Source organism: Macrotis lagotis, chromosome 4 (genome assembly GCF_037893015.1).
Source record: "Macrotis lagotis isolate mMagLag1 chromosome 4, bilby.v1.9.chrom.fasta, whole genome shotgun sequence".
Lineage (NCBI taxonomy): Eukaryota > Metazoa > Chordata > Mammalia > Peramelemorphia > Peramelidae > Macrotis > Macrotis lagotis.
The window spans coordinates 583,063-653,257 of record NC_133661.1 but is presented as its reverse complement, the minus strand read 5'-3'; the positions used below and the strand labels follow the sequence as shown (position 1 = coordinate 653,257).

General features: G+C 50.6%; 2 protein-coding genes across 5 annotated transcripts; both read right to left on the bottom strand.

Moving 5' to 3' along the window:
• Positions 1-20,073: 20,073 nt before the first annotated feature.
• On the bottom strand, positions 20,074-33,420 carry LOC141520534 (sperm flagellar protein 1-like). Of its 4 annotated transcripts, none has more exons than XM_074232108.1 (7): positions 33,016-33,420; positions 32,603-32,714; positions 31,390-31,564; positions 24,602-24,674; positions 23,813-23,897; positions 23,619-23,721; positions 20,074-20,571 (listed from the first exon to the last, which is right to left on the bottom strand). In XM_074232108.1, exons 1-7 carry the CDS (start codon positions 33,158-33,160, stop codon positions 20,476-20,478), a joined length of 789 nt encoding a protein of 262 aa, XP_074088209.1. In that variant the 5' UTR covers positions 33,161-33,420; the 3' UTR covers positions 20,074-20,475. The 4 variants fall into 4 exon arrangements, with proteins under 4 accessions (XP_074088209.1, XP_074088207.1, XP_074088208.1 ...); XM_074232106.1 differs by having other exon boundaries at positions 24,602-24,671; positions 33,016-33,248; XM_074232107.1 differs by having other exon boundaries at positions 31,402-31,564; positions 33,016-33,248.
• Positions 33,421-35,505: 2,085 nt separating this feature from the next.
• On the bottom strand, positions 35,506-62,685 carry ADAM8 (ADAM metallopeptidase domain 8). Its single transcript, XM_074232103.1, has 24 exons — positions 62,568-62,685; positions 55,965-56,062; positions 53,685-53,761; positions 53,379-53,460; positions 53,207-53,283; positions 52,478-52,658; positions 52,032-52,097; positions 51,859-51,927; positions 51,349-51,518; positions 50,610-50,691; positions 50,325-50,473; positions 49,815-49,998; positions 49,531-49,620; positions 48,565-48,754; positions 48,090-48,144; positions 46,966-47,131; positions 46,694-46,771; positions 39,764-39,851; positions 38,932-39,043; positions 37,992-38,121; positions 37,663-37,722; positions 37,169-37,219; positions 36,724-36,795; positions 35,506-36,467 (listed from the first exon to the last, which is right to left on the bottom strand). The coding sequence occupies exons 1-24, from the start codon at positions 62,626-62,628 to the stop codon at positions 36,420-36,422; spliced, it is 2,436 nt and encodes an 811-aa protein (XP_074088204.1). The 5' UTR covers positions 62,629-62,685; the 3' UTR covers positions 35,506-36,419.
• Between the last annotated feature and the right edge of the window lie 7,510 nt (positions 62,686-70,195).

Below are 70,195 nucleotides of genomic sequence, written 5' to 3'. Positions count from 1 at the left end.
TTTGGGCTTTTACCTCTCATAGAGCTCCTCATGCCCCCTGCTCCCTAGAATGGCTCTTCATGGCTGTCCCCAGGAGCAGCACATTTATAATAGTCACTGAACTAAACTGAATTCACCTGCATTGGAGGCTCAACTTCACTTTCTTGGAGCACTTTAATGTTCACAAGGTCCTTCTGGAAAGATCCTTAGCCCCACTTTACAGTTAAGGAAACTGAGGAGGAGAGATGAGGTGATGGGTCCAAGGTTACACTGCCAGGGGATATCTGAACTGGAGTTCAGACTAAGGCTTTTGGCTCCAGGTTTAGCCCACTCTACTAGAGAGAGAATTATAGAATTTCCCATCTCATGCTGGGAGGGTCCTCAGAGGAATCCAGTTTCTCCCACTGCATGTTGATAGTTCCAACACCACCTCCTGGTATTGGGGATTTCCTTTGGGAGGAAGGTTCTCACCCCTTCATGAATCAGATCTCACCCCCCCCACCCCCCCACTCCTGGTTCTGGCCTCTGGCATCAATCAGGCCTAGGCTGATATCTCTCCCAACAACAGGCCTTCAAACACCTGAAGTCACTTCTCCTAGGAGCCCTGAGTCTTCTCTTCTCCATATGGAGCTTTCTCTAATTTCCCTCCATCTTCCCCTCCAACCTCTCAGGGCTGTTCCCCCCAAACATGTGGCTCTGACCCAAAGACAGAGCCCAAGTCTGACCAGCTAGACAAGGAAGGCCTTGCCCCCAGTGGCCTCTCCTCCTGGATCCCCTCTTCTGGTTGGATTTGTAGGACACTGTTGCTCTCTCCCAGGTCTATTTGCCTCCAGCTGGCCTTTGTCACATTCCTCAGTCACATAGCTGCTAACCAAACTGACCTACTTTAAAAAATATGTCTGTTATTTCTTCAGGGCCCCTAGATGTTGCAGTGGATAGAGCACTGGCTTTGGAAGCAGGAGGACAGGAGTTTGAATCCAGCCTCAGACGTGAAATGACTTGTTCAAGGAACAGAGCTAGTAAATGTCACTGGACCCAGATACTCTGAAGGAAAAAGAGAGGCAAATTGTTCTTTTGGTTTTGCTCTGCTCACTGCGTATCTGTTCATACTAGTTCTTTCTTTCCTTTCTTTCCTTTCTTTCTCTCCCTTCCTTCCTTCCTTCCTTCCTTCCTTCCTTCCTTCCTTCCTTCCTTCCTTCCTGTCTCTGTCTCTCTCTTTTTTTTAGGTTTTTGCAAGGCAAATGGGGTTAAGTGGCTTGCCCAAAGCCACACAGCTAGGTAATTATTAAGTGTCGGAGACAGGATTTGAACCCAGGTACTCCTGACTCCAGGGCCTGTGCTTTATCCACTGCACCTAGCCGCCTGTCTCTTTTTGTTTTTGCAAGACAATGGGGTTAAGTGACTTGCCCAAGGTCAGACACTCTCCCATAGTCACATTCACTCTCACACACTTACACATACACTCACACTTACATTAAGTGTCTGAGGCCATGTTTGAACTCAGGTCCTCCTGACCCCAGGACCAGTCTCTGAGATGATCATTGGTCTCTGGTACCCAGTCTGCCATGGTCCACCCTTGGCCTTTATACCTCTTGGAATCCCTGACTCCCTTCAAGGCTCATCTTTGCCACTGCCACCCCCCAGGTATCCCTCTCTGATTTCTTCCACACCACATGCTCTGAGTTGGTGTGCTCAACTTTCGCTGGCTTTTATTTATCTATTCAGTTGCCAGATCCCCCGATAGACCCTAAGGCTCTCGAGGGAAGGGGCTGTTTTCTCCCTGTAGCAAGGCTGTCCTGGGGATGGGACATGGCTGCAAAGACTCCAGTGACACCCACCATCCCTGCTCTGGGACTTTCTGCATGCTAGGGAGACAGACTGCTGATCCAGGCAGAGGAAGGCCTGTTTCCAGGGGCTCAAGATCCAGATGGAGGACAGGGAACCAGGGTGGGCTCCATGGAGGGAGCACCACCAGAACTGGGCCTTCAGAGAACAAAATGGTGTTTAGGAATAGGGTCTAGGGAGAGAGGGGCTGGCTCTGAGGGCAGGGAGGTGGCTTGGGGAGCTCTTCTTAGGGGCAGCTAAGAGATATGGGATCTGCTCAAATCCCAGATCCCCCAGTTGTGGGACCTCAAACACAGGACTGACTTCCATTTTCTGAGTCTCAGCTTTCTCATCTATGAAACAGGGCTCATATTCCTTCAGGGCTTCTCTCAATGTGGTTTGGAAGAAAGCACTTTATGAACTTTTTTTTAAGGTCTTGGCAGCCATGGGGAAGGGGTGGGGGGGTGGGAACAAGGACAAGGGAGGAGGGGGAACGGCTCCCCCCCAAGCTCCCTTTCTGTGCCAGGCTCAGGCCCTGGCACTACGCTTCTATTTACACACACACAGCCAGGCATCTTTGCTTGCTCAGCCCTACTCATGGGCCAGTTTTCCAAGACCTTGAAGGAGTGAAGGAGTGACTAGGCGGAGAGAGGGGTGGGAGCGCCCTCTAGCCCTGGGGACCCTTTCCTGCCAGTGCATGGTCAAGGACCCTCCTCCACACACACTTGAACTCATTCACACACATTCACATGCATGGACTCCCTTCACTCAAACTCTACCCACACACAGCTGCATACATCTACTCATTCCCCTCACTCACACCCATTCATTTATACACTTTTGAGGACACTCACACACACACTCCTATACACCTTCACATATAAACCAATACACACAATGTGCTCATTCACATTGCCACACACACATCTACACGTAGAGTGTACTCACATTCACTCACACTTTCACTCTCACTCACACTCACCCATGCACTCACACTCACATTCATAGTCACACACACACACACACACACACACACACACACACACACTCTTTACAAGTTATTTCCCAGTTGATAAATGGTCAAAGGATATGAACAGGTTTCAAATGAAGCTTTCAAGGGAAGAAATTAAAGCTATATATATAATCATATGAAAAAATGCTCCAAATCATTACTGATTATAGAAATGCAAATTAAAACAATATGAGATTCCACCTGACACCTGATGATTGGCTAAGATGAAAGAGGAAATGATCAGTGTTGGAGAGGTTGTGGGAGATTGGGACATTGATGCTGATGGAGCTGTGAATGGATCCAACCTTTCTGGAGAGCAGTATGGAACTAGGCTCAAAGAGCAATAAAACTGCTTGTTACCTTTGATCCAGCAATTCCAATTCTAGGTCCATATCCAGAAGACATTATAAAAAATGGGAAAAGTCCTACATGTTCCAAAATAGTCATAGCAGCCTTTTTTTTGCTATGTGGCAGAGAATTGGAAATTGAGGGGATGCCCATTCATTGGGGAATGGCTAAACAAGTTGTGGTACATGAATACTATGGAATACTATTGTTCTGTAAAAATATCATGAATGGTCAGACTCTAGAGAAGCTTGGAATGACTTATGAGATCTGAAGCTGAGGAAAGGGAGCAGAACCAAGAGAACAATGCACATATCAACAACATTGTGAGATGATCAACACTGATGATACAGCTCCTCTCCACAATCCAGAGAGCCAGGACAGCCCTGGAGACTTGCTCTGGACAATGCCATACACATCCAGAAGAAGAAAAACAGAACTAAAGAAAACAAAAACCTACCAAATCTGAATGAACACTATGTCTACTTTTGAAAAATGCCTCTTCTGTATTTCTTTCCTATCTGCTGGTTTTCTTTCTTTTTCCTCAATCCTAATTTCTAATACAGAAAATGTCTAATCTGTAAACACAGATGTCTATGTACAATATTCACCTGACTGTCCGCCACTGAGGGGAGGGGGTTGGGAAGGGAGGGGAGAAGGAAATTATGTGACTTAAAAATATGCATATGCATATGGACAAATGTTAAAAAACTTTCCAAACATGTATCTGGAAAAGTAAAATAAAATATCAATTTGGCAGATGGTCATCCTTTGGGCCCAGAGGCCAAAATGGAGTCACTGTGCATGACAGATGTCTCAAAGTTGTCTTCCAGAGTCATTCAAGTCCAGTGGCAGGACACAGGCAAGACCAAGCCATGCCTAGGCATGTGGTGGACATAAAGAATGACTTCATTCACATGTTGGCAAACTCTAAAGCCTCCAACATCTTCATGGCTATTTGGAACAAACTGCTCTTAGCTGACCCTTCCACTAGAGGAAGCCTTCATATTTTCTGAGTCAACACCCCTACACATATTCCACAATGACACACAGATAGACTCACATAACCATATCTACACCAAGGGCAGGCCACCCCCCCCTTCTGTTTCCCATGGCAGAGGATTGTCAGGATCCCATGTTAAGCTGGACCAAAGGCCTCTGGGGTCCCTCCCAGCACTGAGGCTCTGGAGGCTTCCCTTTCTCTTGGGACTCTACTCAGCTTTCCTCCATCTGTTGGACCAGCTTCCTGTCTCTCCCCAGAGGGGATATGACGAGAGTCAGGAGCCTGGGACCAGACTTCCCAGACAACTTCATTGCTCTCAGAAGAACCAGGACTTCTCCACCAGAATCATGATTGGCCTCTACAGGGCCCAGAATGGGGTAAAAGGCCCCAGAGCCTGGCCACAGACCTGAACACAGGCCAGGTATTCTACACAAGAGTTAACCAAGGCTGAGATGAAGTAGGGATTTGTGTGTTTGGGCTAGAATTTGAGTGCAGGTATTCCAGCCCCCTAAACCCAAGGAATCCCAAGGCCTAGTCCTCTGGGTGATTCCTGCTAGTGTCTCACACAGTAATGGAAAGCACTGGTCTAGTTGTGAGGCAGGGGGAGAGGGGGTATCTCTGCACAAGTCATGAGGGGGTGCACCCTTGACCCAAAGTCTCCAGAACAGAGAGGGCAATGCACCCTGGAAGGCTTCTGCCAGGTCCAGCAGCCCTTTCTAGACAACCCAGGGGAACCAAAGAGCAGGCTCTCAGGACCAGGAGTGGGTGGGCAGAACTCAAACACTTGTCCCTTAAGCCTTGACCTTCCATCTGTCCATTCTCTGGGCAGTGGTGTCCCACACAACTACTCCATGGCAGCTTCCCTCTTTTTCTAGTCTGCTGCAGGATGTTTTTTACATCCTCCCCTTCTTGCAGTCCACGCAAGGTATCTGTGCTACTTTTAGGTCATCCCCAGCTTGTAGTAGGATACCACTACCGGGTAGATGACTGCCTTCCTCTTCCTTCTTTTCTTCTTCTTCTACTACCTCCTCCTCCTTCCCCCACCCCACCCTGTTCTTCTTTCCTTTCTCTAGCCCTGGATCAGTCCTTGCCCCTCTGCTCTGATGGACAAGTTCTATGGAGAGAAGGGGAGATCTACCATCTGGGGGACTTTGAGAAACCCTTGGGGGGGTGGGCAGCATCTTCTGGCTCTGTCTTGTCCCTGAATGGGGCAGTTTAGAGCCTGTAAGATTGAGGAAGCAGGCTCTAAAGAGGATGAGGCTGTGGGTCTCCTGGACCTCCTGTTCTCAACCTCAGGGCCCACTGTCCAGGAGTCCTGTTTTCTCCCCTAAAATGAGGTTGAAGTAACCAATTGTCTCTAAGGCCCCGCTGAGGCTAAAGGCTTATCACTCTTGACCCTGACAGGTTCATCCACTTCTCAGTGGTCTGAGCTGGCTTTTTTGGAGGTGAGGCTGACCAGGTCTGGGTCCAGAAGAGCTTCTAGGCTCTTGGGAAGGAGTCAACTGCTTGTGGGAATTCACACACAGGCCCCTGCCAAGATGCTGGGGATACAAAGACAAGTCAAAGTCCATCCTGTGTGCTAGGCCCTAAGATGGGGGCGGGGAACAAAACAGAAAGAAAAAAGTAGAGAAAAAAATCAGTGAATGCACTGAAAACCTCTGCAAATTCACCCATGGACTTCTGAATCTTCTCCAGAGAGATCAGAGTCAGAGAAACCAGGCGACATTCAGGGATAGGTCAGAGAACAGAGACCCCCTCCCTCCCTGGCTGGGGCTTCCTTGTCCTCTAGATGTCCTTGTCCTCTTAGATGAAGACTAGTTGAAGAGGGACAGAGCTGCAGAGGGAGACAGAGAGCTGTAGAGGGCAGCAGAGAGCTGCAGAGGGCAGCAGAGAGCTGTAGAGGGCAGCAGAGAGCTGCAGAGGGCAGCAGAGAGCTGTAGAGGGCAGCAGAGAGCTGCAGAGGGCAGCAGAGAGCTGCAGAGGGAGACAGAGAGCTGCAGAGGGCAGCAGAGGCAGAGAGCTGCAAAGGGTGGCAGAGAACTGTAAATGGCAGCAGAGAACAGCAGAGGGCAGTTCAGAGAGGTTGGTTGATTGGTTCTTGTCCTTCATTATCAAAGAAGACCAAAATGACATCACTATGTTTGCGACAAATGAGTGAGTGTCCAACTGTGACTAATCAGACCAGTAAGAGCCTGGTTACCCCAGGATGGGCATGTGAACCCATGGGGTGGGTACTCTAAACTTATGGATGTCCTGTTTCCTTTGAGCTGCTTCCATTCTGCTTTCCTCACTGATGAGGGCATGCCATGCTGGGCATCCTGGGCCAGGGTTTCCCAAGCTGTACAGTCAATTCTAAAATTCTTCAATGAGACCTTCAGGGTGTCCTGGTGTAACTTCTTCTGGCTTTCCCTGGTTGAGTTCTCCATAATAGTCTTTTGGGCAAGCATCCGTCTGGCACTCAAACAACAAGTCCAGCCCATCGTAGTTGTGCTCTCTTTAGTAACATTGTGGTTTAGCTCAGTGGTTTAGCTAAGGAAGGCCCTCAGTGTCTGGTATCTTCACCTGCCAGGGGATCTTCAGAATCTTCCTGAGACGATTTAAATGGAAGTGATTCTGCTTCCTGACATGGCGCTGGTAGACTGTCCAGGTTTCACAGGCATACAGCAATGAAGTCAGCATCAGCTCTGTAGATGTTCAGTTTGGTAGAGAGTCTAACACCTCTTCTCTCCCACATTTTCTTTCAGAGCCTCCCAAATACAGAGCTAGCCCTGGCAATGGGAGTGTCAACTTCATTGTCAATGTGAACCTCCCTGAAAAGGACACTGCCAAAGTAAGTGAACTTGTCCACAGGACTCAAAACTTCTCCATTTTCTGTCATTGATGGTTCCACATCTGGATGCTGTGGGGTTGGCTGATGCAGCACCTGGGTTTTCTTGCTATTTATTGTTAGGCTAAAATGAGCACAAGCAGCAGAGAATGGATCCATCCTTTGCTACATTTCAACTTCAGAAGCTGCACGGAGTGCACAATCATCTGCAAACAGAAGATCATGCACCAACCCTCCTTCCACTCTGGCCTTGGTTTATGGCCTTTCAAGTTGAAGAATTTACCATCAGTGAGGTAGTTGACCTTGCTGGGGTATGGGATGTGTTCAAGGGTGGAAGGCTGCTGAGCTCTCTTCAGGGTTACTTTACACCTTTGATGTCCACCTAACTCTTACCTCTGGCTCCAAGAAGCTGTAGCAGGCACAGCAGCCACACTCCAACAAACCATTTCAGCAGATGGGCTAAACCAGATTGAGGGTAACTGAGGGAGTCTCAATACCTTCAGTGAGTTATGGGGGTTGTCTACCCCAAATATTGAGTCTTTCACTGGTGGAATAGGCAGATGAGAACACTTTATTCCAATGAACATGAAGCCAGCTAAAGTAATGCTTAGAGCTTGGTTAGAAATCAAAGACACCAAGGTCATCCACTGCATCTAGAGCCATCTCCAGTTGTCTTGAATTTGTCTTGCCATTGGATCATGATGAAAGAGTGAGGCAACTCTACCTTCAATTTATGCATGCATCAAAAGACACCACCCACACTTTACCATTCCTATCTCAAAGTCCTTTAGCAACAGACAAGTAATGAAGCAGGAGGTGCGGATACACTGGGAGCAGAAGTCACAACCCTGCACATAGGTGGCCCAGGCCATGGGGTCATTTCCCATTGAAAGTAGCAGTGGCTCTCATCACATTCAACTGAGATCCATGTATAACATGGAAACAATGTAAAGACTAACAGAATGCCTTCTGTGGGGGGTGGGGGAAGGGATGCAAGAATGGGGGAAGAATTGTAAAACTCAAAATAAAATCTTTCTTAAAAAAATAAAAGAAAAAGGGAAAAAAAGAAAAAAAGAAAGTAGCAATGGGATTTGGCAGCCCCTGGGTGACTGAGCAGCCCTTTTAAGGATCACATTGCTAATTTCATGGTATGAGGAAGGGACTAGAAAAGGAGCCCTAAAAATTGTCTGCTTACCTAACCCTGGCCTGATAACCACAGCAGGTAGAGACTCCACAGCATGGTACAGATACCATAAAATCTAAAAAATCTTCAAAGAAGATTCCACTCAGTGCATGGAATGTGTGCAGGCTCATAGAAAACACAAGATCCAATAGACCTATCTATATTTGTTACCTCTATAAAGGTAAAGGGAATAGATTGCTCTGTGACATTCACAGGGGTGTTTCTCTTATAGCAATTGCTAGTTATATTCTTTTTTTTTTTTGGCAGGACAAATGGGGTTAAGTGGCTTGCCCAAGGCCACACAGCTAGGTAATTATTAAGTGTCTGAGGCCGCATTTGAACTCAGTCCTGACTCCAGGGCCAGTGCTCTATCCACTATGCCACCTAGCTGCCCCAAGCTAGTTATATTCTTGCCAGACTCCTCCTCAAAAGATTAGTCTCCACCTGGAAGATGCTTACCTACCTGAGAACCAGTGTGGCTTCAGAAAGAGTCAAAGAACAGTTGATAGGGTGCTTGCTGCCTGACAACTCCAGAGGTCTGTATACAACATTTGTAGATCTGACCAAGACCTTTGAAACCATCAGACATGAGGGTTTATGGAAAATTATGTCAAAATTTGGTTGCCCGGAGAAGTTCATCAGTACTGTCCATCACTTTCATGATGCATACATGCTCAGGTTCTGGAGAGTGGACGATGCTTTTGAGATTTCCCAGTCACCAATGGAATAAAACAAGGATGCGTCCTTGCTCCCATACTTTTTAGTATGATGTTTTCAGCCATGTTATCAAATGCTTTCAGTGAGGATGAACATGGCCTCAAGGTCTGCTACTGCACTGATGGCCAATTCTTCAACTTGAAAAGGGTCCAAGCCAAGACCAAAGTGGAGGAAGGTTGATGCATGATCTTCTGTTTGCAATGATTGCATTTAGTGAAGCCTCTGAAACTGAGATGCAACAAAGTAGGGATCTATTCTCTGCTGCTTGTGCTCATTTTGGTCTAACAATAAACACCAAAAAACCCCAGGTGCTACATCAGCCAGCCCCACAGCATCCAGATGTGGAACCATCAGTAAAAGAAAATGGAGAAGTTTTGAGTATTGTGGACAAGTTCACTTACCTTGGCAGTGTCCTTTCCAGGGAGGTTCACATTGACAGTGAGGATGACCTGCACTACCAGAGCTAATTCGGTGTTTGTGGGAGTTAAGTGTGGGAGAAAAGAGTTTTAGACTGACTCCCAAACTGAAGGTCTACAGAGCCATTGTGTTGACCTCATTGCTGTATGTCTGTGAAACCTGGACATCTACCAGTGCCAAGCCAAGAAACTGAATCACTTCTATTCAAATTGTCTTCTGAAGAGTCTGAAGATCACCTGGAAGGTGAAGATACCAGACTCTGAGGTCCTTTCTCAAGCTAAACTTCAAAGAATTCCAACATTACTACAGAGAATGCAACTACAATGGACTGGGTGTAGTGTTAGAATGCCAGAAGTATCCTTGCCAAAAAGACTATTTTATGGAGAATTCTCACAGGACCAACACTCACAAGGGGAATCAGAAGAAGAGATATTAGGATATCTTGAAGGTTCTCTTAAAAGCTTTAGATTTGGGGCGGCTAGGTGGCGTAGTGTATAAAGCACCAGCCTTGGAGTCAGGAGTACCTGGGTTCAAATCTGGTCTCAGACACTTAATAATTACAAACTAGCTGTGTGGCCTTGGACAAGCCAGCCACTTAACCCCATTTGCCTTGCAAAAATCCTAAAAAAAAAAAAAAATAAAAGCTTTAGATTTGGGGGCAGCTATATGGTGCAGTGGATTGAGTACCCAACCTGGAGTCAGGAGGACCTGAGTTCAAATCTGACCTCAGACATACAATAATTACCTAGGTGTGGACCTTGGGCAAGTCACTTAACCCCATTGCCTTACAAAAACTAAAATAAAAAAATAATGAGAGTTTTACAATTGATTATACAGCATGGGAGCCACTAGCACAGGACTGCCCAGCATGGCTGAAGAAGGCAGTATTGAAGCAGCTCAAAGGAAGTGCAACATCTGTAAGTTTAGATTACCCACCCCAGATGTTCACCTGGATTGTTTGTGCCCAATCTGTATACAGCATTTCAAGCTCATGTTGGGCTGATCAGCCACACTCAGACACACTGTCTTGTGTCTCAAACATAATGATGTCAATTTGGTCTTCTTAGATAATGAAGAACAAGAACCAACAAACCAGGTGACCTGCCATGTTTATTTTCACTGAAGGTGTTTGATAACATGTCTAAAAACATCATGCTAAAAAGTCTGAGAGAAGGACACATCATTGCTTCACTTCATTGGTGACTGGGAAATCTAGATTTGTTTTTTGGGGTTTTTTTTGGTAAGGCAATAGGGTTAAGTGACTTGCCCAAGGTCACACAGCTAGGTACTTAGTGTCTGAGGCTGGATTTGAACTCAAATACTCCTGACTCCAGGGCCAGTGCTCTATCCACTGCACCACCTAGCCACCCCTGTATATGGTTAATGTATGAGATATAAGATTTTCCATGGAAAGGCCTTATAGTTTAGCTACAGAGAATTACTGACCCTTAATTTACTTCTGGTGTACAGAGAATTCTCATCCCCGATTCGCCCCTGATGTACAGGGAAGGAAGGAGCAGAATTGAACTTATGCATATATTTAAAACTATTTAAAAGAACCACTGAATGTTCTTGACTGGTCTTGGTCAGACTTTCAAGGCCATACTTGATTAATTTTGCTTATCTCTTCAGGAACTAGCCATTCCTGAATGCAAACACTATCATTCTTGGGGTATGGGGAGGGGTGGCTCCCTCTTCAGACAACCTGGAAAATTCGGTTTTATTCCACAAAAAATTGGCAAGAAGCTTTCTTTGTTCTCAAGCTATATAAGATCCAATTAGACCTTAGCCTAATTGGAGTCTCACCCATGGAGAGGATGCTCTGCCTGGGACCTTCCTAATCGGGACTCTGGAGGCTGTACCCTGAGACTCCACAGCCATTGCTGATTCAGATGTTGAAGCTCCCCCAAATCTGTGATGTTTAGGCTTTGCTCTTCTTTTTATTATATTAGGACTTATTGGTTACTTTTGCTGTAAAACTGATTTATTTCTACCTGTTTTATAATCACTTTATTAAATATACTTTTTAGTTTTGCTGTTGTGAATGTGTCATCTTGTAGGAGCAAATCGAAACCAAAACTCATTAATCAAACACCCTGTGACTGGGAAATCTTGAGAGTATTGTCCACTATCTAGAGACCAGGCAAGTACGCTGTCATGAAATTGATGTACAATACTGGTGAACTTTTCTGGAAACTCAAATTTTGACATAATTTTCCATAAACCCTCACAACTGACAGTATCAAAAAACTTGGTCAGATATACAAATGTGGTATATAGATCTCTGTTCTGTTCCTGGCATTTTTCCTGGAGATGTCAGGCAGCAAATACCATATCAACTGCTCCATAACCCTTTCTAAAGCCACACTGGCTCTCAGGGAGGTGACCATCTTGTAGGTGAAGGATCAGCCTACTGAGGAGGACTCTGGCAAGAATCTTACCAGCAATGACTAAAAGAGAAACAACCCCGTGATTGTCACAGGACAATATATTCCCTTTATGTTTAAAGAGATGGATGATGGAGGGAGGCATCCTTGAATTTTTGAGGGAAAAACCTCCTCACACCATATAACTTGGAAAATTTCAGTCAATTTTTGGATGAGCGGTAGACTCCCCACCTTGTAGATCTTGGCTGGAATAGAATCAGCACCAGGTGTTTTGCCACTTGAAAGGAACCTAATGACATTCAAGACCTCTTCTTCAGTTGAAACTTCAGCTAGGGACTGATTGATTTCTACTTGAGGTAAATGATCAATGGCTTCTGCATTGATTGATGGTGATCTGTTAGGAACACTATGGAAATGTTTAGCCCATCTCTCTAGGATCATGTCCCTATTGCTAATCAATGTGGCTCCATCATCCCTGAGTAGTTGATATGCACCGTTAGCCTTTGGTCCATAATTAGCCTTCAGAGTTATCATAAAAATACATTGGATTGTTACTGTCTGAATAAAACTGAATTTCATCTGCCTTCTTACTGAACCAAGAGTCCTGCATCTCTCCAAGCTTCACTGATACTTGCCTTCTTAGAAATGGATGAACTATCCTGCCAGTAAACCCTGTGGAGTTCTTGTTTTTCATTTAGCAAATTCCATATTTCCCCATCATTTTCATCAAACCAGTCTTTATGTTTTCAAGTATTCTGTCCCAGATGAACAAATGCAGTGCTGTACACCAGACCTCTGAAAGCAGCCATTCTTTTTCTGCTCCACTATTACCAACTGTGTCTTGGCTCAGTTTTCCCTCCAAGGTGGCAAAAAACTGTTCCCATTCAGAGACACTCCAATCTCTTGACATTACTTCTTCTAGTATTCAACTTTGGTTGAATGTGAATATTTAGCTTCGAGAGGATGAGTCTGTGACCAGCCTGAACTCTGCACCACACATTGCCTTTGTCACTCTCACATCCTGTCTCTTCTCCTTACAATCACATAGTCTAATAGATGTCAATGTTTGCTATGAGGGTGCAACCAATAAATTTGATTGTGTTTAGGTAAATGGAAGAAAGTGTTTGTGATGAGGTCATGAAATGCACATATCTTCAGTAAAAGGTGATCAGTTGCTGTTGCTGTTTCCAACTCCATTCCTCCCTAGGACATCCTGTCATGTCTGGTAATCTGAGTCTGTTCTAGCATTCAAGTCACCCAGAATTAAAAACTTGTCCTCTATTGGTACATTGATGATAAGGGTCTCCAGGTCTTCATCAGTGTTCATCATGGTGGGAGCATAGGCACTGATGATGGTGGCTTAGTGCTTTCCTGGAAGCAGCAATCTCATTGTCATGAGGCATTCAAGAATGTTGACTAGATTAGTTTTGATTGCAAGACCTACCCTAGCTTCACAGCATTCCCCTTTATTGCAACCACTCCAGAAAAATGTGTATCCAGCTCCACCTTCAGTCAGCTGGCCTTCATTTGCCAGCCTTGTTTCACTCAGGGCTGCTATTTGGATACCATACCTGCTAAGTTCTCCTGCAACAAGAGCTCTTTGTTTTTCAGGTCTTTGGGATCTTGTGTTGTCTATGTGTGTGCATGTTCCATACACCAATGGTGAGTGAAATCTTCTTTGAAGACACATTTTTTTGTGTGTGTCTCAACCACACTGTGAGTTCCCATCTGCCATGGTAATTAGGACAGGGTTGGGTAAACAGATAATTATCAGGGCACCTTTTCAAGCCCCTTCCTTACCTCAGGAGGTAAACAGTTCGATCCTTTAAAGGGCTGCTCAGTCACCCAAGGGGCTGCTGAATGTCACAGCTGTTATCAGTGGGGAAACAACCCTATGACCTGGGCCACCTGTGTGCTCCCAGTGTATCCACACTTGCTGCTTCATCACTTGCCTGTCACCTCAGGACTTTGAGGAAAGGTCATGAATCACGTCTTTTGTTGTGTGCATAAGTTGAATTTAAGGGAGGTAGCACTGCATGAAGTCATCTGCCTCAATCTCTCCTCCAAAGTCATCATGATCCAGGGTGGCAAGGCAGTCAAGACAACTGGTGATAGCTCTAGATGCAGCCAAGGACCTTGGCATCTTCCATGTCTAAGCTACCTCTATAACCATTCCATGGCACCTGCTTCAGCTGGCTTCACAGCTGTTGGAACAAAGTCTTCTCTTCTGCCCATTGCACCAATGGGAGACTTCACATGCTTGGGGTAGACACCCTGCACAACTTATTAATGAATTTGAGACTTGCTCGGTTACCTTTAACCTGGTTTTGCCCCCCTGCCAAAATGGTTTACTGGAGTGTGGCCACTGTGCCTGCTACACTTCTTGGAGCCAGCAGTGAGAACTAGACAATATTACACCAGAGGTACTTGTCTTCCTTGAGCACACCTTACAACCCTCAGGGGGGCAGAACAGCAGAGGATGGCAGAGAGCTGCTCAGTGGGGACTCCCCGTGTCCCCAGAGGACCACCCAGCTGTGTTCCTTGGTCAAGGGGGTTCCCTCCCCATGTGCTACTCTATACATGTTCTTGGGTCATATGCTTCTTATTAATATGCCAATTCATTATTGTCTGCTGTTCCTTGACAATCCTTCCCTGGCTCCTTGGACACCTGGCTGATGAGGCTCCAGAGTGTCCACCATGCTGTCATGTCTATACCCCCCTACACCCCCCCCCACATTCTTTCTCTGGAAGCCATTATACAATCACTACTACAATTTTTCAACTTGGAAAGGACAAGTCAATCAATTGTTTTATATCAACAATCCCCAGCCCTGGGGCTTCTCTGCCCCCAAACATGACTCATGGCAGTAATCTCTCTATGTTATAGAGTATCATAAATTGGATTCCCTCATTTTACAGATCAGAAGCGCAAAGATATTCTGTGACTTGCCCAGGATCACACGGCTAGTGAGTTCAAATTTGAACTCAGGTCTTCCTGAGTTCTAAGTCCAACACACTAGTCTATGAGACATGTAACTGCCTCATGTGTTTTCTTCTATTAAAATATAAGCTGCCAGAGGGAGGTTGAAAAATGTAGAATTCAAAAGTAATTGAATGTAATTTTGCATATAACTGAAAAAATAAATAAAATAACATTAAACAAAGCAATACAAAAAAGAATATAAGATCCATTAGGGCAGACATTTTTAAAAATTTCTATCTCCCTGGAGCTTAGCTCAGCACCTGTATTTAAGAAAGGTGTTTTCCATCATTGCCTTCTCCCTATGTTCCCCACGGTGCATCTTCCCCACTGGTATTGGGGGGAAGGCCCAATCTTTACCTGTCTCTCATCATACTTTGCTTGGAACAGGAGTCCTTTGGTTGGCCTAGGAAAGAGAACCTCTTTGAAGTGGATGTTAAATCAAAGGATCTTGAACTGAGGGTCTACATGGGAAGGCCTAGGTCCTCACGTCTTGGGATCTCCCCCAGCACTGGTCACAGCCACCTTCTCAACTTGTCCTTCAGTCTTTTGAGGTTCTTGTGACTTCCCAGTGTGACTCATCATCACTTTTATCAATACAGATTGCCATACTCAGACCACTTGGTCTATGGTCTTTGAGAGAATAAAAATGAAAAACATACAATCTTATTCATGAGCCAACTCTGCTCACCCAGGCTGGTCTTTGGATCACAGATTCCTAGACTGTTACACCTCCTGATCCAAAGCCTTTCCAACTTGGGGGTGCATTTGCAGACTTAGGATCTGCTGAGCCCACTTTTGAAAGCTTCAGGCACCTGTGCCTCCCTAGGCTGCCAGAGTAGGACAGTAGGACCTCAGTGGAGATCCTGTTTACAGTTGTCTGCATCAAAGTCACTTCAAAAATTATATATTTTGTTTTCCAATTATATACAATAATAGCTCTTACCTATCATTTTTGCAAGGATTTGAATTTCACAATTTTCTCCCTCCTTTTCCTTGCCCCTCCCCCCAACAGAAGGCAATCTGATAAGAGTCTTTACATTTGTTTCCATGATATGCTTAGATCAAAAGTGAATGTGCTGACAGAAAAAATGTCTTTAAGGAAGAAAGAAAATATTAGAGATAGCAGCATTATGTAACACATAAGACTTTTTAAAAATTGAAGGTAATAGTCTTTGGTCTTTGTTCAAACTCCACAGTTCTTTCTCTGGGTACAGATGGTATTCTCCATCGCAGATATCCCAAGATTGTCCCTGATTGTTGCACTGATGGAATGAACAAGTTCATCAAGGTTGATCATCGCCTCCATGTTGCTGTTAGGGTGTACAGTGTTCTTTTCGCTCAGCATCAGTTCAGGCAGATCCCTCCAGCCTTCCCTGAATTCCCATCCCTTCTGGTTTCTAATAGAAGAATAGTGTTCTGAGCTGATGCTGAGTGAGATGAGCAGAACCAGAAAAACACTATATAACCTAACAGCAACATGGGGGGGGGGGAGATGTTCAACCTTGAAGGACTCACTCATTCCATCAGTGCAACACACAGAACAATTTTGAGCTCTCTGCAAAGGAGAATGCCATCTGTATCCAGATAAAGAGCCGTGGAGTTTGAACAAAGTTCAAGGACTATTCCCTTTAATTTAGGAATAAAAAAACAGATATTTTATTGTCTGATCTTGTTATCTCTTAGACTTTTTTGTCTCTTAAGGATATGATTTTTCTCTCATCACACTCAATCTGTATCAATGCACAACATGGAAACAAAGTAAAGACTGACAGATTGCTTTCTGTGGGAGGGTGGGGGGAGGGAAGTAAGATTGGGGGGAAAACTGTAGAATAAATAAGAAAAAAAACCAGTGGTGTCCCATAACATACTTATACCACAATTTGTTTGGCCATTCCTCAACTGATGGACATTCCCCTTGATTTCCAATTATTTGCCACCACAAACAGGGCTGCTATGAATATTTTTGTACAAGTGATATTTTCACCCTTTTTCATAATCTCTTCAGGGTATAGACCCAGTAGTGGTATTGCCGGATAAAAGGGGATGTGCATTTTTGTTGCCCTTTGAACGTAATTCCAAATTGCTCTCCAGAAAGGTTGAATGAGTTCACAGCTCCACCAATGATGCATTAGTGTCCCAGATTTCTCACATCCCTTCCAACATTTTTCATGGTCCTTTCTGGTCATGTTGGCCAGTCTGAGAGGAGGGAGGTGGTAAAATCGTCCCTTTTTAAAATGAAAGGTCATCCCTGATTATCCCAATGATAGGATCCTAGTCCAAGTGTGGTTGTCCAAAAAGCAATCTGTCCCCAATCCCCAATTTCTAGGTCAGGAAAACTGATGTCATGAATATCCACACTACTTAAGCAACTTTGACCAGTGCCCTGAGCTGAGAACTCTTGGAGACAGCACTCTCTAGGGACCTCCTGCTGGCTACTGGATCTAGATGAGAGTGTATTGTGTGCCCATTTGGAGACTAATGTGTTGACCTCACAGCCCTACAGTGGAATAATTGGGGCAATTCTTTCCCAGAATGGTTTTGTGACCCCCCCCCCCGACCTTAGGCCACCTCAAAAGCACCCAAATTAATAAAAGCAGTAAACAAAGAAAAGCTTTTCTATTTTTTTAGGCCTATTTTTCACAAGAATAGAAAAGTAGGAAGGAATCAAACTTGACCCATGGACAGTTAAGAATAGCCCCAACTCCTCAAGGATTTGTGGAATTCTTTTACCTTCAAGTCCTACCCTGTAGGAGTCAGAATTGCCCAAGAGTTGACTTTCCCACTGTCCCTACAACTCAAGGTACCTGGGATGGGCAAGGCTCTCCTGGGATGGGCAGTTCTCCATGTCATGACTCTGGGCCTTCCTTCATGGTCTTCAGGGCTGGTCCTTCCTCTGATGCTCAGTTTGATGATCCAACCTGTGTGGCCAGTGGGAGGATTCTGGTCGCTTCCCTTCTGGTCACTCTGCCAGTTCCAGTGGCACTGTGGCCTCCCTGAGTCTGGCCCCTGGACACCTGGAGGTGTCCAATCAGCTCCTCTGCCACCCCACCCCACCCCCACATATTGTTCAGAGTTTTATCAGATTACCCAGAGAAGGGAGAGGTAATGAACATTAATTAAGCATCACTGTGTGCTAGAGGCCAGGGTAAGTAATAATGATCTCTTTTGAACCTCAACAACTCTGGAGGCAGGTGCTATTATCATCATCTCCACTTTACAATTGAAGAAACTGAGGCAGAGGATAAGTGATTTGCCCAGATCATACAATTAATATCTGATCCAAAACCTGAATTCTTCACTCCTGCAAAGGCAGCACAAAGGGTACAGTGCTGGGCCTAGAGTTAGGAAGACCTGAGTTCAAATTCAGCCTCACATACTTAAGTTTTGCCTGCTTCAGTGTCCTTATTGGACTTGCTGGAAGCATCAATGAGATCCATCTGTCCAAAGCCCTTTGAGCTCTCTTAGGACTGTTCCTTGCATAGGCTCCAGGTGTTGCCTGGGCTGTCTCCCATGCCCAGAGTGCTATCTCCACCTCGTTTCCTGCCACCTGCAACCCTGATTAGGATCCCCTCCTTCCCCTCCTCCTTGCTCGTGGGAACCCCAAAGAGCTTCTGAGGAGCATGAGCTCCTGGAGGGCAGGGGTCCCCAGTGTCCAGGGCAGGGGCAGGCTCACAGAAGGGACTGCCTAGGTTTCATTGACACTCTTGCCTCTGAACAGTGCCAGCTGGCTGCTTGTCTCTGAGAGCCCCTGGGGCCTCACACACCCTCCCCAGGCACCTGCCCAGGCTCATGTCTCCTCATTCTCCCCCTCCTACTCACTGCCAATTCACTGAGAAACTTGCCTCTGGACACGAAACTTGTCTGGGGCACTCCTGGCATTTCCCAAAGCACGGTCCCTGCCCTGCTCTGGCTTCTCACACCCTGTGGGGCAGGTTGGGGGGTGTCCCAATGGAATTCCATCTTCCCATTCCCACCTTCCCCTCCCCCCCCAAGGATAGCTCATTAAGGGGGAGGGTGCCCTGTAGCAGTCATTGAGGTACAGACTGCTGATGCCGGGAAAAGGAAGGGCTGAGCCAGTATGCACCAGGAGCAGCCTCTCTGATAACTGCCACCTACCCCCCACCCCACTCTTCACTTTTTGTTCCCACCAGAGAGGTGGGGGAACCCAAGGCCAGCCTCTGGTGGAGGCAGAAGTCCCCGAGGAGTGATATTAGCCTTGCAACCCTAGGATTGATGAGCAACGAGGTAAGATCCATTTTGGCAGATGGAGCAAGGAGAGCTCCCCAAAGTGAGGAAACCATAGTTGGGACCCCTGTCCCCAAAAGCCTTTTCTAGGGCCCTGAAGCTCCCAGCTGCCTCCATACCACATAGGAACCACCGAGAGATCCCCAGGACATTACTTGAGGCTTTGGGTGCCATGTCTAGGATCTCTCCAGAAGGACCTCAAGTAGGGCAGATGCAGGGTCCACTTGTTGAACACTGAACTGGCATTTGGCCTTCTCCTCGGCACTCCCTCCCATGCTGGTCAGATGATTCCCTCTGGGCCCACAGTTTTTGTGTACCCATGGCTGTCTTCTCTGGGGGAAGCTTCTCTGTTCATGGACCACCCCTGTTTCCATATTCAGAAAGGAACAGAGAAGGCCCAGGCCCAGGCTTCGCTTCCTATCCAAGAGAGCCACTTCTGTGCGAATGGGGGGAAAGTTGTCTCCCTCCCTCGCCCTATGAAGAGGAGGTGGAGTTTGTGGGCTCCATGGAACTGGCCCCCTCCTGGCCCAGGGGCCCATCCCTGCTGTCAGGACACAACCAAGGGACTGCCAAGGGTCTGTGTATTGTATTGTCCCAAGGCACCTGAATCAATGCTGGAATAGGAAACACTGGGGTTGCCTGGGGCAGGTTTTAGGGTTCCAGTGCAGTGTGGGTCTAGATGGGGTGGACACTGATTATACACCTACTGTGTGCATGGGGCTAGGTGGGGGTAGGGAGATGGGTGCACAGAGACAAGACCCAGAATCATTAGATCCTAGTGGAGATCCAAGAGGGGCCTGTGGGCTTTCTGTGGAGCCTAGAGCAGGGGGTGCCCCTGGGGGCTTCACAAAAAGCCTGGTGGGTCAGTATCTGACCAGGCTGCCCTTGGGCCCAGCCCCCCGCCCCAGGTTGGGAGGACCAGGAAGCCCCACAGAATGACTAAGATCAATTTACTGGCATTTCACCTCTATTCAGGGGGTCTTAGCACAGGGAGGAGATGGAAACTCTCCAGTGATTCCAGAATCTAGAGCTGCCAGAATCCCTGAGAACATCCTGTCCAAGTCTCCCATCACACCAAAGAGGAAAGTTTCAAAACCCAGCATTGTCCAAGTGGTCAGCAGAGAGGGGCTGTAGAAGAGGCAGCTCACACACCAAGGGAATTGGACACCAAGCTCCTAACTGCTTTTTCTTTAATTGTAAAAGTAATTTCAGGCCTAATTCTCACCATCTGTCCACTTTTCTGGTCTAGCACAAGTGACTGGGTCACAGCCGGAACTTGGGAGGGCATTCCCTTTAAACCAGCCTTGCCCAGCTAGAGGGGGAGGGGTATGCCACTGACCCTACCTAGAAGTGGGGGGGCAGGGTGAGCACCAATATGCAGATGGAGACATTTGGGCATGCAAAGGAAGGATGGACAGACAGAAGGAAGGAGGAAAGGAACCTGGAGGACGATGACCAACCAGACCCCCTTGGTTCTTCTCAGGCCTCAAGGGACCAGCTGTGGGTCAAGGGTCTGTCAGGAAGCCAGTCGAGTTGTGCTGGGTATGTCTCCCTTACTTGGACGTGTTCAGGTGTCTTGTCAGATCTTCGATTCTCATGTCCTTCAGCTGGACCAGGTGCTCAAGCCGGTGCACCTTCATCTGTAGAATCTGCAGCCAACAGAGGGTCACTCATTGGACTGGGCCCTGCCTATCTTTGCCCCCTGGGAGCCCCAGTGCTCACCCTATTGCTGGCTGATCATCAGTCACACACCCCCACCCAGCTCCCAATTACCTAGGATAACTCACATGACCATCTTGGAGAATCAGGGGGGTCTTGGACCCACTTTGCAGAATGGTCATTGAGGTTCTGCCATCCCAGAGCTCCTAAGGGCCAAGACCTATCCCTTCTCCTGCTCTGCTACCTCAGGCCTTTGGGTTCAGAGTCCAACCTCCTGCTCTGGAGTCCCAGATCCCTCTGAAAATGCCCCCTGCACACCCTCCAGATGGGTGGCCACAGCTGGTCCTACCCCCTCACCTCAGCAGGGGCTGCCAACCATGGCCTGGTGGTCTAGTCCCTCATGAGCCACCTGAGAAATTGAGGCCTGGCTGGCAACCCAACAAGTGAGGAAGAAGATGGGAAATAGAGGCTGAGCATGGTGCTTTGCCCAGGCTCACCCAGCTGGCTCCAAGCCTTACCTTCCTTCTGTCAAGGCCCCTGCACAGGCAGGTGGGTAGGGGTAGGATATCCTAGCCTGATCAAGGCCCTGTACATCACTGGGCCAGTCCTGGCCTCCTGTCCTGCAGCCAGAGTGAAGGGCAGGCTGCAGGGGCAGGTCCATGGGACATGTTTGAGGGATGGGCCCTCAGAGTCACTGGACTTCTGGATGGACTGACCCCCATCAGGGCAAGTTAGAGAACCTTCAGCCATGAGTCTGGCCTCCCCTCTTCCCCCAGGCCAAAAGCAAAATTCAAAATAGATTTGGACCCTGGGGGCTAATGCCCTCCCCCCAGGACCCCACCATATTATTCTCTCCTATCTCCATTCCTGTGGATCCCACCATCCCTCCCCTTGTCTATAGCATGCTCTCCTGCCCTCTTTCTCCCTCCATACATCCCAGTACACCAAAAGCTCTTCAGTCATTTCCATCAGTCTCTCCAGATCCCAGCTCTCAGCCCCCAGCCACCCTCCCACTGCTTTCAGAATCTAGCATCTGGCTTGTATCACCACTTCCACCCTGACCCATGGCCACCTGGAGGACGATGACCAACCAGACCCCCTTAGCCATGGAGACCCTCAGGGATGAACACAGGGCCCACAAGGAGCACCCCCTGGGACCCAGGACTGGCAGCTAGGGCAAGCTTACTATTGAAATCTTGATGCAAAAGCTGATGCATTCCACCTTACACCAAAGTCCCTCCTTACCCTGTGCCCAGGGGCTGCCCAGATCATACAGCTGGGGTCCCCTCACTCTTCACTGGCATCATTGCCATCCTCAGCAGTGGTCTCCTCCAGGACCCTTCCATTCATGCACCCCCCCCCATACACACACTCTAGTCTTTCTTCAGTCACCAGGTCTCCACCTTAAACAGCTACCCCTTCAAACTACTATTCGATGACATTTCCCTTTCCTAGTCAGCATCCTAGGAAAAGCTGCCCATGCAATCCTGGAGGCTCTGCTGCTGCCTCTGCTGACTACCAGCCTAGTTCCTTTCTCCTCAGGACTTCCAAGGCACTTTCTTCTGCAGGGGTCCTCCACCTTGACTGGCTAGCTTCCTTCTCTTTGCTCACCTCTCTAGGACAGTGGACCCCCAGGAGGAGGCTCAGCCCCTCTCTGGCCTCCCTGCAGAAGATGCCCAGAACTCTACTTCCAGCCCACCTCTCTTGTGAAGGACAGCTCAAACTCAAAGGTTCCAGACCCAACTGACTCTCTTTCCCTCCTCCTAACAGATACTGGTCAAGTTGAACTGTCCCTTGGGGAATGGCTCCTTCAGTCAAGAGTTCATCCACTACACCCCTGAGCCAGCAGCTTCTTCCCAGGCCTTATGCCTGTTTAGACCCAGCTGTCCCTGCTGGCCAGAGAAATGACCCCCCCCAAATTTCCCTTCTCTGAAATGGCCCAGGCATCAAGGTCCCTGAAATCCCTCAAGGAGGAACTGTCTGGGAAAAGATGCAGACTGACCTGGGCCTTAGGAAGTCTCCCCAAATTTTGGGTTTGGGGCCCTCATCTTGCTCATCAATGTCCCCTTCCCCACCCCTAGGTGCAATAGAGGAGTAGTAGAGTCTCCAGGAGACAAAAAGGCTCCTCTTCTCTGGAGGGGCAGGGGAAGGACCAAGGGAAGGACCAAGGGAAGGACCGAGGGCAGGCCAGAAGGCAAAAGAGGATCTCAGTTTCGCAAAGATGGAGCCAGACTGGTCTGAGCTGGCAGGGGCTATCCATGGAGAGCCTCCAAACCCACTTGATTTCAGTTACTTGAGCCAGGTTCCTGGATGGAAAAGGGATGCACCTTGCCCTGCTTAGCCTGGGGGGAGAAGTCAGGAGGGATTTCTGGAAGGGGCCCCAGTGGTGGTGGGAAGGGCGGGACTGTTCTCTGCCCTCCTCCTTTTCCACACTAGGCTCCCTCTCTCCTCTACAGGTTCCCAGGCACTTCTGCTCTGGCCTGCCACAGAGGGGGGCCCCCATCTGCTCAAGTGAAGAGCCTCGTCCTCTCCCTCTCTTGCACCTTCTTCTGCCTTGGGCTCCTCTCCCAAGACTCTGCCTATGGCCGACCTTCCGGAGGCCTCCTGAGGGCTCCTCACTCCTCTCCAACCTGGCCTCCACTGCTGGGCCTCTGTCCAGGTCTCTGGCCTCTGGCCTCGGGACCACACTGCCATGCCCACAGCGCTTCAGACTTTGGACCCAGGGCACTTTACTTTCCATGTCCAATGCCACCTCCTAGTGTTGGCACCTTCCTCCTTTGGGCCAAAAAGTCACCCATCGCCATCCTTCAGGGTCTTAGCTGTGGAGGATTAAACTCTATTCCTCGACAGATCTGCACTTTGCTAATAAAGTGGACCTGCCACCTCCTGACCTGCCCTCGCACCAGCAGCCCCTGATTGGACTCTCAAAACCCCAGGGGTGCTGGGCTGTCTGACCCAGAGGAGGATCTGCTCCCACTCTCCTTCTTCTTCTTCCCTCTGTCTCTCTCTGTCCGCCCCCCGCCCCAACTGGACCTACCTGCACCGTCTCCTGGAGTACGCTGAGAGCCTGTTCCTTCTCCTCTAGTAAATGATGAAAGTCGGGCACATCGTGTGGGCATTGGCTGAAGCTCGAGTCCTGCCTGTAAGGAGGGTCCAGGAGTCAGCAGCCTCCTTGGGACTGCAGAGAGCATCCCCTGCCCCCCACCTAGCCCACCCCTCCACATACTCCACCTTCCAGAGTGCTCGCTGGCCCGCTCATCCGCTTTCAGACCGAGACACAGCCTCCTGCCGGAGACCACCCTGTTGGCCGGGCATTCTGCAAGCAAAGATGCCCCGTTAATACTGAACAAAAAGGGGAGCCTGGGGGGCATGAGGGGTGCACCCTGAAGACACCAGCCAAGGATCGAAATAGTTGCTGTTTCACCCTTGTGGGAAGCTGGGTCCAAAGGGGCTCTGGGAGGCGAGGAGCCTGGAGGCTGGACTCTCCTCCACAATGAGCATTTCGGTGTGTGAGCTGGGCTGCTAACATTTGCAGAATGTTTATTGAGCACTTACTGTACATACTGAGCACTGTGCTATGGGGCGGTCAGTGTTTATTAAGTGCTTCCTGTATGCCAAGCACTGTTCTATGGTGACCTGGTCTGTAAAGCACTTATTGAGCGCTAACTGTATGCTTGGCTCTGTGTCATGGCCATCGACATTCATAGAGTGTTTTACGCTTTGCAAGCGCTTGCCAGGCATGTTCTCATCGGTCTTGGGCACAGGTGCTGTTATTCTCTTTATTTTTAAGATTAAGACAGGTCAGATGACTTGCTCAGGCAGGAGCCTGGCCCTCGGGCCCTCTGGCGCCACCAAGCCTGCTAATGAGCCTCCAGAAGAGGGAAAAGCCAACATGGCCAAGCTCGAGTTTTTGGGCAGCCCAGAGTAGGAAGGGCATTTTCTGAAGACATGCCTGGGCCCCAATCACCCCTGGACGTGACTAGACAGGATTCATTCTCTCTGGTGACAATGTAAGCTTACCAGCTGCTTTGCAATTTTCCAGCTGGGCCAGGTGTCTGTTGATGTTGATGCTGTCAAATCCAATGGGGTCCTGCTAAGATTTCAGAGAAGAGTCATCTTCTGGGGAGGGAGATGACACATCAAGACTGACCCCTTTCTCCTTTTGCTGCTTTGGCCAGTGCTAGGGGATTCTAGGAGTGCAGAGGGTAGGAGCTAAGTCTGGGGGATCAACTTTACCCCCCCAGCAGCCAATCCAGGCTTCTCAGTTTCCCTCCCTTCAGGACTTAGCCCACATCATGTGGCCTGGACAGGATGTATTTCCTCCCTGCTCCTCTTCCATGGTTCCTGGAGTCTATCTCCTTCCTAAACTTTGGACCACTTTTTCCCTTTCAAGCTCTGCCCTGGCCCTGGGCTCCTGGCTCAGTCTCCCACACAAGGCTTCCCAGGTCCAGCCTATCTGGGGCTGACCTGAAGGGGCTTCCCTGGGAGGGTGAGCCTTGGGAGGGACTTCTAGAAAGAAGCATCTATCTCTGAGCTGGGGTCACTTGATCCAGTTTCAGGACAAGCCATAGAGTGGACCCAGATGCAGAGCTGGCAAACTTTGCAGACAGGACCTCTGGGGCCCAATTTCCTCCTACTCTCTGAACTCCTTCCTCCCTTTCATCCTCCTCGCCCCGCCCCCCCACCCCACCCCCATGTATAGTTAGGTGCCTGATAATCCAAGGCTATGGTTTTGGACCACGAAACGCCCTGAAGCTCAACTAGCATCAGACCATGGACTCTCTAGGCTTCTGGCTGGGGCTGAAGGGTGGGCTTTCTCTGGTCCTAGCCCAGACCTTATGGATGCCTTTGTTCTTTCCCAGGTGAAACATTTCAGAATCTGTCCTTGTTTCCTTAAGAGAAGGTCCATGGCAACCAACAGATGCCCAGAGCAAGTAGGCTCAGGCAGTGTCCAGAAGAGAGCAGATTCTGGGGGGTTGGCATAGTGCTCCTGTCTGACATGAATGTCTTTACTTTAGGGTTATTGTGTTTTTATGCATCCTATTCCCTGGAAATTCATTCTTGGGGAAAAAGAAAAGCATAAGAGAATCCCACTGTCATTAATCCAAGGTGCTCTGGGTTTAGGGAAAGGAGACACAAAACCAATCTCCTACTCACAAAGAGCCCCTCACTCCAACGACCTAGGAGACCCTCCCATGGAGGCAGAATGCAATCCTGCTATGAGCTAAGGGGTCCCATAGAGTCAGACATCCAGCTTATCCTGAATCTGGTTACTGGGCAGCTCTTAGCTCTACCCTTTGAGTCTCCTAGGACAAGCCCCTGGTCACCCCCACCTCAGTCTTCTCATAGTCTCCAGGGCCAGATCCTACAACCGACCCTCCAACTACATAGACTGAAGGGCCGTGGAATCCTGGCTGCCACTCTGGACAGGTTCCAACTTGGCAAAGTCCTCCTGAGGTCTGACCACGAAAGGGGACCAGGCAATGAACTCTCCTCTGCCCTATTCCTCAGCTCTGCTATCCCAAGGTGGCATGAGCTTTCTGGCTGCCACAGTCCACTGCTGACTCCAACTGAGCCTGCATTTCACTAAAACCCCCTGATCATCTTCAGAACAGCTACTCTTCTCCCCAAAGGAATGTAGCGGACATGACATTTCTCACCCTTGGATTCCACTTTATCTGATTCAGTCCAAGGCTCTTGCCTGTCAAGGTCCCTTTGAGATCCTGCCCAAGCATCCCTCCCAGCTTGGGACCCTCAGCAAATGTGATGAGCACACCCATCTGAGCCTGAGAAACTTAGCAAAATCTCTGCTAAAAATCAGGTAAATGACAGCCATGGCATTCTCTTTCTGGCTGGGGAGGCAGGGGTCAGTCAGATGTGGCCCAGGTGAAGCCACCATGCAGCTACCCACCCATTGCTCCAGAATTTCCCCAGGAATACAAATACTCCAGATGGGCTCAACAGTCACATGTGCCAAGCTGGGTAACCCTGAACAAGGCTCTGAACTGCTGCCTGACACAATTTCCTTCACTGTAAAATGGGGGGGGGGGGACTAAGAGCATCCTCTCCTTGGGTTGTGAGGATAAAATGATATGTTTGCAGTCAGTGCTCCAGAAATGCTGCTCTCCCTCTCCCATCAGGGCCTGACTCTCTCCTCCCTGTCTCATCCCTTCTCAGCCCTGGGTCACCACCCTCCCTCTTCAGCAGCTTCCTCTGAGCTTTGGCAACCCTCATACTTGTCCTCTGTTTAAGATGGCAGCTGCAGCCAACCTTGTAACAAGCATGGCTGGCCCTTGGATCGCATGCACACTCTGCACGCAATCATGCATGTACACATCACACATGCACACATACTCCACACACATATACATAACACGCATCACACATGCACACACATGCACATACCCACTCCTCATCCCTAAGGAATAACCTCAAGAGTGTCCACAGTTACCCCACCAACTGCAGCCTCTGTTCACTTTGGTGCCAAAACAAGGAACAAGAGAAGGGCTTTGGGGAACAGTAAACACCCTAGCCCCCAACGGTTGTGAGAACAAGAAAATGTCATATTGGAACCAGTGGCTAAGCACCATCACAAGCTTTCCTTCTCATGGAGAAGCTTCCATTTTCAGTTACAACTTTTAGGGGAATCTCAGTCAATCTGGCAACCCCTACTGGGCCTCGGCTGTCTGATTTCCCAGACATCCTACTGGGGAGAAGGGCTCCTGGCACCCAGGTCTGGCCAAAGAGGGGGAGGAAAACAGAGACCAGTTTTCAATGGAGGCCTTCCCACAGCTTGATGTCAAGTCACTGACAATTATTGAGTCAGCATTTACTTTTGTCAACAGCTGGGGACGCATGTACAAGCCACAAGAAGCTCACCCTATGAAAGGTGAAGATGACAGACAAAAGCTGAAGTGGGGAGGCTGGGAAAGTTTGTGCAAAGGACCCCTGAGCCTCTGGCTTCAGAAGAAGGTTATGGGGAAAGTCAGAGGGCCAGGGAAATGCATCTGTCCTTCAGAATGTTTTGACACTATTTCACACTGGCGTGCATTTAGGATAGATCAGGGACCAAGTCAGGAAGACTCCTCTGAGTCCAAATCTGGCCTCAGACATTTCCCAGATGGGTGACCCTGGGTAGGTCATTTCACCCCATTTGCCTCAGTTTCTTCATCTGTTAGCTGAAGTAGGACACAGTGAACCACTCCAGTCACTCTGACAAGACCGGCTGGGGTCACACCACCTCTGAGAGGTAGATGCGGTGACAAATCCCACTTTGCAGATGTGGAGACTGAAGCAGACAGAAGTGTCTGAGGTCAGATCTGAGCTCAGGTCATCAACACAGATATCTGTCTCTCGTGCTGGTCCTACAAATCAGGAAGAAGCAGAGTGAGCCCCAGGGTCCCAGACCAGATAGGGTTGACCAAACAATGTCTAGGAGTTTCGTAGACCAGTGAAATCCCTCCCCTGGAGCCTCCAAAAGGAGCCTGAGATTGGACTCCCTTTAAAGGGATAAGGCGACGAGGTGCCCCATCCACATTTCTGTATACTACATTTAGAATCATACAGACAGTAAAAAATACTTGGGAATCTTCAACAGAGTAATTAAGTAAACACAGGATGAGCAGCCAAATAAAGACAGATCTCAAGAATTAGAGAATAGGCAGGCTGAGTCAATATAGTAAAAGTCACTCACTTAGCCAGTGGTATACCAATCAAATCACCACACAATTACTTTGGAGAGCTAGGAAAAATAATCAAATTAATCTGGAGGAAGAAAAGTCAAGGCTGTCAAGAGAAGCAGGGAAAACAGATGGGAACGAAGGTGGCTCCGTGGGGCCAGATCTCAAACGATGCTGGGTAGCCATGAGGATCACCAAGGTAGAGCGGTGGGACAGATGAGGGGCACATAAATGAGCACAGTGACCTCACAATGCCAAAGTCCTAGTGACGGGGGGCAACAATATTCTACGTGACAAAAATTGCAAAGCACTTTGACAGAAACTAGGCAAAGACCAATCTCTGACACCATGTACCAAAATAAGCTCCAAATAGGTAGCCAATTTAAACATAAAGGATGATATCATGAACAAATTTGTGACATATGAAGAAATTGTCCATCATATCTATGGATAAAGGAAGAGCTCCAGACCAAATAAGAGACAGAGGGAGGTAAAATGGATAATTTCAATTATATAAAGTGAAAAAGTTTTTAGATAAAGCCAGTGAACTGAAAAATGGGAAGAAAAGGAGGAAAGTTGGGGGTGAGATGTGAATCCTCAACAAGTTTCTCTGATGAAGATTTTTATTTCTCAGATTTTATTTCTTAGTTAGAAATAAATTTGGGTAACTGAGTTAAATTTACAAACATAAGAGCCATCCCTCAGTTCACCTACGAGTTGGTTTTAGAAGAAGAAATCAATCTATCAAGAACCATATTAAAAATGCTCTAAATCACTAATAATTATGAGAAATTTATCAACTGAAAAATGATCAAAGGATATAAATGTGTTTTCAGAAGAAGAAATCAAATCTATCAAGAGCCATATTAAAAAATGCTGTGAATCACTAATAATTAAGAGAAATGCAAATTGAAACAACTCTGAGAAATGACTTTAAACCTATCAGATTACATTCATTCACGATAATGTTGAGCCTTCATTTTCGAAGAAGACCACAAGATCAGGGAGATGATGCCATGAAAAGCACATGAATGGGGGGTAGGGCCAGATAGGAATCAGGAAGTCTGCAGATGGCCCTGGATGCAAGGTAATCAGGGTGAAGTGACCTTGAGGTCACACAGCTAGTAAGTGGCAAGTGTCTTGAGGCTGGATTCAAAGTCCCATCCTCCTGACTCCAAGGCCAGTAGTGGCACAGTGGATAGAGCACTGACCTTGGAGTCAGGAGGAGAGGAATCCAAATCCAGCCTCAGACACTTGACACTTACTAGCTGTGTGACCTTGGGCAAGTCACTTCACCCTGATTCACATTCTGATCCATATTTGGCCACTGGACCCAGATGGCTCTGGAAGAGAAAATGAGGTTGGTGACTTAGCTCAGCCCTCACTCCCTCCAATCCAATTCACATGTTTGTCATGGCGTGCCCTCCCTGATGTCAGGGTCTTCTTTGAGAATGAAGGACAAATTTCAACCTACTTAGAAGGCCTAATTCTCATAATTAAAGAATCCTAGAATCTTAGAATTGGAGACCTCAGAAATCATGAATATCCTCTACAACCTCCCTGACAAACGGACATCTGTTATCAGAGAGCTACCATGACAGGAAAGGGGATGCTGGAGATGTGGAAAAGTGGGCACAACGGATGCCTTCTTGATGAGAGTTATGAGCTGGGTGCCTCCCCCAAAGAGCAGATATTTAGATATTTAGAGCTGCTCTTTTTATGCGGCAGAGGTTGGAAACTGAGGGAATGACTGAACAAGGTATGGTATATGATGGGGATGGAATATTCTTGTGCTATAAGAAATGATGAGCAGGATGCTTTCAGAAAAACCTAGAAGATTACAAGAACTGATGCTAAGTGAAGTGAGCAGAACCTGGAGAACAGTGAACACTTAACAGCAACATTGTGTGGTAATAAACTGTGGCAGACTTAGTTCAACTCTGCAGTACAGCACCCAAAGACAATTCTAAAAGCCCTGTGATGGAAAATACATCCAGAGAAAGAATTATGGATGCAGATCAGAGCATCCTATTTTTACCTTTTAAATTTTTTTTTTGCTTTTTTCCTCCTTGTTGTTTTTCTTATTCTTCTTTCCCAGCCTGATTAATATGGAAATGTATAACACAATGATACATGCATAACTTCTATCAGATTACTTGCTCTCCTAGGGTCAGGAGAGAGAAGGCTGGGAGGGAGAAAATTACAAAAGTGAATGTGGAAAATTGTCTGTAAATATAAATGAAAAACAAAGTGAGCGGATCCAGGGAAACATTGTACATGGTTAATAACATCATGGATGACCTGTGAAAGAATTAGCTACTTGGATCAATCCAGTGACCCACAATCCCAACAGACACACGCTGAAGCATGCTACCATATGCAGATAGAGAACCGACAGAAGCACATCTTCTTCTCTTCATTTTTCATGACTTTTTTTTGGGGGGGGGGGACATGGCTAATGTGAATATTTGTTTTGTGAGACTGCATATTTGTAATGAAGTCTCTATTTCTTCCCTTCTCAATGGGTGGGAAAAGAGAAAGGGGGACAGAGATTTAGTGAAAATTTTAAAAGCTGTTGAGAGGTACCACATGCACAAAGACTTGGAGGTAGGAGTTTGGAGGGATGCCCCAGAAATTGGCCTATTTGACTAAATTCAGGAGTTTGGAACAAGATAAGAAAGGTCAGTGGGAGCAGATTGGAGGACTTGAAAGTCTGACTAGGGAGTCTTTTTGATCTGGAGGAAATAGATTTTTGGTCAGAGCTGTGTCTGAGAACTATTCGTTGCTGGAGGACAGACTGGAGAGGGGATGGCCCTGTCCCCCAAACCTTGCTTCCTGCCCCCCCCCACAAACAAGGCCAGCAGTGAGTGACCTCCCAGGTCCCCTCGCTGCTCCATCCAGTCACAAATACCATTTGTTCACTCATCTCTGAAGTTTAGATTAGGGCTGGGAACAGGAACTGAGGGAGAGTAGATGCCAGACAGGAGAAGGAAGCCCCAAGCTCCAATAACTGGAGCCCAGCAGGGCGCTTGCATCTCTCCCCTCCAGAGGACCTGTGGCCAGATCTCCCCCTCTGGAGCTCTCACTGGGAAAACAAATAACCCCAGCACTGCCCCCAGAGAGGCTAACCTTGGAAAGTACCTTAATGTTCATCTTGGCCTCCTGGATGGTCTTCCTTTGGCATTTTTCTTCTACTTTCTGCCTCAATGTAGACAGCACAGACTCAATGGCCCCTGGGGTGCTGATGACAACCTTCCGAATGTCCTCCTCTGATACATAGAATTGAAGTTTAGGGAACACTTTCCTGAAAAGCAATCAGGAGATAACAGGGCTCGAGATAGGCTTCTCTTGGACAAGCCTCACAGGGGCCCCATCACTCCTGCACCACCTACTGGTTCAACAGATGGGCACCAGGGTGGACCAAGGCCCTCGTTCAGAGCCCATGGTGGCTGTTTTCTGCACCTGTACAAACCCAAGTTTCTAGTTTCCCAGAAAAACCACTTGCCTCAAACCCAGTAGCCTGGAGATTAGTTCCCAGAGCCTTCAAGGCCTAGAGGGGAGCAAATGGCCTTGAAGAAGATGGATTCCCTGCTTTCTACTGAACTGAGGCAGGCAATAGCCAAATCAGAGAGATGGGGACTTTTAACAAGTCTAAGGCACACCTGGAGGGGACCCCCTCTTCAATTTCCTCAATGGATTCCTCTGTGATTAGAGTCTTTGGGAACTCAGTCTGTTCGGAATTGAACTAGTGGACCTCTATCTCCATTAGGAAGGTGTTCCTTCTGTGGGCCTGAAATCTGTTTCCCAGCATCCCCTCTCAGTGTCACACACACACACAGTCACAGTCAGTTACACACACACACATTCACACATGGAGTCACAGTCATACACACACAGACACACACACAGACAGACACACAGAGACACACACTCACACACTCACACAAAGAGTCACAGTCAGTCACACACTCACTCACACACTCACACAAAGAGTCACAGTCAGTCATACACACACACACACACACACACACACACACACACACACACTCACACACAACCTCTCTGCTCCAGGGTCGGCCCCTCTGGGTCTCTATCTTCTCACCCAGCACCTTTCCAACACCGAAAGCCCCGCCATCGCCCCTTGAGCCTGGGCCGGGGTGTTCTGGGGGCCCCTGCCCAACCGGGAAGGAGGAGGAGGCGGAGCCCCGCCCCGATGGCCAGGGACCCGCACCGGCTGCGCTCGGCTGGGCAGGATCCGGCCCCCCGCCCCCCGGCCCGCCTCTCTCCGGGTTGCGGGGACGCTCGCTGCGGGGGAGCCCCTCGGGCCCGGGCCGGCACCCGCCTGTTGAGGGTGCTCCAGTTGCTGAGCTTCTGCTCCGTGTTGCTGGTCGGGATGTAGTTGTGCATCTCCACGAGCTTGGGCTGGAAGTGCTTCACGATCTCGGCGATCATCACTGCAAGAAGCCCCCCCCCCCAGAGTCGGGCCGCTACCGCGCAGCCCCTGGCCCGGCCCGGAGCTGCGGGGCCCAGGCTCTCACCGAGGCGGGGCTGGCGGCCGCTGCCCTCCCTCCGGCCAATCCTCGCGGACACTGGCCCCGCCCACGTCCCGCCGTGCCCAATCGTCGCCCGGCATCTCCCGCCGCCTAGCGACGGGCCCCGCCCCTCGCTGCCTCCAGCCAATCGTCGGGCCGCCGCGCCGGCGGCCTCCGGCCCCGCCCCCAGCGGCCACTGCGGCCTGGGCCGGGCCCCGCTCACCGCCGTCGCTGAAGTCCCGGGCCAGGTGGCGCTTCGGGCGGCTGAAGGGCACGCTGTCCACCCAGGCGTAGAGGTGGTGGAGCGCCGTGACCGGCAGCGGCGCCGACAGCAGCGAGCCCGGGGTGCCGCGGCCGGGCCGGTTCATGGCGCGACCGCCCCGAGCAGCGGCTCTGGAGCCGCCGTTGCCGGGAGACCGGAGGAGGCGCGACGGCGGCTCCGGAGGGGCATAAGTCACCGAGGGGAGTAGCTGCGGGTGGGCGAGCGGGAGCGGGCCCGGCCCGGGCCGGGAGGAGGCGGGGAGGGACCAGAACGGAGCCAGGCCGGGCCAGGGCGCAGCGGGGCCGGGCCCCGAAGCCAGCGGCCGCGAGTAGGCCAGGGCCGAGGCGGGGCGGGGGCCGGGCGGGGGCGGGGACGCGGAGAGGCGGGGCGGGGGCGGGGCCAGAGCGTGGGGAGCTGGCCCGGCGTGGGGGCGGGGTCCGGGCTTGAGGGGCGTGGCCAGGCCGCGAGGGGCGGAGGCCGGGCTTGAGGGGCGGAGTCCGGGCTTGAGGGGCGGGGCCCGGCCGCGAGGGGCGGAGGCCGGGCTTGAGGGGCGGAGGCCGGACTTGAGGGGCGGAGTCCGGGCTTGAGGGGCGGGGCCAGGCCGCGAGGGGCGGAGGCCGGACTTGAGGGGCGGGACCCAGACTTGAGGGGCGGGGCCAGGCCGCGAGGGGCGGAGGCCGGACTTGAGGGGCGGAGTCCGGGCTTGAGGGGCGGGGCCCGGCCGCGAGGGGCGGAGTCCGGGCTTGAGGGGCGGGGCCAGGCCGTGAGGGGCGGGGCCCAGACTTGAGGGGCGGGGCCCAGACTTGAGGGGCGGAGTCCGGGCTTGAGGGGCGGGGCCAGGCCGCGAGGGGCGGAGTCTGGGCTTGAGGGGCGGGGCCCGGCCGCGAGGGGCGGAGGCCGGACTTGAGGGGCGGAGTCCGGGCTTGAGGGGCGGGGCCCGGCCGCGAGGGGCGGAGGCCGGACTTGAGGGGCGGAGTCCGGGCTTGAGGGGCGGGGCCCGGCCGCGAGGGGCGGAGGCCGGACTTGAGGGGCGGAGTCCGGGCTTGAGGGGCGGGGCCCGGCCACGAGGGGCGGAGGCCGGACTTGAGGGGCGGAGTCCGGGCTTGAGGGGCGGGGCCAGGCCGCGAGGGGCGGAGGCCGGACTTGAGGGGCGGGACCCAGACTTGAGGGGCGGGGCCAGGCCGCGAGGGGCGGAGGCCGGACTTGAGGGGCGGAGGCCGGACTTGGGGGGGGCGGAGTCCGGGCTTGAGGGGCGGGGCCCGGCCGCGAGGGGCGGAGTCCGGGCTTGAGGGGCGGGGCCCGGCCGCGAGGGGCGGAGGCCGGACTTGAGGGGCGGAGTCCGGGCTTGAGGGGCGGGGCCCGGCCGCGAGGGGCGGAGGCCGGGCTTGAGGGGCGGGCCTTGGTCCATGCCCCTGCCCTCCGGTCACTCGCATTTGTGGACCCCACAAGCCAAGGGCAGGGGGCGGGGGCTCCTGCACCCCCCATCCGCGTTCAATATTCCAGCCTGTCAAATGGCTTCTGACTGGGGTCTGCCTAGGCAGGTCTGTAGGAAGCCCTGGGTTCCAGTTCTACGGCAGAACCTTCCTGCCCCGCCCCGGGTCACCACCAGAATGTACCTGAAGCAAGACTCGAACCCAACCCTCACTAACCCAGAAGCATTAGGCTTGGCTCTGGGGACTCAGCCCCCCCCCCCCCTTGTGAGGCACCTGTACAGCTGGTCCCCCCTGCCCCCCAGGAGGAGCTCAACCCACAGGAGCCAGGCTTGCAGTGGGGGGGATGCCAAGGTCCAGCCCTGTCCCCTAGAGGAGGGGGCAGGGCCTCCCCTTTCTTCCATTCATTCTGCCAAAGGGCATAGAAGATAGAGGGGTCAGCAAAGGCTGCAGAGTCCGGTGGGACCTATGGGCCCCGGGCCTAGCAGGCTGGCGGGAGGACACGAGACCAGTCTGGTTGACTAAGTGAGAGCATGGAAGCCCCAAAGGGTGGCTTAGAGCCAGGATTAAATACAGGCGGTGGTCCCCACAAATGGCAGACCCTGGCCTCTCCACCCCCCACTGTGACTTCAGACAGGTCCCAGCAGAGCTCAGATGCCCAAGGCCCCTTTGAGGAGGCTGTGGCTTATCCAGGTGCCATCTTCCACCGGTTGATAGGTCAGGTTGGCCTCCATGAACAGTCTTGAGCCTGCTGGGGCCCCCCTTGACAAGTTCATCTGTGCTCCTCTGATTAAGATTTGGTGCCAACGCTCCCTGCCCAGAAGCCCCCAACCCTTACTCCTAAACACACACACACACACACACACACACACACACACACACACACACCCTAGCTCGGGGAATAGGAGAGACACAGGGAGAGGAAGGGGGATGAGGCCACGATGTCTGAGCATCCAGGTCAATTAAGGAGCAATCCCCGAGATCTCCCCACCTCCAGACTCGCCCCCAGGCTGAGAGCTGGACCTTAGTTGGACAAAGACCATCCAAGCACAAGACCTTTTTTTAAAGGGTTTTATTTGAAACCATTCTGTAAATGTGATCAAAATGACAGTCTGTGGACTCGAGTCCCCTGAAACAGCAGGTTAAAGAACAGGATGGAGTCTGTAATGTTATAAAATACTCATGGCATTTCCCCTTCATATCAAAGGTGGTCAGAGAATGCTTTAATGAGAAAATGCCATATTTTGAACAATGACAACAGATCAGACTAGCACCTTCTGTCTTGTTGGGGCAGGAGATCTGGTCATCCTAAAACCTGAGAAGAGCAGAGCAGAACCCAGCTTGAGCAGGTTGGGGGCCCCTGGAGAGGACCTTGAGGAGACCCAGAGGCTGTTGCCTAGGACCATCAAATCTGATTTAGACTAAAATGAACTTGATCCCACCACAAAGACAAGGGGTGGGAGGAGGTCGCTGTCCAGGTGAATGAGAGGTTGACTTGTCTCCCTGGATGCCTGCAGCCTTTTGGAGGACTCCTTGAAATGATTGGAGGGAAGTCGCAAAGGAAGAGCCAGGGCCCTTGTGGATGGTTCCCATGACTGGTGGGCTGTGGCAGCCTGGACTGTCCACTCAGGGGGCAGGGGGTGGGAGGACTGAGGCCCTCTGGTCCTGGGAGCAGGCCTCCACCCTCTGCCCCCCACAGAGCTGCCTGTGGGACTTCAGGGACCCCAAAGACTCTAGGGGAAATGCCGAGGGGAAAGGCCCCCAGCCCGGGAGGATGGGGTGGGGGTGGGGGAGGTGAGACAGCTCTTCAGGCCATGGCTATCCCTCCTCCCCTGCACTGACTGTAACATCAAGCATGGTCCTGGCCTGCTAGGCCTGGGGACCATCAAAACAGCAAGCTAATTCCTTTCTCTCCTCAGGGCCCGGGGTTTCCAGTCACCTGCGATGGCCTGGTGGCATCAGAGCCACCTTGGGACCAGCTCCCTTAGAGAAGGAAAAAGGAGGTCTCTTGAAAAGCCTGTTCCACAGAGGCAGCTTATCCACCGCCCCCCCCCCCCCCATCTTAGGTGTCATGGACACAGCTAGGATCCAGGGTCATATGGGACCTTCACCTTCCCAAGATAATAGATTCTGCAGGGACAGAGAGGGAAACCCCCAGTTGCCAAAGGCAAGAAACAAGATAGCCCCCTCCATGCTCCTGATGCCCCTGGCCTCATGGGCCCTCCCAAGGGCCCCTTACCTGGGGCTTCAAGGCAATCCCAGCTGGAGGTTTTACAGGTGGTGGTGGAGGAGTAGAAGTTGGCTTCACTACCTGGAAGGAACAGGCAAGCTGAATGGGCCCCAGGAAGTGGGTGGATGGGGGAGAGGTCTCAGGAGAGCCCCAGGGTGGAAGGGTGGAGACCAGAGTTGCAGGACAGTCCCAAACTGAGATGCCTTGGAGTAAGACATCAGAGGGTGCATTTCTTCCTAGTTCCTGGCCCCCCACCCTGAGGCCAGAGAAAAGACATGAGCTGCTACATGGGCAGAGCTGCTGCCAATTCAGATCTGGCATAAGCCAGTGGGCTCAGGGCAGGCCCTGGGGGGATGCAGGCAGTTGGGACATCACAGTTGTTCCCACCCCCACCCCATACCTAGGGAGCCTCCTTTAAGGAATGCTATCCTCAACCCCGGGGGGGGGGTCTCACCTGCTTCGACTTCAACTCTGGCAGAGGCTTGCTGGGGGGTGCAGGCTTGGTCTGAGAGAGAGGGGAAGAGGAGATGGGCCATCTGAAGGGTGGGGAGTCCAGGCCAGTTCAGCCTGTGGGCGCTTCAGCTGCTGGCTTTGTCCCCACCCTGGACTGAAGAGCCAACCATATACAGAGCCAGGGAGTGCCATGAAGGGGGCTGGTGGCTCAGGCAGATTGTCTGCACCCCAGGGAAGTCTTTTGTGAGAGCGAGGGGTTCCAAGACCAAGTCACACAAACACCCCTTCACCTCTGAGGACTTGGCAATCACTAGATTATTTCTCTTTCCAGCGTATTGGCCATGGCTCTCACCCCTGCCCCTTTCCCCACACCGCTCTGACTTGGCTCCCCACAAGTGTGGTTTCCCAGAGGAAGGCTGGTCATGGGCTCCCTCTGTTGTCAGTCTGGTCCCCCCAGATTCCAACAGAATATGCAGCTGCCAGGCCCCAGCCTACCTGCTGAGGGGCCTGCCTGGTGTACACAGGGACTCTCTGGGGTCCAGCTGCCACAGGAGGCTGGGAAGACATAAGGCAAGTTCAAAAGAAGGTCCAGAGGCAGCCCCTGGTGAGCTCGGGACCTGGGCTTGGCTAGCACAGGGATTATGATGGACTCTGACCAGCTCTCTCCTGGGAGGAAGGTCAGTGTCCAGGCCCCAGGAAGGCATAGACCCTGAAGGTTCCCTGGCCTGGCCCCTCATCAGGGCCCATCTGAAGTCTCCTGTGAGTCTGGGACTTCCAGCTGGGAACCCCAAGGCTGCTTCCCCACTTCCCCAAGCTGGACTCACCGCAGGGGGAGCAGAGTGGGGTTTAGGGATCTGGGCAGCAACTGGAGCAGAGACAGGTCTGGGTTCCCTGCGGTCACCTGCTTGGAACAAGGGGTTGGAGAGGCCAGAAGGGGTTTCTGCTGCAATTTTCCTGAGGAACACAAAGGGTGAAAAATGGGAGTGGGTAAAGGGTTTGATTGCATCTGGGTGTTGGGGTCCCTGGGGTGGGAGGGGAGGGGTGGGGTAGATCCATGGCTTTACACTCACAGTCATCCTACATACACACATGCACATGCACACATGTACATGCATACACACACCAGTCAGGCCACCCTAACACATCCACTGCCTGCCAGGGACATTGCTGGAAGTAAACCGAGAAGTCACATCCATATTACAGATGAGGAAGCTGAGGCTCATGAAGAGACATGGCTTGTCCAAGGACGTCGACCGTGTTCCTGGGGATCCTTGGGAGCATCCCTGACCTAAAACAGCTGAGCATGTACACCACAATCCCCAACCCCTGCAAAGCAAAGGCCTCTTTTGGGGCTTCAAGAGAGGATAGAACTGGAGGCAAGGGTCCCAGGAGTGCCCCCCCTCCCTGTGACAGAGGTACAGGGTGCTCTTGGGTGGAAACCATGGTGTCTTGGGTTCAATCTGAACAGTAGCAGCTGGGAAGGAGGGTGCTCGCCTGAGGAGATCATGAGCTGCGTGACCTTGAGCAAGTTACTTGCCCACTCTGAGCATCACTTTTCTCCTCAGAAAAATGGGTTATTGCCAGTCCCCCCAAGGCTGGTGCAAGATCACAGATGGCCACAACGCAATTTCCAATGTGTCCATGATCCCATTTGTCCCCAGACTGCCTGGCTTCCAAGACTCAGGCCCTAGAGAACATTCCTCCTCCCCAGAGCCAGATCCATTGGACCAGAGTCCTTGTCCTGGCTCCCTGGATGGTTCTCACCTCTTCTGGAAAGGGGGCAGTTTGATACACTTCCAGAGTATGAAGGCCAAGCCAATGAGGATGATGAGCAGAGCCACGGCCACCAGCACCCCTATCAGTATCCCTTGGTTCCCTGGGAGAAGGGAGGTGTGAAGAATGTTGGAGACCTTCTCTTTACCCTTGAGGTCAAGGGAATGACCCCTTCTGAAGAATATGATCAAGCTGGACCCCAGTAGGCTGGAGCCAGGCCTGCCCAGGCAGATTGAGGACCCACTTGACTTCCCTGCCTGGGCAGAGCCTCAGTCCTAAGACCAGGGCTTGCATGGACTCTCCCCCTCAGGAGTTGTGGTTTGACTGAGTTGAGTCCTCTGCCTCTGGCACTTCCCTAATCCCAACCCAGCCTCTGGTCAGCCCACCCCACATTTTGGTATCCCCTCATGGCATCCTCTGCCTGACATCCATTGAGACATGACTAACTGATCATCCCAATAGGGTGCTCTCTCAAGTGACAGGCCAAGGGGCATGGGGACTAGACAACAGGTGTGGCCCAGCAAACTTTTGGGGTCCCTCTGACTACATACAACAGAAAGAGGGTAATGGATGGCTATCCCTAGCTGTTTGGGGGGGCACACCCTCCCAGGTCAAGCTTGGCTTGCTGTCAAAGGGAGGCTCACATGCCTCAAGTCAGAGACCCCTTCCCAATGAGGACTTTGGGACCTGGGCTGCTCTCTGTAGACAGTGCCTGCATTCACCCCTGGTCATCTAGCTTCTCTGAACAGAGCTGGCCAGACCCTGCTCCCTGATCCCTCGGCATCATGCATCATGTTGAGGAAGCGGCACACTGGCAGTCTACCTGAGTTCCCGAAGTCAGGGGCTTTCTGCTGGCAGTATGGTGGAGCCCAGCCTGGATGACAGTGGCATTGCCTCTTGTGGTTGCAAACCTGGAAAGGCATTAGTGGAGCATGTGATGCAGAGAGCTGGCACTGTCAAGATGGCTCCTCGCCAGGACCTGGATTTGACTCTGGCCTCAGTCCCTTGCCATTTAAGTGCCTGCCACCTACCAACCACTGAGGACACGAGGCAAAATTCAGTCCCCACCCAGAGGTGCTCACAAATGAATGGGAGAGAAGGCTTCTTCTAGAAGTGGGATTTTAGTTAGGGGGTTGTAGGCAGGAAAGGAGGTCTGGGAGTATCCCTGGATCGGGGGGGGGGAAGATAAGAGGTTCAGATTATAAAGGATTTTGAACATGTTTTATTGGAGCTTCTGAAATTTATTGAGTAGAGGGTAAAATGGATAGACCTGAGTTTTCAGAAAATCACTATTGACTGGAGTGAGGAGAGACTGGAGGCAGGCAGAGCTCACCCCCCCTTGACCCCCCACTCCAGCAACTATCAACATGGTCCAGGAATGAGATGAGAGCCTTGGCACCATGTTGGATCTGGAGATGAGAGATGTTGTCTTCTACAGTAATAGGGAACCTAGGAGGTGGGGAGGGTCTGGGGAAAAGATTATGCATTTAAGGTGTCTATTGGACATCTAATTTGAGATGTTTGAAAAAGTAGATGAGAGGTAGATTTGAAAATATTCAGTGTTAAGTTGTTTTTTCAGTTGTGTCCTCTTCTTGGCAGAGATACTGGAGTAGTTTGCCATTTCCTTCTCCAGTTCATTTTACAGATAAGGAAACTGAGGCACACAGAGTAATATGACTTGCCCAGGGTCACACAGCTAGTAATGTCTGAGGTTGAATCTGAACTCAGGAAGATGAATCTTCCTGACTCCAGGTCCCAGATCAGCATAAAGAAGGTCATTAATCCATCCCTTGATAGATCCCCAAGTGAAATAGGATAGAGAAGAGCAGAGGGTCCAGGACAGAGGAGGTGATCTGGAGGAGGAGCCAGCAAAGAAGACAGAATAGGAGCAGAGAGAGAGGGAGGAGAACCAGGGGAGGGATCCTCCAGGTTCTAGTAACCCTTGCCCCCCTTCCAAGGCCTCATTGAGTCTGGGAGGAAGCCCTTAGCTCCATGAGCATTTGCCAGATCCTGCCAGGTTGGTGAGGCTGAGAAGGAAGTTCAGAGGTTCAGGAGCTGAAGGAGACAAGCTTGAGATCTCTAAGAACGCTAGACCTGCCTTGGCCATGCCCCAGAAGAATTGTAGCCTGTGTCTACCATGGCCCCTATAAATGGCCAACTTTACATAGTCTGCCTTTCTCATTTGACTTGGAGGCACAGGCCTGTGTTGGGAAGGAAGGATGTGCTTTAGAACCAACAAACTTGGCAAGATATATGCTATTCTTATCCTCATTTTACAGCTGAGAATACTGGACAGAGGTAAACTGCCTTGCCTGGAGTCACACCACTAGACAGCATCTGAGAATAGATTTGAACTCAGGTCATTCTGACTCCATGCTCAATCTACTGGGTACCCCTGCTTCAGCTTCATGATAAGATGCTGGGATGGGGAGGGGGTGGACTCTAGGAAAGTGAGAGTATCAGGGTGCTACCACAAACAGGATCCAAGACTAAAGAGGAAGAGGGGCCTGAGAATCCCAGCTGCTCATCAAGTGAAAACAGGAGAGAGAAATGAGATGGATGTGTCTAGGACATGACAGAGAATGAGAACTTTCCAAGACTAAAAGGATTGGCAGCATCTGTCTAAAACCATCAGCAAACATCATCTATAATGGGGATAAACTAGAAGCCTTCCCACTAGATCAGGGGCAAAACAAGGATGCCCATGAGCACCACTATTAAATAATGTTATTAGAAATGTTAACTTTATCAATAAAAGAAAAATTGAATTACCACAGGCAATGAGGAAACAACTCTCACTTAAAAGACACATAAATCATTTCTACATATTACCAACAAAGCCCAGTAGCAAAAGATGGAAAGAGAAATTTCATTTAAAGTAATTGTGAAGATAACATAAAATACTTAGGAGTCTACCTGTCAAGACAAACCGGCACATGAAATGAATACAACTACAAAACACTTTTCCACAAGTAAAGTTAGCTATAAACAATTGAGAAAATGTCACTTGCTCAAGGCCAAACTATTATAATAAAGATAATTCTCCCTAAATTACTTATTTAGTGCCATAACAAACTTCCAAAAATTTATTTTATAGAAATAGTAGAAAATAGTATCTGAAGGAACAAAAAGTCAACATAAAGGGAATTAGTGAAAAAATGCAAAGGAAGATGGCTTAGTCATGCCAGATCTAAAACTATATTATAAAACTGGTAATGACTGAGAGTTGTAGATCAGTAGAATAAATCATGTACACAAGGAACAGTAGTAAATATCTATAGTAATCTACTGTTTGATAAAGTCAAAGACTACAGTTTCTGGGATAAGGTCTTACTATTTGACAAATACTGCTGGGAAAACTGGAAAATAATGTGGCAGAAACTAGGCAGACACCAACATTTCAAGGCATAATGGGTGCAGGATTTAGACCTAAAGGGTGCTAACATAAGTAAATTAGGAGAACAAGAAGTAGTTGATCAGATCTATGAAGAAAGGAAAGAGTTTGACCAAACAAGAGATAGAGAACATTATAAAATGAAAAATGGATAGTTTTGAATACATTGAAAAGTTTTTGCACAAATGAGATCAATGTAGCCAAGATTAGAAGGAAAATAGAAAGCTGGGAAACAATTTTTACAAGTATCTCTGATGAAGGACTCATTTCTAATAGCAATATTGAGTGATGATCAACTATGAGAGCCTAAGCTTCTCAGCAGTACAATGATCAAAGACAATTCTAGAAGAATTGTGATGGAAAATACCATCCACATCCAGAGAAAGAATTATGGAGGAGTTTGAACACAGAACCGAGCATACTGTTTTTCACTTTTTAAAATGTATTTTGTTTTTTCCTTCTCATGGTTTTTTTCCCTTTTTATTCTGATTCTTCTTTCACAACATGACTAATATAGAAATATGTTTAATATAGTTGTACATGGTCAACCTGTATCAGATTATTCAGAAGGAGGGAAAATATGGAATTCAAAATCTTACATATAAAGTTTTCAACATTCATTTTTTGTAAGTGGGAAAAACAAAATAAAATACATGGACTGCTCAAGTCTAGAAGAGTGGGTGGACACCAGTGGTATTTTCAGGACAAGGAGCTTAGGAAGAAGAAGCTGTTTGTCCATCAAGAGGGAGAGAAGATGGGGCAGCTAGGTGGTTCAGTGGATAGAGCACCGGCCCTGGGGTCAGGACAATTTGAGTTCAAATCCAGCCTCAGATACATAATTACCTAGCTGTGTGATCTGGGGCAGGTCACTTAACCCCACTGTCTTGCAAAAACTTTAAAAAGAGAGAGAGAAGACAGTGAAGGCTGGTGATGGTGACTCCTTGGCTTAGAGGAATGGAGGAGCCAGCTCTCTGCCAGACAAGAAGACTCTGTCTTCTTGCACAGACAGGGGGCAACAGCCCACTCTTGGTGCTTCAAATGCATTACCAAAGACTGAGTGTTCACAACACATAGAAGTCCACAGTGGCCAGGCAACATGAAAACTTGCTCCCTGCCTCTTGGTGGTAGTCAAACATGCCCATAAACTGAGAAAATATAAACAAGGGAAGGTCTGGGAATGGGAGGAAATATTGATCTGTTCTCTTACAGACAATGATTAGAAATTCAGAGAAGCCAGAGAAGATACCTATGAACTGATACAGAAGAAAACAAGTAGAACCACAATAAGAACAGCACTGTGACATGGAAGAACCACAGCAAAGGCAAAACAATGTTTGCGATAAGAACAAAATATTCATACGGAGGGGAAAATTGTCAGGAATCTTAGAAATAATGAAAAGAAATGGAGCCTAAGTCAGTCCCACAAATCTCAAAACTGTTCTACAAAGCAGTAATTATCAAAACCATTTGTATTGGTTAAAGAGAAACCTTGATCAGTGGGACAGATTAGCTCTACAGTATGCAGAAGTAAAAGTAAAAAACCATAGACATTAGCGGGAAAAGTAGTCGCTACTTAACAAAACTCATTGGGAAAACTGGACAGAAGTATGAAAGAAGTGAAATTTAACCCAAAGCTCCAAATAAATGTGTGACCATCATAAACAAACCAAAGAAATTGGGGGGGATGGTGAAGGAGAAGGATGGGAAAACCTATTATAGCTGTGGAAAGAAGAATTCATGATTGAATGAGGGACTTAGAGGAGACGAAATAGAAAATTTTGATTCCATAACATTTAAGTTTTTACACAATCAAATCTAATAAGGCTAAATTTAAAAGAGAAATGATTAACTGGAGAGAAATCTCTACAGCAAATTTGGCTGATAAAACATCTCATTTCCAAGATATATATGGAACTGATTCAAATGTTAAGAACCAATTCCCAGTAATAAATATATATTAGTCTAAGGGTTGGAATAGTGTTCAAAGGCACAACTCCAGGTTATCTCTAGCCATCAAAAAAAAAAAAAGGCTTGGAGCATCTGTGGTGCAGTGGATAGAGCACTCACTCTGGAGTCAGGAGTACTTGAGTTCAAATCCAGCCTCAGACACTTAATAATTACCTAGCTGTGTGGCCTTGGGCAAACCACTTAACCCCACTACCTTGCCAAAAACCTGAAAAAAACTAAAACTAAAACTAAAGTGATATAGAGAGGGAAGGTAGAGAATGGCAATCCTATCAAAACAAGCAGTTCTAGAGAATTTTGTCAACTAAGGGATGAGGGAAATCACCAGAAAGAGAACAACTTCATCTGTTAACAATCCTTTGTAAGAGTTCTGTGATGACAAAAAACAATTAGATGATTTCGATTACATTAAATTAAAAAGCTTTTGCACAGATAAAACCACTGTAACCAAGATCAAAAGAAATATAGTAAATTGGGAAACAATCTTTACAACTAATGATTCTGACAAAGGACTCATTTCTACAAATATACAGAGAACTGAGTCATATTTTTAAAGCAAAAAGTCATTCCCCAATTGACAAATGATCAAAGGATATGCAAAGGCAATTTACAGATGAGGAGATCAAAGCAATCCATAGCCATATGAAAAAAATGCTCTAAATCATTATTAGAGAAATGCAAATTAAAGCTTCTCTGCCGTACCACCTCATACATCTCAGATTGGCCAATATGACCAGAAAGGATAATGATCATTGTTGGAAGGGTTGTGGGAAATCTGGGACACTATTACACTGTTAGTGGAGCTGTGAAATCATCCAACCTTTCTGGAGAGCTATTTGGAACTACGCCCAAAGGGCAACAAAAATGTGCATACCCTTTGACCCAGCAATACCACTACTAGGTCTATATCCTGAAAAGATGATGAAAAAGGGTAAAAACATCACTTGTACAAAAATATTTATAGCAGCCCTGTTTGTGGTGGCAAAGAATTGGAAATCGAGTAAATGTCCTTCAACTGGGGAATGGCTTAGCAAACTGGTCTAGGTATGTCATGGAACACTATTGTTCTATTAGAAACCAGGAGGGATGGGATTTCAGAGAAGCCTGGAGGGATTTGAATGAACTATTGCTGAGTGAGATGAGCAGAACCAGAAAAACACTGTACATCCTAACAGCAACATAGGAGTGATGATCAACCTTGAAGGACTTGCTCATTCCATCAGTGCAACAATCGGGAACAATTTTGGGCTGTCTGCAAAGGAGAGTACCATCTGTATCCAGATAAGGAGCTGTGGCGTTTCAACAAAGTTCAAGGACTATTGCCTTTAAGAAAAAACATATCTCATTGTCTGATCTTGTTACCACTTAGACTTCCTGTCTCTTCTTTAAGGATATGATTTCTCTTTCATCACACTCAATTTGGATCAAGGTACAACACAGAAACAAAGTAAAGACTGACAGATTGCTTTCTGTGGGGAGGTGGGGGGAGGGAAGTAAGATCGAAGGGGAAATTGTAAAACTCAATATCTTTAATAAAAATAAATTTTAAAAAAAGAGTTCTGTGATGAGATGACCCCAGAGGGTTGAACATGGAGGGGAAGATGGACTTCTACTAGGGATACCTACTTTTAATTAAAGCCCCTGAAAGGTTAGACAGCATATTTGTTACAGGAAATTTGTTTCATTTCTATAAAATTAATTTCTGTTATTTAAAAAACAACAGAGGGCAGCTAGGTGGCACAGTGGATAGAGCACCAACCCTGGAGTCAGGAGGATCTGAGTTCAAATCCAGCATCAGACATTTATTTGCTTAGCTGTGTGACCTTGGGAAAATCACTTAACTGCATTGCCTTAAATAAACAAAAATTTTTAAAAAGGTGAGGGCTTCCAGGGATGGGATGTTGCCTGCACAAGGACAATGGGCAGCCCACGAGTTTGACTAGGTGTTCTCTGAGATCCTGAGATTCTGGGATCGATAGCCTGAGAGGAGAGGAGAGTCAGGGAGGATGTATCTTACTGGTGTCTGGGAAACCTAACCCAGAGGATGGATGGTGGAGGAAGAAGGCCCCTACATCAAGCCTGATTGATAAAGCTTGATCCATAAGGTGGAGAAGCAGCAGAGCTTGGAGAAAGGCGAAGGATGGCCCCAGGCTGGAAGATGTGTCTCCCAGGTTTCTACCCAAGCCCATGTTCAAGAAAGGGAACAAAGCAAAGGGGAAGAGAGCAAAAGGAAAGGAGCCCAGACATAAGTACCACTGGACCCAGGAGGGGCATAGTTTCTGAGGACCTGGATGGGAGAAACTGGGGAAGAAAGTGCCCATCTCTGACCACTATTTTGTATGGAAGGGAAGAGGGTCCTGCTCATTCCTGCCCACGAGGACAGTCTGAACTCACCCCGTGACCATTGCATTGACTAGAGCAGTTCTTGTCCCCATAGACACGGAGGTCTTGACAGTTCCCATTGTAGCAAACCTAGGAGAAGGTCAGAGGATAATGTCTAGGGGAGCCCCGTCCCCATGCTTTCCACATGCTGCTGCCCTACAGCTGGACAGGAAGAGTTTTTCCTGCAGCTCCCCCAGCCCCTCTTTTCACAGGGTTCCCTTGTTGGGATGAGGGATGGCTCCTCTCTCCCTCCAGGGCTGAGACCCCCAGCAGCCCACACTCACCATCTGCTCTCCACACTTGGTCCCAGTGGCCACCATCTCAAAAGGCTCATTTGCTGACTCCTTCCTTGTCAGGGTACACTTGGTCCTTCCCCAAGTGATGGTGCAGGAGGATCTCTGGGTGACTGTTCCCCCATTGCAATGTAGGACCCCACATTTGTTGAAAGTGCTGGGAGATGAGATCATGAAAAAGGGTAAACACATCACTAGTACAAAAAATATTCATAGCAGCCCTGTTTGTGGTGACAAAGAATTGGAAATTAAGTGAATGTCCTTCATTTAGGGAATGGCTTAACAAACTGTGGTATATGTGTGTCATGGAACACTATTGTTCCATTAGAAACCAGGAGGGATGGGAATTCAGGGAAGCCTGGAGGGCTTTGCATGAACTGATGCTGAGTGAGATGAACAGAACCAGAAAAACATTGTCCACCCTGATGGCAGCGTGGGGGTGATGATCAACCTTGATGGACTTGCTCATTCCATCAGTGCAACAACCAGGAACAATTTGGGGCTGTCTGCAATGGAGAATACCATCTGTATCCAGATAAAGAATTGTGGAGTTTGAACAAAGACCAAGGACTATTACCTTAAACTTAGAAATTTAGAAAAAAAAACCCTTATCTTATGTAATTTTGCTCTTATACTTTATCTTTCTTCCTTAATGATTTGATTTCTCTCTCATCACACTCAACTTAGATCAATGTATACCATTTAGAGACTGCCTTCTTGGGGGGGGGGGGCGAGATTAGGAGAAAAATTGTAAAATTCAAAATATTTTGTTTAATGGAAAAAAGTGCTAGGAGAGAGACTGATCCTCAGGCCTCTTCAGCAGCTCTGCCAACCTGAGGGCTCACCCCATCCCAGACAGCCCAGTGCCAGTCCTGGGGGCTGGCCTTGGGTTCAACTCCCCCATCCCCCCAACCATATCATTCAAGGAGGTCACCTCTCTTTCCCAGCCTCAACATTACTGACAGGTAAGGCATTGAATGGTGTCTGGGACTCTGCAGCAGAGTTCTAAACATTCAGGGAGTCAAACCTTGGTCGGGGGGAGTCACCCCAGCCTGATGTTCCAGGGCATCTCCCCAAATCACAGAGAAGGTAGGGAGTGGGCGCTCCCCACTCACCTCCACTGGGAGCAGCTTTCCAGTCGGAAGCATTCATCAGCAGCCACGGAAGCACCTGCCAGGGGAGGGAGAGGCCTGAGCTCCAAGTCCACCCAGCCAAGGAGGGGAGCCCAGGGACTGGGCTCAGATTAGGGGGCAAAGGACCCAAAGAGTTTTGCACCATTTCTTTTTGTGGACATGAGGGAAACCACAAGGAGGATGAGGGGAGACATGTGGAGAATTCTCCCTGCCCCCCAAGGCTCCCAGCTCTTTTGCTTGCCTCCCCTGGAGCCCCAAAACCTCCACAAGGGAGTCCTGCAGGCCATGGCCCTTTTCCTTCCTTCGGAGCTTCAGAATTTCCTACTCGAGAATGTCCGGTCCCCAGGAGGTCGTCTTTGGGCCGTGGCCTCTTTCCTGGGATGTGCTTCCCAGCTCCCTCTCCTGCCTAATGGGGGATGCCCACCTGGCAGGATGCCCTTCCACATTCCCAGCTCACCCTGGCCCCAGAGTGCCTGGCACTGCTGCTGGTAGGTTGGACAGATCCCATTATAACAATAGCCGTTCCTGCAAGGTGCACCATTTTCTTGAAAGACGTTCTCGGGACACTCTCCCCGCTGGCCGTCACAGTACTCTGGCAGGTCACAGTCATCCTGGGCCTTGCGGCAGATCTGCCCCACTGGGATCACCTGAATCAATGCCCGTGGACATGTCAGTGCAGAAGGCCTGGCTTTCCCGGGCACCACCCAAGGGCTGGATGCTCCTCGGGGGTCTGGGGGAGGTGCCGAGGCCTCCTGCCCCCGTTGGCTGTTCCACATCCCCCCCCAACTGGACTCAGAAGTTCCTTCCTCTCCTTCTATCCATGGGGGTCCAGGCTCAGAAGCAGAATGGGCCTTCCACCCTGCCAGTCTGGCCCTTCTTCTTGAGGAAAGGGGAGGCTGGACAGAGACAAGCCCCATCAACTGAAGGGCTCTTGGGGAAGCAGCCCTGGACAGACAAGGAGACCCAAGAGGGTGCGTAGGCACACAGCAGGCACACAGTGGGCCTGGGGCCCATTGGGAGGAATTTCAGAATAAGTTGAAGCCAAAGAGATTCAGCCCCCTCCAATGCACATGCGTGTGTATACACACACTCACATGTGTGCACACATATGACACATACATACATACACACCTATACTCACACACATACATTCACAAACACACACGCTCACACACTCATATATATGCACACACACAGACACACATGACACATGGACATACACCCTATACTCATTCACATACACACACACGCACACACCCTACCCCTCCCTCCTGAAGCCCCTTGAGGGTGAAGAGGACTTTGATCAGCATATGGCAGGTGTTAAAGCAATGACTGGCCCCTTCCAGTGGGTTCCTGACAGTGAGAAGCCTCCAGATGGGTTGGATGGGCCAGGCCTGCCAGTCACTCGCCCCCATGGCCTCACCTGGCACTCGTGGCAACATTCTCCGTGAGCGCACCCGGCTCCCGTGGCCAGTCTGCATGTAGTGGCATTACAACAGCGGTTTTCACACTCCTGCAGAAAGGAGGTGACATACAGAGGGCTGAGCAGGGAGCTGGGGAGGGCCCTGGTCCACAGAGGGGCTGACCCGGCACAGGCTATGGGGCTCAGCCAAGGGGTCCAGGTCTCTCAGGATTCTCCAGCAATGACTCGACCCAACTCCTGTCCCTCTCAGGCTGCCAGGGGGCCTGTCCGCCCAGCCCACGTACCTCTGGGCCACCACAGTCACACTCCTCGCCTCGCTCCACGAACCGGTTTCCACAGACGGGCCCGCCATAGATCTCGTCCAGCTGTGGAGGGTTGTCCAGGCAGCCAGCCTGGAAGATGTCACTTTCCACAAACTTGTCCAGGTTGTTCCTGCTGCAGAAGCTGAATGTTTTGGGGAAGATGGTGCTGCCAGAGAAGAGATGCAGGGGATGATGCTGGGGGGAGTACCCAGAAGGGCCCCGGCCTGATCCCAAGAGGATGGCCCGGTCCTGCCACATCTGTCCAGGATCCCAAAGAGGTCCCCACACTCTGGGCTTCAGGAACTCTCTCCCCAGATCTACAGAACTTGGGACAACCCACTTCTGTTCCAAACGCGCAGGGAGACCTCTGGCGGTGGCTTGCACCTGGATCGAGCCAGCAGAGGGAGGGATACCAACTGAGAGGCCCTGGGCAGGGTGCCCAGCTGCAGGGAGGACCCAGGGCCTAGAGCCCAGCTCGGTGGCTCACCCTACCTGAGCTGGGCCGCCATGATGCAGCCACCATCGTTCTTGTGAGCGTGGCAGTAGCAGCCTGGGACGTTTTCATCATGATCCATGCCAAGGTTGTGCCCCATCTCATGAGCGAGGGTTGACGCCACTCCGATGGGATTTCTGTGGTGATCCTGAAGAGGGCAGAGGATGTCTGGGGGGCCTGTCAAACAGCCCAGGGACCTGCCTTCCAGCCAAGGACCCAAGATACAGGGATCCAGACTCCCCGGGACTTCGATTCAAACCTGACCTGGCCGGAAGGCCGCTCACCTGGTTCACGGCCCCGGAGGCCAGGCTGCACATGGATGCCACTCTGGCCAACCCCACAGTCGTTCCTTCAAAATCCACTCCCCTAAAAGAGAAGTTAGGACGAATACCCCCTGAACCCATTTCCAGGGAAACCGACCACAGTCAAGCCCAAATCCCTGGGGTGGGGGTCTTCTCTACTCTTCCTCGCCTTTGCCCATGCTGTTCCTCCCCTATCATCTAGATGGTCTCTTCCCCCCAAGTTCTTCTCATTTCCCATGGGCCCCACTGGCCTCTGTTGTCAGGAGCCACATGCCTTGGGGCCAGGAGGGGCTGGGGAACACCTGCCACAGATCTGGGAAGCCTCAGCACCCCAAGGTGCCCGCACGCCACAGAACTAAGGCTTGGGTCACTCCCTACCGAGCTGTGGAGATGACACGACCTTGGATCGCCAACTTTCCCCAACCCATGCAGGAAAAGTCCTTCTTTCTACAGCTCTGGGCAACGCACTCTGCTATGTAACACACACCATCATGTTCTCATCTTCTTTCACTCACCTGCACACAAGTCCGAGTCCCTCTCCTGCCTCTGGCATGCCCCCTCACCAATCTGAGCTGCCCTCTCCAATCCTAGAAGCCGCAGAGGCTCCTACTGCCTCCTGGGCTGCTCAAGGCGACACTGCCCAGGCCCTTTCTCTGGCCACGGGCCCCTCACATCCCTCTGCCACTAAACAGGGTCTCGAGTAGGTGCATGTGGCACTTACGTAATCAGCTGGGCATTGTCATGCTTCTTTCGGTGGACAAGCTCCTGGTCCCGCCACAAGAGGAAGTTGTGCAGTGTGGATTCGGGGCTGCTGCTGATCTGGATCTTGTCCCAGCGATCCCAAATTTCCAGACCAATGAGAACCACGCGGAAATTGAGCTCCTGATAGAGCTGCAAGGGCAGGGGCACGGCTGATGAGTTGGCTGGGGAAGGAGGCCCTGCCCACATAGTGGAGAGGCCCCTGGACCACAAAGGCTGGCTCTGAGGGATGAGGAAAGCCTTCTCCTCCCCCTTAGCCCCCAAGCCACACTGCCCTTGGGGTCCAGAAGTGGCTTTCCTAGAGCCTCCTCCCATGGGGAGGAGGCTGGGAGAGGAGGGAGGTCTTGGGGGGTGACCAGGGAGTGGGGGGCATGGGGAGGAGGGAAGATCATAGGGAGTGGGGGCATTTTGGGGAGAGGGGAGCAATGGAAGGAGGGTGAGAGGAGGAAGGCCCTTCCCCACAAGAGCTCACCTTGTCCACATGATTTACAATCTCTTTGACCCTAATCTGGACGGCCTCTCGGCTCCCAAGCTTCACATACTGGGGAAGGAAAGAGCCCCCAGGTGAGCATCTCCCATAGACCTCAGCCCTCAGGAAAAGAGCAAATTTAGGCTGGGAGTCGGAGGGTGGTGCCCCTCCCTTACCTCAACATGATCCACGACCACAAAGAGTTCCACATAACGCATTTCCTTTGAGACAGTTCTCGATTTCTGAGGGAGCAACACAAGGCCCCGATGGATCAGGAGAGCAGAACTCAGTACCCCTGCCCCTGGGTCTGGGGCCCTGCCTTCATCCACCTCGGGAGGCCCAGGGTCCTTCCACCCTCCTGGCCCTGTTACCCTCTGGGCCAGCATCAGTATGGAATGGGCATTCTGGAGGCACCAAGTCCGATGCCACCTTCTCCCCAAGAGGGAGGAGAGAGCCATCTCCCTAGAGCCCAGGAGCCAAATGGGGTATTGGGGGGGACACCTCCCCAGGGCCTAGGAATCAATCCTTGACCCCGGGACTCCAAATCAAACCTCCAGTTACAAGAGGGTGCAGACTCCCTACTTGCCCCACCCCAGTCTGGGGGTCACACCCAGGGTCTCACCCAGTTCTGGGGCTTTTGGGCTGCAGACATCCTGGGCTCCAGATCCCCCTCCAGGGTGGTGTTGCTGACCCCACAGGTCACTAGCTTCTGAATGAGATGCTCTGCCCTGTAGACTGCATGTCTGCCCTCACCTTCTAGGGGCTCAATGAGATGGACACTGGAGTCTGTCTGGAAGAATCCCCTGCAGATACAGGCAGGATGTCTACTCCCTGACCTGGAGACTGGGTGGTGCAGGGGGACTCCTTCCACAGCCCCTCAGATCTGGACAGAACAGCCCAGGTTGGTGGCTGCTGGTAGCCAGCCCCTGCCCTTGGGCAATCTTCACTGAGTCTCCAGGCAGAGCTGGGGTACCCCCACATGAGCAGGGAGAGCACCAAAGAATTTGGGGAGGCAGAGCTAGTGCTGGCTTGTCTTTCCCTCTCCGTGCCCCCCTTGACCTAGGGAGAACTAGGACCTATCCACTGCCAGCCAAGCTTAACATTGTCCCTCCAAGGGATGAGAAGGGTAACAGGGACGGGCAGCAGTGTCAACAAAAGCTCCTGTTATCTTCGGCTCTGGAAAGACCTGGCTCAGATTTTTTTCCAACCATCATCCTCTTGAGGGTGGGGAACATGAACCTTCTGGGAAAGCAGGTGGTCTGGGCTTTGTCCATCCTCAGGGGACCAGGCTCTTGCCTGACCTGAGCCTGCCACAGGGGTGGGGGTGAGGAGGTCTTCCTGAGGAACCTACCGGATTCCATGGCAGATGCTGATACTGGCAGCTGAATTTTGGTGCCCTTCCACATGGCCCTGGTAGAAGCAATGATCCTGGCCCAGCAAGAGGAGAAAGAGGACAGAGACTCACCAGAGATCCCCAGCCTCATGCCCATCACTGTTATGCCCACAGCTGCCAGCCTCCCTACCTGCAGGTCTCCAGGCTGCTCAGTCACCTCAGTGCCATTGGTCAAAGTATAGGTCTCCGTGTAGCCGGACCCTATCAGGTCCCTACAAGAAAGCGGCTTAGTGACCTCCTCTCCTCTCCCTCCTTTCTTCAGAGTCTTACTGGGGCTCCCCCCAAAGTTGCAAGGCCTTTCACGTCCCACAGTCAGGTGAGCTCACCTGAAGACTGAGGGGCCATGATTCCATCAGGGATATTTGATAGAGATGCTAGAACCACCCGCCCCCCAGGATGGAGACCCAATGACTCCTCAGGGTTCCTCCACACTTACCTGTTCCTGCGCAGGTGAAGGATGAAGTTGCTTCCTTTCACACCCAGGACATAGCGGAGGTTTTCGGGATACAGCATCTGGACATGAGAATGAAACCCAACAACATGGACATTTGTTAAGGAAGAGTGTGTAGACCAACCCTTGTCGGGCCTGTGGTCATCAATGGGGGCCAGGGGGCCAGACAAGCATCCACCCCTACCCCCCTTCTCATGCCAGTGTTTCTAGTGGTCATAGCATGATATTTAAGATGCCTGGCACATCTGTGGCCACCAACACCAGTGACGCTCGGGTCCCAACCCCAGGCTTGGCCAGGATGGCCCCAGGCTGCCATTTCTCCTTTGTGACTATCGCCGAGTCTTGGGTCAAGTCACCTTCACTCTTTGGGCCTCGGCCTCCTCCTCCTCTGTACACTGAGGGGACTCAACGTCCAACTCGAAACCTTTGATCAACATGAACTTTCTGGTGAGATGACCTCTGATGGCCGCCTCTAGAACCCACGCATGACCTGCCCACTGAGTCTGACCCTAATCTGGAGAAGGAAGGAGGGTCTGCAGGGAGGGGGAAAGGGGGGTCCCCTCTATTCCACTGTGATCAAGCAAGGCCCAAGCCCTCATCCCTTCTTGTACCCATGAGCTCAGCACAGCTTTGGATGACTTTCAAGTAAAAGTCAACCCTTTCAGTCTGATAAATGAACGGGACAATCAGGGCTGGATGAAGCTCAAACAAGGGGTGTCAGATGCCTGCTCACTGAGGTTCTTCAGCAAAGACACTGATGTTTCCCTTCTCCAGCTCATTTTGTAGATGAGCAAACAGGGTGAAGTGACTTGGTCAGGGCCACACAGCTACTAAGTGTTTGAGGCCAATTTGAACTCAGATCTTCCTGACTCCTGCCTTGGGACTCCAGAAACAGTGGCACCTCTTGGCTGGGCTTTTTCTCCATCATTCCATTGAAAAGGGGGGCAACCAAGGCCTAAGGCAGAGCTGGAACTAAGGGTGGGCAAACTGTGTTGCCAGGCACTCCTCTGCAACAGATGAGCAGGAACCTGCCCCACCTGCAAGGTGGGTCAAGGCTGAAGCATCAGGGTGGACCAAGGAGCCCCACCTGCTGGCCCTGGCCTTGCTTGACTACTGGGACTCTGGCCAGATCCCTTGGGACCTCTGAGTCTCAGCCCAGTGGCTCCAGTGAGACCAACTCCTCTCAGAGCGCCAGGAGCCACTGCCAGGAAAAAACCAAAACAACAAAAACTCCCAACCAGCCCAGGTGACTGAGTCAACTGAACCCTACCCTTTTGAAAACCCAAAGAGGGAAGTAGTAAAGAGGTAGTGAGATTTTGAAAACAAGCCAAAAAGCACCCCCAGAGAAGTTCCTTTCAAGCCATACACAGAGGCCAGAGATGAATTAAGGGGGAGGGAGGTGGGGCCTCTTCTCTGGGGTTCATCAGGATCCTGGCTGATGCCAGACCTGTGGCTGGACCCCAAGCTTAACCAAGGCTGGAGGGCTGGGGCTGGGAAGGGCCTGGGGGATGGCCACCCCTGGGGGCAGCAGGAGCAAAAGAATGGTCAGCAGGATACCCCCCACCCCGAGAAACATTGTCCCATGGAGTCCAGTCCCAGGAGGAGATTAGCTTGTGGGTGACCAAGGAGGGGGGGAAGCATCCAGCAACTGGACCACAAGGGAGCTGGGTCAAGGAGCAGAGAGGCCAAGGTATTGGGCAGTGAAGGAGGCTGGGAGTCGGGTAGACAGAGTCCTCCCTGGTTCTCTGCCAGGGTCTCATTCTATCAGACTTTTATACACAGAGAAGCAAAGATAGTTGCCATCCTCATGATCCCTATGACCCTGGACACGATGTCTCCCAGGGCATGGCACCGGTGTGAATGGGCACAAGGATGGCAGATGCAGATTCCTGCCCCACTTGTCCTCAAACATCTTGCATCACAGCACAACTAAGGAAGGAGAGAGCTGGAGAGAGTCTGACTCCTGGGGACAGAAGCTGACCAGCATGGGCATTAGTCTACCTGCCTGCCCATCCGATGGCAGAAAACTGATTCGAGTGGATGAGACTCCAGATTTCTATTACTGCCTCCCAGCCAGAGACTGGAGTCCTGAAATGAATAGCTAGAGATCTTTCTTAAACTGGGCAGCTAAGAACCATAGAAGACCCAGGGTGGAGTAGCCAAGGGGACCAAGCATCTCTCACTCAGGGCAGGACTCCAGGTCCATTGTGCCTGGATAAGGACCCAGGGAGGGCTGTGTCAGGAGAGAGACAGAGGCAGACTTACCTGGGGTGAGGAGATGTCTCTCCGGGTCCTGGCAACAGGCAGTCTCACTGGGTACACAACCTCATACTGCTCCACATGGGGCAAGGGATCAGAGAGACCTGGAGAGAGAAGGGAGTGGATGAAGATGCTGAGAGGGGAAGAAGCAGCCAGCCAAGGCTGGCATCATCCGTGGCTGGCATCAGTCTGCTTTGTGGGGGCCAGAGGTCAGGGCAGGAGCAAGGTGGGGGGGCCCGCTGGACTCTGGTTTCCTCTCATATTCTCTCCAGCCTCAGTCCCCTCTCCTGTATTCCAAAGGCCAAGGGTCCTCAGTACCCTGTTGCTTCAGTGTCTTCCCCTCTCACTAAGCAGCTAAAGAAGGGAGGAGGAGGAGGAGAGGGAGAAGGAGAAGGCGGTGGCAATGACTGGAAGCTGCAGCTCAGACTGTCCCTCTCATAGGTAGTAGCCTCAGCTACAAGAGGCTAAAAGGATGGGAGGTGGTGAGTCCAAGACTCAGCTGGCCCCACAGACTTTGCCTGGTGCTCATCGTGTCTCAGGATCCCCATCAGAAATCTGATTTCAAGGTAGTGGGAACAAGTCTATCACTGAGGAATGAATGTGTATGCCTTGTGAGGAAAAGGGCATCACCAAGAGCCCAACCTTCCATCCCTGGGGGCCAGGGCTCAGTGAGACCCAGATGTCTGTGCTGCCCATCAAACAAACAGACAGACACACTCATGGTCAGCATTATTTCAGATTTGTTGGTGTTCTTTAGAAGTTTTCTCCCCACCCCCCAATTAATAGTATTTTTTCCCAATTAAATGTAAAGATAGCTCATAAGATTCATTTTTCTTTTTTTTTTTTTTAGGCTTTTTCTTTTTTTGCAAGGCAATGGGGTTAAGTGTCTTGCCCAAGGCCACACAGCTAGGTAATTATTAAGTGTCTGAGGTCAGATTTGAACTCAGGTACTCCTGACTCCAGTGCTAGTGCTCTATCCACTGTGCCACCTAGCCGCCCTGTAAGATTCATTTTTTTTAAATTTTGAGTTCCAAATTTTTCTCCCTCCTTCCCCTCCCTAAGATAGCAAGCAATCTGATATAGGCTCTACATGTATAATCATGTTAAACACATTTCCATATTAGTCATTCTGGGAAAGAATCAGAACAAAAGGGAAAAACCACAAGAAAAAACAAATTTTTAAAAAAGTCAAAATAGTCAGCTTCAATCTGCATGCATTCAAAGTCCATCGGTTCTTTCTCCAGACTTGGACGGCATTCTCCATCCTGTGTCCTTTGTAACTGTCTTAGATCATTTCAAGGCTGAGCACCATCTAATGTTGCTCTTCCCATGTCCAGTCTTCTCCTGGTTCTGCTCACTTTACTCAGCATCAGATCACCAAAGTCTTTCCAGGATTTTCTGAAATCCTCCTGCTCATGATTTCCTGTTCAGCCATTCCATAATTGATGGGCATCCCCTTAATTTCCAATTCTTTGCCACCCCCCAAAAAGCTGCTGTGAACATTCTGTACATGTGTCTTTTCCCTTGTTGTGGTCTCTTTGGGATATTGATCTAGTATTGGTAGTGCTGGATCAAAGGGTTGGCACAATTTTATGGCCCTTGAGTCTAGTTCCAAGTGCGCTACAGAATGGTTGGATCAGTTCACAATTTCACCAACAGTGCTTTAGTGTCCCAGTTTTCCCACATCCCCTCCAATATTTATCATTTTCCTTTTCTGTCATATCAGCTAATCTGATTGGTGTAATGTGATACTCAGGGCTATTTTAATATGCCTTTCTGTAATCAATAGAGATTTAGAGTTTTTTATATGACTATAGATAATTTCTTCATCTGAAAACTGCCTGTTCAGCAGTTTTCTTGGCAAATATACTGGAGTGATTTGCCATTTACTTTTCCAACTCATTTTACAGATGAGAGAACTAAGGCAGAGGGTGGAGTGAGCTGCTCAAGGTCACACGCAGCTAGGAAGTGTCAGGGGGCCAGATTTGAACTGATCTTCCTGACCCCCTGGCCCTGAGCTATATCCACTGAGCCCACCCAGATGCCCCTCACTTTCAGAGGCAGTAGGTAAAATGGAAAAACAGGGGAGTCCCCACCAGCCCACCCATTTCCAACCCTGACCCGGATGCAGGGAGTTTCAGGGACACTTTGACACCTCCCCCACAATCTGGAATCATCCTGCAGGGTCACATTCCTTTCCTGGGCAGGGAGGCTTCCAGGCCCTTTGCAGGGCCTAAGGCCATAGGGGAGAAGGCCTTGCCCCTTTTCCCCTCCTTTCCCCAAGCCGGAGGACCCAAAGCATTTGCTGGTCACTCTCCGGACCCCAGCAAACCCTAGCATCTGGGTCGTGCAGTCCTCCTGTTCAGCCTGCCTGGCAGAGATGCAGGAGAAGGTGGCATGGGACCACAGTCATTGACCTGTGCCTCGAGAGCAGAGCAGGAAGGCAAGACTCTTCTCACAGTGCGATGATCCAAGACAATCTCAAAGGACTCACGATGGAGCATGCTATCCCCTCCAGAGGAAACAGATATTATTTGGGTACAGACCCCAGAGAGCAGGCATCAGTCGGCAGGGGCCAGGTGGTGGCTGATTTTCATTGGTTTTCTTTGGAGTCTTCTTAAATGAAATGACTTAATATGGAAATCTTTTACATGATCACATAGGTATAACCCATATCTGATTACCATCTTCAGGAGGAAGGGAAAGAGGAATAGAATTTGGAACTCAAAACTTTAAAAATGTTAAAATTGCTCACTGTCAAGGGTAAGTGAGACAGAAAAGAGGGAGAAAAAATATGGAACTCTTTAAAAAAAAATCTTTAAAAAATAAATATTGAAAACCCTTTGAAAAAAAAGAAAAAAGAAAACCCTTTGCATATAGCTGGAATAATCACTTATGATTAAAAAATAAAGGTTAACAATTTTTAAAAAGGAAGGGTAGCAATAGATTCCTCATATTGCAGATGAGGAAACAGAAGCCTAGGCAGGTGAAATGACCTGCCTGTTCAGGGTCACACAGAATTCGAATCTAGGACTTCTAACTGCCCTTTGCTGCTCCTGCACAGCTGGGTTCAAGGTCCCATACACCAGAATTGACCACAGTGGGATCAAGGAGGAGAGGGGAGGACCAATCTACACCTTACATCCTCTTTTTAGCTTCCAGGCTCCCAAGCCTAGAGTGGCCTGGACACCTCTCACTCCTTCCCATCCACCTCCCTGTCTTCTGTCAGTGTCACCTGTGCAGCATCTTGTCAGTGTCACCTTTGCAACATCTCTCATCAGTGTCACCTGTGCAACATCTCTGGTCAGTGTCACCTTTGCAACATCTCCCATCAGTGTCACCTGTGCAACGTCTCCCGTCAGTGTCACCTTTGCAACATCTCTCGTCAGTGTCACATCAGTGTCACCTGTTCAATATCATCTCCTGTCAGTGTCACCTTCGCAACACCTCTCATCAGTGTCACCTGTGCAACATCTCCTGTCAGTGTTACCTTCGCAACACCTCTCATCAGTGTCACCTGTGCAACATCTCCTGTCAGTGTCACCTTTGCAACATCTCTCATCAATGTCACCTTCACAACGCCTCTCATCAGTGTCACCTGTGCAACATCTCCTGTCAATGTCGCCTTTGCAACATCTCTGGTCAATGTCACCTGTGCAACATCTCTGGTCAGTGTCACCTGTGCAACACCTCCCATCAGTGTCACCTTTGCAACATCTCTCATCAGGTTCACCTGTGCAACATGTCCTGTTAGTGTTGCCTTTGCAACATCTCTCCTCAGTCTCATCTCTGAACCTCCAATCCAATCACCAACCCCACCCCACCCCCACACACACTGCCTCATCACCTCTGAGATCTCTTCTCGGACCTTTGTCCACTCCTTCTCTGCCAGGTCTCTGAGCCTTCTCCTCACCTCTGACTGCCTCTGTGTTAATTCCCCCTCCTTGAAGTCAGCTTCACCTCTTTGCCCTGTCACCCAGACCCCTGCTGCTATCTGCTGATACCCACCCAGGTTGGTGCAGGCCTTATCACTCCTGGACCCTTGCAACAGCTCCTACAGGAAACCTGTCCTATGCTCTTATTAGCTACTGCCTCCCACCCACCACCCCCCATCTCCCCTTATATTTTGTGTTTGTCTGAATACACATTTTGCTGGACTTTTGTTTGTCCTGTGGGAAAGGGTTCCAGAGGTCAGACCTGGCAGCCATCTGCTGGGGGGTGGGGTGATAGTTGGGGATGAGGCAGGGATAGGCTGCACCAGATAAATGAAATCTTTTACCATGAGGACATCCCATCAAGCTTCCTCGGAAGAACTCTGTCTGGGCTATGGACCCCAGGGGTGTGATGGGGCAGCCTGGTCTCCTACAGCTAGCTGCCCTATAGGGCTTGTACAGCACTGGCATTCAGAAGCAATCCATAAAATTAAGAAGCCACTGAGCTCCCCAGATAAGTCATAAGGCCTCAGATTATTATAGCCCCACTGTCATCAACCCTCAGGTCTTAGTTTCCCCACATAATAAAATGCCTCTAATGATCCCTCCAGAGTCAAAATCCTAGAACCCAAGGGGAAGAAGGAACTGAGAGCTGGATTCTTCTGCCTCTGTCAGTCTGTCCTGTCCGAATCTCTCTCCCTCTGCTTCTATCAGGTCTCTCTTACATTTCCTCTCTGTGGGTGTCTGTCATAACTTCTCTCCCCTGTCCCTCTCCCCACTTCCTCCTTTCCCTTGGGCCCAGCACTTGAACTCAGGTCTTAATGATGTTGGTCACAGTTCTCGTACCACTTCTTCATTTTACAGGAAAGTGGTCAGGGCACAAGCAACTGGGCCCAAGTCACACTCAGCTGGCTCTGGGCCCTGAGCCCAGGGGTCTTTCGAATGAGCTGAGCAGTTCTTCAGATTATCATCCTACTCACCTGCAGCCTGGGGATAAGAGTGCACTCTTTGCCTTACCCTTGCACCAGGAAGAAATCTCTATTCACCAAATACCAGAGTGAAAGGCTGGGCACCCAGGGAAAGTGTTCCTGCCCTGGCACACTATGGGGATAAGAGTTAATGGGCTGTATCTGGAAAGTGGAAATGGGGATGGGGGGAGCTCCAGGAAGGCAGGGTGGTGGGAAGTCCTGAGGTGAGTCGAGGTTCTAACATCTGCTGATTGTGAGACCCTGCAAGAGTCACTTATCCACTGGGCCTGGTTAGGGGAGCTAACCCATGTCCTGAGGTATAGGTATAGGGAACAGAGACCTGGGAAAGCAAGAAGTCTGGCAGCTGACCACAGTTAGTGTGGGAGGGAAGGAGCTCAACCTGAGGCCACTCTGACCCTAACCAGAAACTGGAAGGTGGGCTGAAAGGAAAGCCATAGACTAGCCCTCCTGCCCTTGGAGTTGGGGCAGGGTGGGGAAGGGCAAGGGGGAGGTGCCAGTTGTTCTGCCACCCACCACACGCCTTCCCTCTAGCTGGCCTACAATAGATGAGGAATCTGGGGCTCTGGGGAACATTTGCAAAGTCAGGTTTCTCCAGGTGGCATGCTCCCCGCTTTTGGTGTCTTGCCCCAGGCCCAGGGGGGCTTAGGCTTCCTGCCCCCAGGCCCTCAGCATCAGCTATAAACCCATGGGAATTTTCCAGGCAGCAGCAGATCTCCATTTCCCCGGGGATTTCTGAGCACCCAGGACAGAGAGAATTCTCCTCACAAGCCTCAGAGTTGGGTTGAGGGGGTCCGCTGTCTCAGGACCCGGATGAGACTCTCCCAAGGTACCCAGCCCCTGGTGGGCCCACCGCGAAAGGAGGAGCGCGATCCCAGGGCCGCTGGGGGAGGTCCATTGGGAGCCAGGCCTCCCCCAACAGAAACTGAAGCCCCCCTCCCCCCCGCGGGCTGGGAGCGGAAGGGCCTTTCCCTGCCCCGGGGCTGAGTCACTGAGGTCACTTCTAGATTTGCGGAGAGCCCTGCCCCCCCATCCCAAATCCCGCACCCCGGGACCGATGATTCAGCCCATTAGTCACGGCCAGAGAGGAATCAGCCCCCCGCCTTCAGCCCGCGGCCTGGGGGGGGGTGCTCTGGAACAGTAGAACCCTCCCCCTCGAAACCCGCCCCCATGGAATTCTCGGGGAGTCCCCCCGCTCAGTCCCTAAACTGTCGGGCCCTAGGCGGTCAGTCCGGATCTCGGACTTCCAGGGCCCAAGGGTGGACTGTGTGACTCCGCGAGGGGTTGCTGTGTGACCCCCGGGGGGGGGCTGTGTGACCCCGGGGAGCTACCCTCCCCTCCCTGGGACCCAGATGCCGCCTCCCCAGGAACTGACTGGGTGGTCCCGAGAGCCGGCCCAAATAGGGGTCACTAGCTGGAAGCTTCGTAGAGGGCCCCCCAGGTTTGAACCGGCTTAAATCCAGGGGTCCCTTTCCTTCTCCCGCCCCTTGGGCTCGGGGCTAAGTGGGGGGGGACCCGGGCCCCTCCGGCCCCCACTGGCCGACCCCGGCTGGGATCCCCCCACCATGCGCTACCTCACTCCCCTCCGCCCGAGCCCCTCGAACTCGGGGAGCAGCTCCGGAACCCGAAGTTTTGGGAAGGCGGCCTGGGCACCCCGGGATCCAGCCCAACCGCCCCGCGCCCCCACTCACCAGGGAGTCCCCCGAGCAGGAGCAAGACGAGGCCCCCGAGGCCGCGGCAAGGAGCGCACATGTCGGGGCTCGGGCAGGATGCTCCCCTTGTTAGGAGCCCCACCCTATACCCCGCCGGGAGCCGCCGCCCCCTTCCTCCTCTTCCTCTTCTACAGCCCGGGTCCAGGTTGGCCCCCGGGGCCCTCGAGCGCCGCCCCGCCCGGCTCCGAGGTGGCCCCGCCCCCGGGAGGTGGCCGGGTCCGAGCTCCTGGCCCGGGGAGACGAGCGAGAGCCCCGGCCCGCCCCGGAAAGGCCAGCCAGAGCCAGAGCCCAGGGGACTCCCTGGCCCCCTTGAGCCCTGGCCTCCCCATTCAGTCCCTGCCCTGACTCCTGGGACACCCGGACACCCTTTGGACCGGCTGCCATCTATCTGCTGGGTCTTTGCAGGGTTGGGGAGAGGAGGGGGCAGTGGGCTAGAAGGAGCTGGAAAGGAAGGGCCCGGCCTAGTGGACGCTGTGGTCCTGAGGCCTTTCTTCCCGGTGGGGAGCCCACTGCCCGTGGGCCAGCCCTCTCTGGTGCCAAGGTGTTCCCTCCCGGCTCTTTGCAGCTCCCCTGCCCCCTACCTTTTCCTGCTGCCCTTCTCCAAGAAGAGAAGGCCCATCCTCCTTAGGAAGATGGGTGACTCCTCTCCCCCTGCCCCATCACTTCATCTCTTCTCCCAGGTAAGCTTCTCCAGGTCCTCAGTCCCATCCCAAGATGGCACCATCTCCAATCCTTCCCCACCCTAATCTACCCTTTTCAGGGCGTCTCCAGTGACTCCATGTCCCAATAGCCCCCCTCACCTGGGGAGATGGTAAGGCATCTCCAATGCCACAGGAGAGGGCCAACGGGGCTGAGTGTTGTGGGACAATCCTCTCCCACCACCTGTAGAGCAGGAGATGCACTTGAGAGGCCAGTGAGTCCTTCTCCCTTATTTCCAGATGAGAAAACTGATAGCTACTGGCCCAAGAACCCCCTAGCAGTAGGGCTGAGCTGGGATTTGAACCCATTGCCTTTGATTCAGATTGTGCTTGCCGTCGTCTAGGAGAGAAAGACGCATTCTGTCCAAGGGTGGCACAAGGGACCCAGGCAGCGGTGGGCTGCAATCAGCCTCACAGAAGGGCACTCCCCATCCTAGGAGAGTATGAATCTACTCGAGAGGTACTTGGAGATGGAGTTGGAGCTCAGGAAGGAGGGGAGATGGGGGTGGCAGCTCTGTGTGGGTGAACTCCCAGAGAGTGAGGGAGAAGCCGGGGTGGGGAGGGTGTTTCATGGTGCAGTGGGGCACACCTCCAAATAGCAAGGGAGATATGGAGGATGATAGGACATTCTCACAATGGTAACTGAGAAGGATTGGTCAGAGAGGAGCTTGACCAAGGGCAGGGAGCTTCACTAAAACTCAGGAAGGAGAAAACTTTTTTGGGGGGGAAAGAGTTCAACAGTGTTCAGTTGTGTTATATGGAGAAAGGTGAGGACTGAGCAAAGCCCCAAGAGATCCCTGGTGACTGGACCGGTCCGAATGGAGGCCAGAGATGGGAGCCTGCGGTTGGATCTGCACCATGCCAAGACTGGAAAACTCTCACCCAGACTCAGCTTCTCTAGCCAAGTAAGGACGGAGGGAGCTGGGAGAGTCCAACAGCTTTTCAGCCAGTCTCCTCTCTGGACTACCTTGATTTCTGAATTCCCAAGTTACTTCCACCAAAGGTTGGGTGCCTGTTAGGCCACCTCTGACCCCCTTCCAGCCTCTTAGGTGGGTCTAGATTCCTCTGACCTTTGCCCTCCACATCTTCATCCCTTCTGGGGACCCAGGAGAGTTAAGGAAAAGGGTCCTTGCCTAAGGAGTGAGAGTCCTCTACTCTATAATAGCCAGCATTTGTAGAGCACCCATTATATCCTGGGCCAAGTGCTTTAACAAATAGCATCTCATGTGATCCTTACAAAAAGACTGGGGTTTTGTATCCTATTTTCAGACAAGGAAACTGAGGCAGGCAGTGAAGGGACTTGCTCAGAGTCACCCAAAGGCAGGTTGGGGGATGATGCAGCTGGCCCTCTGGGCACAAGACCAGAGGTCCCCTCCCACTCAGGGAGAGGACCCCCCTCCCCTTGGTGACTCAGGTGAGTCAGGAGGGGCGCAGCGGAGCCTACAGACCAGACTTCTTATGAGAATCTCATTACTCAGCTTTTTCATAATATTGGCCTTGAGCAGGAAGTGCTGGGGTGGGGGTAGAGTGGGACAGACGTAAGAATGAAGACGGGAAGGAGAAAAATTGTGCAAGGAAAGCACATTTAAACATAGCAAAAGGCAGCTTTGAGGCTGGAATCTGGAGAGTCAAGAAGCCCAGGGATGGCACCAGACAGAGAAGTGAGGCATCCAGGAAAACCTTGAAGTGATTCCTATGTTCTCACCCCAGATCTGAGGATTCTGAAGAAGGGGTCCAGGTCCATCTTGGCCGCCCTGGTGTGACAGATCTGAGACCCTTCCTAAGCCCAATTCAGAGTTGGACCAAAGCCTTAAGTGACCCTAGAGCTTCAGGGCAGCAGTGAACCCCTCCACTCTGTTTCTTCTACCCTCTGGGCCCCCAGGGCTACCCCACTTCAGACCCTCTCATCACCAAACCAGGCAGTGGGGCTGGGCCCCATCCAATCAGCCTGCCCATCTCTCACCCCAGCCCTCCATCTGAGACCGGTGATAGTATTTCAAGCCCAGCCTCAGGAAGGAAGAGAGCTGACGACGACCAAGAGGGCTGACCACAAGATTCTGCAACCTCTAAGTTGCCCAGAAAAGGAATGAGTTTTAGCGGCAACCAGCTGCTGCCAGGCCTCTGAGTCATCAGTGGCCAAGGGAGAGAGATAGGAGCAGGTAGCTTCGAAGGAAGAAATTCAAGCTACCTGTGCCACTACCAAAAAGGAAAGGGGAGAAGTTCTAGACCCTGCCTCCCTCCCCCTCCCATCCATCTGTAGGCAAAGATGAGGAAAAAAGTGCACAGTGGTGGGGGGCGCCTGGGGAACAGACCCCCAAATGCATTCTTGACAGAACTTTGAGCCAGCAGCATCCAAAGACCAAAGAGGAAAACATGGAGAAACCTCTCCAAAGTATAGTAGGGCAGAGAAGCTAAAGGGGTGCCCATCGATTGAGGAATGGCTAAGCAAATCGGGACAGAGGAGTGTAATGCAAGATGGACCAGGGAAGAGGCGAAGGGACTGAGGCTGGAGGGAGCGGGGGAGCAGCAGCCACAGAGTTAGTGATACAAGAATGGGACGGTTTTAAAGCTCTGATCCATCCGACCACCAACCAAAAGCCATGGAAGGGGGGATGAGTGCAGCCTTGCCAGGGAGGTTATAGACTCGAAATACCACAAGGACATCTTTGCTTAACTGTTTTTCCCTCCTCTCTCCCTTCTTCCCAAATGAGGGAGAGAATAGAAATGCTTCTGAAAAACATCTAGGAGGTTCCTCAGCTTCACCTTATGATGGTGATAGCCCCCATCTAGTCAATGAGCCAGAGCAGTGGCGTCATCCTCAGAATCTAAACCGCAGGGGAGGATCCTCGTGGACCTCAGCTTAGACATCATGAATCTAGAGTGTATATTTTGTCAAATTTTTCTGAATTACAAACTCACCTGGTTCAAACTGGTTTGGAAGGACAGCTCCGCCTCCCTACTACCTCCACCACCCCCCCCCAACAACTGCATTTGGGCACCTCTGACCTAGAGAACCTTGCTCTGGAGGGACCTTGAAAGTCATCTAGGTCACTCCCCTCGTTTTACAGAAAAGTAAACTGAGACTCTAAGGGTGGAAGGACTTCAAGGTCACAAGCCTAGAGAGAGTTGAGATAAGGATGTGACTATTCAGAGATGGAAAAAAAAGGGAAAGTGAGGAGAGGCTCAGCCTTGATTCCATGTCAGTGGAGGGGGAGAGGAGAGAGTGGAGACCTACCTGGTATAACCTCTCTGGGGAGTCCTAGGGAGGGTCCCAGGAATTGGGATGGATTGAATTGGCAGTGAGAGGGTCAGGTAGCCCAGGCTGGCCTCTTGGAGAAGGAGAAGCAGTAGGGAGCTCTTGGGGTTGTTGTTTGTCCTCCCAATGATATCACAAGGAAAGTTTTGACTTGCAGGTAAATTGGATTTAGGTGAGGGCAGAGCAGGGTACATCCACGAATCAAGCCGAGACCTGGGGAGACCCTAGCACAGCTGCCCTGGGAGGAGGCACCACCCAGGATCAAGAGCCGGGGCAGAAGGAAAATGAATGCTGGGCTGGGCCAGTGAGGAGGTGCCTGGGGCTACTGGGCAATAGCCCAGAGACAGGGGAGCCCTGGCTTCATTTAGATCTGGCCCTCTACCCCACAGGATGGGAACAAGGCTGGCCAGGGAACCTGCTCAAAGATGCCCTTCCTAGCTGGAGGGGGGGATTCCCATGCCCTAAGCTGATGAATGGTGCTCCTTCCAGCCCCTGTCGGCTTCAGATCCTGCCACATGCCCCACTTCCAGCAGCTGTGAGCTGTCCATGGTGGTCTGAGAGGCTTGGCAGCAGGGTCCCTGGAGGGGTTCCATTGGAGGCAGCAGCGGCAGCAGCAGGGACCATCAGCAAAGATGGGCCAAAGGTTCCTTAAGCCTCGGTCAGGAGTCCGGCCTTAGGTGCTAATGCTCGGCCTCTTTCCCGGTAGACAACTCCCCTGTCAGGTCCCTGCCGTGAGTGACTTCTGTTTCACATTTCTTAGGGCATAAGAATACATGAGCCATCTCTACCTGAATCATGGTGGGTGCTCTTGGGGATGAATGAGCTAAGCCAGGAATGGGAGAGAGGGACCCTCACTCAGGCCTGTAGGGCCAACTGGGTGCTTGGGGACAGGGCAGGGCAGTCCACTTCCTGTGAGCCCAATCTGGCATTTCTTCAATGCCACCAGCCCCACCAGGCCTCACGGGTTTGTAGCTTTACTAAGAGGAAGTTCAGTACAGGAGCCAAAGCTTCCCTGTGATGCCTCCGCCCTGGCCCCAGAAGCCTAGAACCACTTGCTTCCTGTTCCACACAGCCCTGCTCTGGGATGCTCGAATCACCTTAGGGTGCTTGTCACTTCTGCCCACTGCTCATCTCACCGACCTGTGGGAAAAGATTCTTTTTGAGACACAAGGCATCAATGACTGGCAGTTAGTGAGGCAGCTTTGAGCCAAAGTTGTGGCTTCTTTCCTCAGCCAAGGGCCAGAGTCCTTGTCTAAAAGCCAGAAACCAGCAATGTCCTCTGCCTTCCCAGATTTTCTCATGGTACAAAGAGAGACAAACACAAGGACAGGGAGAGGGAGAGGGAGACAGAGAGAGAGAAAGGGAAGGAGGGAGAGGAGGAAGGAAAGAAGACAGAGAGGGACCAACAGACACAGAGGACAAACCTGGCTGGGAGACTCGGCACTCACCTGAGAGGAGCTACCCCCTTTTGAGAGGGGGAGCAAAGGATTCCTCTCTCCCTGACCCCGGCCTTTCCCTTATTTTGACAGGGAGTGAACAGCGGTCATCATGGGCAGGAGATGTCTCTAGAGAGAGAAGGTGGTGGGCACAGCCCCAAGACAGGAAGGGAGGCTCCAGGAGCTCTGGGATCTGAAAACAACTCTGTAAGATGGGGAGGGGATTAGCATCCCTGGCCCTCTCCTAACCTTGATTTTCCCCTAACAGCAAGGGTTCAATTCAGTTCAATGGGTAGAAATGAACAGGAATTAAAAGTACAAAAGTTCTTTTTTTTGGGGGGGGGGGCGGCAAGGCAATGGAGTTAAGTGACTTGCTCAAGGTCACGCAGCTAGGTAATTATTAAATGTCTGAGGTCAGATTTGAATTCAAGTCCTCCTGACTCCAGGGCCAATGCTCTACTAACAGAGAAGTTCTAAAAACTTGTCCAAATACATGATGGGGGAAGTATCTTGTCATCACAATTATTCTAATTAGCAGACTCTGAAGAATCCCTATCCCGGTGCTGCCCAAGCAAATGACTGGCCTGGACCTAAGGAACACGCTGTCCCCTTCCCCCAGAACAATTCTAATTTAAGAAATTTCTCCCAGTAATCAGATGGACTCACTTTTTCTAATCCCAAACTGTTCCATTCAAAAGCATCCTGGATCTTGTTTTCTGTTTTGTTTTGTTTTGTTTTAGATTTTGCAAGGCAAATGGAGTGAAGTGGTTTGCCCAAGGGTCACACAGCTAGGTAATTATTATCTGAGGCCTTATTTGAACTCAGGTACCCCTGACTCCAGGGCTGGTGCTCTATCCACTGCACCACCATCTCGCTTTTTCTGAATTAGTTTTTAAAAACATTTTTAATTTTCCCCTAATTAAATATAAAAACAATTTTTAACATTCATTTTTTTTAAGTTTTGAGTTCTGAATTCTATTTCCCTTTTTGGACTTCCCTGAGAATGGAAGTGATCTTATATGTTAAATATGTACAATCATATAAAACATTTCCATACTAGCTTTTTTTTGTTTTTTGCAAGGCAGTGAGGTTAAGTGACTTTCCCAAGGTCACACAGCTAGGCAATTAAGTGACTGAGGCTGGATTTGAACTCTGGTCCTCCTGCCTCCAAGGCCAGTGTTCTATGCACTGCGCCACCTAGCAGCTCCCTCCATATTAGTTTATTCAAGAAGACTTGAAGGAAGAAAGTCGAGGAAGGGAGGAAAAAGGAAATAGAAAAAGAAAGAAAAAAGAGAAGAGGAGAAACTTTGCTTTAGTCTATATTCCAGTGTTCTCTGAGTTCTTTCTCTGGAAGTCGATAGCAGTTTTCATCCTGAGTCTTTGGGGATTGTCTTGGGTCTTTGTCTCACTGAGAAGAGTTAGGTCGAGCGGACCTCTGTCCTTTTCAGACTTGCTCCTAAAGTCCATTTGTCACCCAATGTGGATTTTGACTCCCACTAAGATCCAGCTTCTTAAGATCCTCCTAGCTGACTGAGTCCAGTGTTCTGCCCCTGCCCTCCTTGGACCCTGTTCTCCAGTGAGGCATCTCCACCCAACTTCACCATAGCCAGCCACTGAATCTGCATCCAAGTCATGGGGAAAAGGATTAAATAACAGGGAACAATTAATCACCAATCAACATTTATTTATCTCAGCTTGCTAGGGGACTAAGAGTGTAAAAGAGTACCTGGAGAGGCTAGGGAGGTAGGTGTAGACATTCTGCAAGTGGGTCGTAACTCTTGAGGTCAGGAAAGGTGATTTCATTGGATGTGGGACTAGGTCTCTTCTCTTCCACCCTTCATTGGACCCTTTCATTGACAGGGTCTGAAAGGAGACAAGGATAGATGGGGGGTGAAGGGGATTCATCTAGAGGCTCCGATCTTTGAATGTGAGGAGTCCAGGACTAAATGAGACTTTCTGAGGCTCCAAGGAATGAGCTTGGGGACCTGGCCCATCTAGAGCAAAAGGATTTTGCAGTGACTTCCCCTTTGGACCTGAACATGGTGGCATCAATGCCATGTAGGAACTGTATGAGGTCCGAGGCCACTCTCCCCAAGACCAGTAGCATGAATGTCTTCAAGGATCCTGAGAGAAATGGTTTACCTTCTGTTTTTGCTTTGAGGGGTTCAATAAAACAAGATGCTCACCAGTTACTAGTGACCCACCACTGAAGGAAAT

Coding starts and splice junctions, on each gene's coding strand:
- LOC141520534 (XM_074232108.1), bottom strand. CDS start 33,160: ATGAACCGGCCCGGCCGCGGCACCCCGGGCTCGCTGCTGTCGGCGCCG. Junction 32,715..33,015: donor CCGGGACTTCAGCGACGGCG/GTGAGCGGGGCC, acceptor GGCTTCTTGCAG/TGATGATCGCCGAGATCGTG. Junction 24,675..31,389: donor ACATTAAGGTACTTTCCAAG/GTTAGCCTCTCT, acceptor CTGAAATCTTAG/CAGGACCCCATTGGATTTGA.
- ADAM8 (XM_074232103.1), bottom strand. CDS start 62,628: ATGTGCGCTCCTTGCCGCGGCCTCGGGGGCCTCGTCTTGCTCCTGCTC. Junction 50,474..50,609: donor CCTCCGGGGCCGTGAACCAG/GTGAGCGGCCTT, acceptor TGCCCTCTTCAG/GATCACCACAGAAATCCCAT. Junction 49,999..50,324: donor ATCATGGCGGCCCAGCTCAG/GTAGGGTGAGCC, acceptor CTTCTCTGGCAG/CACCATCTTCCCCAAAACAT.